Raw genomic sequence first — 71,570 nt, 5'->3', positions numbered from 1 at the left:
ATGAGATTTGAGGCTGGGGATAGGGAGGGCTGTGGTATGGGTGCTCTCAGAGGTGCTATGAAAGGATTTCATAGTATCACAGAACCTAAAGGGAGTCAGAATTGATCCTTTTAAAGATGGCCATTGAAGAGGCTTGAAAAGAGCATCATCAGTTTTCATCTATCCTGAGATTATTTTCATTAATTTATATGAAACTTTATATGTGATATAAATGTGATATAAGTATCTAGAAGTGAAGTGTTTGGCAAAGATGTCTTTTTCTAGTCATTTAACCAAACTTGTCAAACTGCACCTACCTGGTTTGGGAAAGCAAAACAGTCTATATACCAGTCTATATACCCTGTTGTGAATTATGTTTGTTAGGCACCAGCTTAATAGACAAAACATATTTGTGCATCACTAGCTGCATTGGAGAAGGAAATGGCAACCCACTCCAGTGTTCTTGCCTGGAGAATCCCAGGGACAGAGGAGCCTGGTGGGCTGCCGTCTATGGGGTCGCACAAAGTCGGACACGACTGAAGAGACTTAGCAGCAGCAGCAGCAGCAGGAGCTGCTATAACACATACACCAAAAAGGATATACCAATTGCAAAATGATAGGACTTGGTTTCCCATTCATGTAAAGTTTAAAATAGAAATCCTTGATGAGGAAGGGGCTTTCCTCCAGGAGTGATTTGGAGACTGGATACTTCCATGCTGTGGCTCCCTAGACTCTGTAGCTTCACCTTGTAGCTTCAGTGGTCACCATGCTCATTGCATCAAGCAGTGGAAAGGGAAAGAGAATGGAGGGCAGATAGTATGTGGGAGGGCTTTACAAGCTAGACCTAAAAGTGGATATACATCCCTTCTGCTCACTTGGCTGTGGTTAGAGCTCATTTACACACAGTCACGTCTAAGCAGGAAGGAGGCTGGGAAGAAGTCAAGCTGTGTCTCAGGTGAAGGTTAAATTGTTTAATGATCAGCTGGCAGATTACTCCACCCAAAAACTATGAAAATTGACCTTGAGTTTCTTGTTCCTTAAAAATGAAATGTCCAGTTTCATTTCAGGGGTATTTTTTAAAGTCTTAGTTCATTCCACTGTGTCATGAAGTGCATTTGTTGGTTCTAGGTTTATGGCCAATGCAAAGCAATATTTTACATTAATAAGGAAAAAAGAATTTTCTATTTACCTGCTTATAATTGTACTCTTCGCCCAGGTAAGAGATCACTTTCATTTTTTTCATTTTAATAACAGATGAAAACAGAGCATTTAACTCTCCTATGCTGTAGTGTATAGGGTTTCTTCCATCCTCACTTCTTATTCATCCCAAAGCCAGGTTCTTTGTATATCCAGCATTTGCACTGCTCCTCTTCCCACAATTAATCTTTCTAAATAACCTGCAAAAGCTCTACTTTGTGTCCTACATCAAATCCTAAATTTTCAGTCTGATGTAAATGGCACAATCTCCATGACTGGTCCTCAGGCTTCCTTTCTAGCTATCTGTGCCTTATTTCACTGACTGTACCGATTCTGCACTCTGTTCACCAGATGACTCACTATTTTCTGAACACACGTCACATTCTCCAATCTCTGCATCCAGTTTGTGTTCCTCCCTCTGCTGAGGATACCCTCCACGGATAACCTCTGCCCTTGGAACTCCTAAGCATTCTTTAAAGATCATTGCCAAGGCTGCTGCTTCTACTGTGTTCTCTATTCAAGAAAACAAAACAGAACAGAAACAAGCAAGAAATAGTGCTTTCCTGTTCTACATCCCTATACAACTTTACCCTAACCACTCATGGAGCACAGACCATGCACTGCCTGGATTTGGGGTCCTCTGTCTTATATCTTGTAGAACATCTTATCCCTTCTTCCTCTCTGCTACAACTCTCCCCCAGTTCCTATCAAGTGGGTGTGTGTATGCGTGTGCGGGTTCAGTCGTGTCAGACTCAGCGACCCCATGGACTATAACTTGCCAGGATCCTCGGTCCATGGAATTTTCCAGACAAGAATATTGGAGCGGGTCACCATTTCCTCCTCCCCCTATCCTCCCCCAAGGTTAAGAGGTCTATAATATCATTGAATAAATGAACAAATACATACATTCATTCTGGGTCCTGAAAAGTGAGCATCCACAGCATGGGAAAATAGGATGGCTACTCATCAAACTATTAAGTGCATGTGACTCCCTTGAGGGATCTCATTCAAGCGCAGATTCTGATTCCTGTAGATCTGGGGTAGAGCCTGAGATTCTGCATTTCTAACAAGGTCTTGGTGATAACAATACCATTGGTTCCTTTGAAGGACAAGGCAACAGAGCTAAACCTTCCTGGTTGTGAAGATGAGACTCACCTAAAATAAATTCGAGGACAACAACTAATAAAACAGATCAAGTCTGAAATGGAAGTCCTAGGTACCAGAGGTATGGGAGGTCAGGCAATGACATGTGCCTGGGAGTGACAAGCTATGGATGTCACTCCCCAACAATATACCCAAATACATCCAAATAAAACCACAGTTGATGAAAGCAATGTGTTTGCTTTGTTAGAACAACTGCTAGACAAGTTTCCTAGTGTGACTTTTACACTAGTTATGCCACCCCCAGCCCCTCCCAGTCACACATTCTAGCGGTATCGTTAGTGTGACTAACCTATTCAGTCATACAGTGATTGGATCAACTTCTGTTTTCCAGCTCAGGCACATTGTCTAGCCAAAGAGGGTGTGTTTCCACCTTCCATACGTCATTCACTCACTCATTCATCCAGCAGGCACTTACTAAGCACCGTCCATGTGTCAGACATTATTTTAGGTGCTGGTGACTAAAAGGTGAATAGAACATGACAGTAAAGAAATCCCAACTCATTCTCTTTATAGAGGCAGCGATGGTGGAAGACAGTGAGGTAACTGGGAAAATGTTTGTAATACCAATACAAGTTGACCCTTGAACAACATGTGTTTGAACTATACATGGATTTTTTTTTTCATGAAATACACACTATAATACTACACTATACTTGGTTGATTGAATCCGTGGGTACAGAACCATGGATACAGAGGGCTCAAAACAAAGTTAAACTGGGATTTTTGACTATGTGGAGGGTCAGCACCCCAACCCTCATGTTGTTCAAGGGTCAACTGTCCTATATTATGTGTTTTTAAACTAAATTTCTAGGGTAAAAAGATTTGTGTAAGGTGAAAAAAATATTGCTTTGTTTCTTTTTAAATCATGCAAGTAATACATGCTCCTTGTAGAACACTCTGCAGAAAGCTAAATTTCTAAATAATGCTTTCCCACTCCGTCCTTGACAGTGCTCACTGGTATCTTTTCTCCTTTTGATCTCTATCTCTGTTGTGATCACGTGATTTACAGAATTATGCATCATTAAGGAGTTTAATTTTAAACTTGCTCTCTTCGGCATTTATAGTTTCTCGAAGAGCGATCATCATGATGTGCCCTGACTGCCCCAGCACCAGCCCCTATGATTTGTCAAACCCCAGGTACATGGAAACTGCTACTGAGTCTCTTGCAAAATACAACAGTAGGAGCCCCTCAAAGCAGTATTCTGTTGTCAAAATCACCAAGACTTTTAGTCAGGTGAGTCTGAAACGTCAGCTACAACAGCATGTCTCATAATTCTTGCCATGGTTATCAAGGCACTCCCTTCGATTAGATCCTAAGAGCCTTTTCCTCATTTCCTACCTTGGTAACCTTGATGCACATTCAATTGTGTCTAGTTTCTGAGTTGGTCTGGGGATTTCCACTAGAATTGTGTGATATGATTTCATTTCATTGCTCTGAAGGCAAGAAGGGTAATGGACTCATGGTCTCCATGGGGTATTCTACTTAGGTTCACTGTTTATTACCACAGTCCCACATCTGGTTGACCACAGACCACTTAGCAAGTCAACTTCTATTCTGTGTTTTAAATACAGGAGTGCATATTGAGTTTTATGGGTTAGAGGAAGTGTTCATTTGTATCTGGATTGTGTTGGTATCTATCATATGGAGAAAAGTTAACTTAAAAACAAATTTACATGGGGAAAAATAAGCTCACCCAAGGGAAGGTTTTTGAGCCCATTTAAATCCTTAAGAAGGGAAGAAAGGTATGGAAAAAGCTACGTTTTCTAAATAACAAAATCATAATACAAGGTTTGGTCATGGTGGGGATTACAGGGACAAAAAGTGAACTTTATTGACAGTGACTCTGGGGATGTGTGGTTTCTATAAACCTAATGTTGTCAAAGCTGAGTCATGGCACCACTTGGGAAGGTTTGATTTTCATTTCTCACCTCTTGTTTCATACTAGTGGGTGTTTGGCCCTGCCTACTTTGTGGAATATTTGATCAAAGAATCACCATGTACGAAGTCACAGGGTAGCAGCTGTGCACTGGAGTCCCCTGACTCTGTGGTGAGTATTGCTGAATATTTTCATAACTCAAGATTTGTGCTCACAGATCATCTATGTGTATTCATAATGTGTAAAATTACACATGATGTGTTATAGTGCACAGGACACTTTCATTCACCTTAAGGAGCAACTGATTAGTTAAAGATGGCCCAGATGCAATAACATTTGATCATAAATGCAGTTTTCATCAACAATGTGGTGCCTTGGCAAAAAATGATCACAGGAGGCTATAAAATATAGATAAATCTCTCAGTGGTTGGTAGTGGCCTCACTTTTAACTGAACAAAACCAGTTACATTTGGAATACATCATGATGTTCCATTCCTTGGACCACTCTTTATTAAGAAGGATGAAATCAAACAGGACTTATTTCAAAGAAAGCAGCCAAGATGGCAAATGTACCACCTTGAAACCATCTGAGGAACACCTGGTAGGAATCTCAATTGGCACAGTGGATTATTGCACAATTAGGCAAAATGCAAGCTGTTTCCCCTCATTATTCACTTAGCTATAATAAAAGTTTTATTAAGATATAATTCACATACCATATACCATAAAATTCACCCTTTTAAGGTGTACAATTCAGTGCTTTTTAGTTTATTCAAAGAGTTGAACCATCATCACTACTATCTAATTTTAGAATATTTTCATCAACCTTCAAAGAAACTCCACATCCATTAGCAGTCATTCCCCTTACATCACTCAGAGGATCTCAGTTCCCCAACCAAGGGTTGACCCAGGCTCATGGCAGTGAAATCACTGAATCCTAACTCCTGGACTTCCAGGGAATCCCCTGTCTATAAGTTATTATGTATATACATGTTTTCATTTCTTTTGGGTATACACCTTGGAGTGGGATTGCTGGGTCATATGAGAATTCTAGGCTTCCCTGGGGGCTCAGACGGTAAAGAATCTGTCTGAAAATCAGGAGACCCCTGTTTGGTCCCTGGGTCTGGAAGATCCCCTGGAGAAGGGAATGGCTACCCACTCCAGTATTCTTGCCTGGAGAACTCCTTGGACAGAGGAGCCTGGTGGGCTAGAGTCCACAGGGTTGCAAAGGGTCAGACATGACTAAGCAACTAATCACACATGCATGAGGATTCTATGTTTAACCTTTTGACTAACAGCAAACTTTTCCAAAGTGACTACACCAATTTAACAATCCCATCAGCAATGTGTGAGGGTTCCAATTTCTCCATGTTTTTGTCAATGCCTATTATTATCTGGGCTTTCCAGGTGGTGCTTGTGGTAAGGAACCCACATGCCAATGCAGGAGATGTAGGAGAAGTGGGTTTGATCCTTGGGTCAGGAAGATCCCCTGGAGGAGGGCATGGCAACCCACTCCATTATTCTTGTCTGCAGAATCCCATGGATAGAGGAGCCTGGCAGGCTACAGTCCCTAGGGTTGCAAAGAGTCAGACATGGCTAAAATGACTTGGCACTCACGCATGCATTACTATTATCTGTCTTTCTTATTATAGATATCTTACTGAGTATGAAGTAGTCTCTCATTTTGGTTATATTTGAATTTTCCTAATGGTTAATGATATTGAGTATCTTTTAATATGCTTTTGGGCTATTTGTATGTATTCTTTGGAGACATATCTATTCAAATCCTCTGTCATTTAAATATTGGATTATTTATCTTTTTATTGTTGAATTGTAAGAATTCTTTACATATTCTGAATATGATTCCCTTATCAGATATATGACTTTCAAATATTTTCTCCCATTATCTGACTTTTCTATACATTTCTGTTCTTGGTGATGTTCTTGGAAGTACAAAAGTTTTTGATTTTAATGAAATCCTGTTTTTTTTTTTCTTTTGTTGAAGGTGCTTTCTGTATCATATCTAAGAATCCATTGTCTAATCTAAGATCACTAAGATTTACTCCTATGTAATCCTCTAAGAGTTTTATAGTTTTAGCTTTAAGTCTCTGACCCATTTTTGAGTTAATTTTTGTATATGGTATGAGTTAGGAGGTTCAAATTCATTCTTCTGCTTGTGAATATCTAGTTGCCCCAGCACTATTTGTTGAAAAGACTATTACTATTGTTTCCCCCATTTAATTGTATTGACATGCATTCTAAAGACCTATTGACTATTAAGGTAAGGGCTTATTTTTGTACCCTCTATTTTATTTCATTGATCTGCATATCTATTCTTGTACCAGTACCACACTATCTCCAACAGTGTAGTTTTGTAGTAAATTTTGAATGGGAAGTGTGAGCCCTCATATTTTGTTTTCTTATTCAATATTGCTTTGAGTATTCTGAATCCCTTGCATTTTTATATGTCAACTTCAGAATCAGCTTGTCAGTTTCTATCTTTAAAAAGCAGAAAATTTGATAGGGATTTCACTGAATCTCTAGACCAAATGTAGAAAGTACTATCCTCTTAAAAATACTAATTTTTCCAGTCCATGAATATGGGAAGTCTTTCCATCTGTTTAGGACTTACATAATTTCTTTAAACAATATTTTGTAGTCTTCAGTGTAAAAAACTTTCACTTTTTCTGTAGAGCTAAGTATTTTATTGTCTTTGATGCTGATATAAGATATTTGACTTTTCCATTTTACTTTTGGATTATTCATAGCAAATATAATAGAAATATAGTTGGTTTTTATATTTTCACCTTGTATCCTGTGACCTTGCTGAACTCGTTTATTATTTCTAACAGTTTTCTAGTAGAGTCCTTAGGATTTTCTATATACAAGATCATGTCTTCTACAAAGAGATATAGTTTACTTCTTCTGTTCCAGTCTGAATGACTTTTAATTCTTACCTAACTTTCCTGACTAGAACTTCCAGTACAATGTTAAATAGAGGTGGGAAGAGCAAACAACCTTATCTTATTTCTGATTTTAGGAGGAAAGCATTCAGCATTTCATTATTGCATATGATGGTAACTGTAGGCTTTTTATAGTTGCTTTTTGTCAAGTTGAGAAAGTTCCCTTCTAGTCCTAGTTTTGTTAGATGTTTTTATTGAAAAACAGTGCTAGAGTTTGCCAAATGTTTTTCCTGTGTTAGTGAGATAATCATTTGGGTTTTTTCTCCTTTAATCTATTAGTATTGTATATACCAATGATTTTTGTATGTTAAAACAACCTTGTGCTTTGGGAATAAGTCACAGTTGATCATGATGTTTAATCCCTCTATATGTTTCTGAATTCAGTTTGCCAGTTTTTAAAGATTTTAAATCTATATTTATAAGAGACATTGGCCTGTAGTTATTCTGTGTTGTCTCTGCCTGATCTTCATATAAGTGTAACATTGGCTTCATAAAATGAGTTGGGAAATTTTCCCTCTTCTGTTTTATTTTGGAAGAATTTGTGAAAGATTGGTGCTCATTCTTCTTTACATATTTGGTAGAATTCACCCATGAAACCATCTGGGCCTGGGCTTTTCTTTGTGGGAAGTTCATTTGACTAATAATTCAATTTCTCTACTTGCTATAAGATTTTATATTTCTTCTTGAGCAAGTTTTGGTAGTTCATATCTTCCTAGGAATTTATCCATTTCATCTAACTTATCTAATTAGACAGCATACAATTGTTTATAGTACTTCATTTTTATTTCTAAAATATTGAAGGTGTTGTACCCTATTTAATTTCAATTTCAGTAGTTTGAGTCTTTTTTTTTTGTCTATATAAAACGTTGTCAATTTTATTAATTCCCCCCCCCCAAAAAAATCAATTTTCAGTCTCAATTATTTTTTTCTTTTACTTTTTCAGATTCTAGTTTATATATTTCCTCTCTATCTTTATTATAACCTTCTTTTTGCTTGCTTTGGGCTTAGTTTACTCTTCTTTTTTCTGGCTTTTTAAAGTAGAAACTTAGGTTATTGATTTACAATCTTTTTTCTCTTTTAACAAAAGCATTTGCATCTATAAATTATCTTCTAAGCAATGATTGAATTGATTCTCACAAGTTATTCACATTATTTTTGTTCCCATCCATCTCAAAATATTTTCTCATTTTCCTTGTGATTCTTCTTTAACCGAATGGTTACTTAGGAGAGTTATTTAATTTCCTCATATTTGTGAAAGTTCCAGTTTCCTTCTTTTATTCATGTCTAATTTCATCCTATTGTGGTTGGAGAAAGTACTCTGTGTGATCTCAATTCTTTTAAATTCACTGAAACTTGTTTTATCGTTTAACCTAAGGTATATCCTAGAGAAATTTCCATGTACACTTGAGAAGAATGTATTCTGCAATTGCTGGGTAAAACATTCTGTAGTTGTCTGTTAGGTTTAGTTTGTTTATAGTGTTATTCAAGACTTCTGTTTCTTTGTTGATGTTCTGCATACTTGTTTTATTCATTACTGAAAGTGAGGTTTCCAACTATTATTGTTGAATTACCTATGGCTTCCTTGAATTCTGTCAGGCTTTGCTTATGTACTTTGGGGATCTGTTGTGAAGAGCACAGATATTTATAGTTGTGTCTTTCTAATAAATTCAGCCTTTTATCATTATAAAATGTTTTTCTTTGTCTCTAGTAACAATTTTTGTCTTAAAATCAATTTTGTCTGATATTTGTACAGTCATTCCCAACTCTTTTTGATTACTGCTTGCATTGTAAAACTTTGTCCATCTTTTAACTTTCAACCTGTTTGTGTCTTTGAATCTGAACTATGTCTCTCAAAAGCCTTTTATAGGGACCTCTTTGGTGGCCCAGTGGCTAAGACTCTGTGCTCTCAATGCAGAGGGTTGTGGTTTGACTCCTGGTCAGGGAACTAGATCTCACATGCTGCAACCAAGACCCTATGAAGCCAAATAAATAAATTTTTTTAAGACTTTTATAACCAGTCAATTGAATATTAAAAAATAATTGGGAAAACATCTTCATCATCTTCTGTGGAATCTCCCTGTCTCACTTTTTGATACCATCTTGAGCAGATCACATAGTTTTCTAGTTTCTAGTTCTTATTACTAGTTTCAGTATTAAGAATGATTTCACTTAGATTATTAAGATTCACTTTTAGTTATTAAAAAATTCCTTTTAGTCAATTCTAAATCAAAACTTCTATCTCATATCCAATTCAAAGCGTTTTCCTCTCTGAGGCTCAAGCCTGACCTTGAGCTTAGGACCTGCTGTGAAGAAGGAGTCAAGGCCTGTCCTTTTGTTCTTTTTACCCCTCCTGCAATCTTTTATTTAGTTGTGGCTCTTCTGAGTTTCAAGAAGAATAAGAGAGGATTAGAGAAAAGAGTCTAAAGTCTTTTCACATTCAGTTTAGTTTAGTTCAGTTGGTCAATCGTGTCCGACTCTTCGTGACCCCATGAACCTCAGCGTGCCAGGCCTCCCTGTCCATTACCAACTCCTGGAGTTCACCCAAACTCATGTCCATCGAGTTGGTGACACCATCCAACCACCTCATCCTCTGCCCTCCCCTTCTCCTCCTGCCCGCTATTTTTCTCAGCATCAGGGTCTTTTCAAATGAGTCAGCTCTTCGCATCAGGTGGCCAAAGTATTGGAGTTTCAGCCTCAGCATCAGTCCTTCCAATGAATACAGAGGACTGATCTCATTTAGGATCAACTGGTTGGATCTCCTTGTAGTCCAAGGGACTCTCTGGAGTCTTCTCCAACACCGCAGTTCAAAAGCATCAATTCTTTGGCACTCAGCTTTCCTTATAGTCCAACTCTCACATCCATGCATGACTACTGGAAAAACCATAGCCTTGACTAGACAGACCTTTGTTGGCAAAGTAATGTCTCTGCTTTTGAAAATGCTATCTAGGTTGGTCCTAACTTTCCTTCCAAGGAGTAAGCATCTTTTAATTTCATGGCTGCAGTCACCATCTGCAGTGATTTTGGAGCCCAAAAAAATAAAGTCTGAGACTGTTTCCACTGTTTCTCCATCTATTTGCCATGAAGTGATGAGACCAGATGCCATAATCTTCGTTTTCTGAATGTTGAGCTTTAAGCCAACTTTTTTACTCTCCTCTTTCACTTTCATCAAGAGGCTTTTTAGTTCCTCTTCACTTTCTGCCATAAGGGTGGTGTCATCTGCATATCTGAGGTTATTGATATTTCTCCCGGCAATCTTGATTCCAGCTTGTGCTTCTTCCAGCCCAGCGTTTCTCATGATGTACTCTGCATATAAGTTAAATAAGCAGGGTGACAATATGCAGCCTTGATGTACTCCTTTTCCTATTGGAACCAGTCTGTTGTTCCATGTCCAGTTCTAACTGTTGTTTCCTGACCTGCATATAGGTTTCTCAAGAGGCAGGTTAGGTGGTCTGGTATTCCCATCTCTTTCAGAATTTTCCATATTTTATTGTGATCCACACAGTCAAAGGCTTTGGCATAGTCAATCAAGCAGAAGTAGATGTTTTTCTGGAACTCTCTTGCTTTTTCCATGATCCAGTGGATGTTGGCAATTTGATCTCTGGTTCCTCTTTTCACATTACTGGACCTGTAGTTGTAGTTTTCTCTTGCTTTGCATTGGCCCTCTGTTTACACTTGAAAAAGTACATGCTCTATGAGTCTAAAATTTATCTTCTAAGAATGTACCCTAAGGATATGTGAAAATGTTTAAACACAACAATTTAGATTTAATCCACTGTCTTACAAAAGAGAACTTGTTAAATAACACAGAGGAATATTAGGTAGCCATTATAAAGAAAATCATGAAAAACTATGCAGTATCATAAAAAGGATTTTCATTATACATATTAAATGACAAAAGAGAGTTATAAAATATTATGTACGGTATAATTCTATTTTTCTAGAAGAAAAAGTGTGTATTCATTGGGAAAAATGTAAGAAGAAAAGAAATTAAATCACTGTAGGAAATGGATATCTTTCATGCATCTTTTCATTTTCTTCTTATTTATCCTATTCTAAATAACTATTACATTTATAATAAGAAAATAAACATTTTATTTTTAAATAAAGTTTAAGGAGCTGAGAGTAGTCTTGTCTGAGAAGCAAAAACTCAGGGGAAACCTACATAAAGGGCTGCTGCATGAGAGATGAAAGCGATTTTTCTAGCTGATGCAAGGATAGAAGTATGGCCGAGAAAGAGATCCGGATTTCTGTGTCTGTCCTATAGACATAGGTTTCTGCTCAATACAAAGAGTTTTCCAATAGAGTTCGTTTCTCAAGAAATCCTGAGTTTCTCTCGTTGGAGGCAATTTAGCCTAGTCTGGGTGATTGATTGGTAGGGATGATCTTAAGAGTTGGCTTGTGCTCAGTCCTCAGTTGTGTTTGACTCTTTGTGACTCATGGATTGTAGCCTGCCAGGCTCCTCTGTCCACAGATTATCCCAGCAAAGGTATTGAAGTGGGTTGCCATTTCTTCCTCCAAAAGAATTGGCTCAGATCCTTGTGGCTAAGTCTGTAAAGAATCTGCCTGCAATGAAGGAGACAGAGATTCAACCCTGGTCCAGGAAGATCAAGTGGAGAAGGAAACGGCAACTGACTTCAGTATTCTTGCCTGGAAAATCCCATGGACCAAGGATCCTGACAGGCTACAGTCCATGGAGTCACAAAAGTTGGACGTGACTTAGTGACTACACCACCACCACCACCACCTATTACATGGCAGCATAAAAGTGTTGATTGGCTGTGTGTCTAAGCAAAAATGAAGTTGATTCCACTTATGATCATATGTGCACATATAATACTGTATTTTCTTTTTCTTTAGCCTGTTGGTATTTGCCATGGTTCTCTGAGTCAATCACAAGGAAACCCGGGCAAGACGATCTCCGTAACTTGCTCCTTCTTTAATTCACAGGTATTTTTTAGTCAAGTTGTTTGTCTTTCTGTGAATAAAAGAGCAGATGATCTATATTTAATTGCTTCTGCCCTACATTCTCCTTTTATTTTCCTGAAATCCATGATCACCACTTTATTCAGGATGCCCTAAGGCCACATCCACAAGGTAGCTGACTGAAGATCTACTACACTTTCTTTTAGTTACAGCATGTTCCCTACAGCATAAGTAAGACTCATTTAGCTTGAATGGCTCAGCCCTCTGTGACATTAAATTCAGTGTCCCAAAGAGTCTTATCCTGAACCATAGGTAGAAGTTCTTCCCAGGGAGATACTGAATCCCTTTTTGCAAGTATTTGTTAAGCACTTACCATGAGGCAGCCTGGTATATATGAGAGGTGGCTAAGACAGGCCACCTGGGTTCCAATCCTATTCTGCCTCCTACAAGCTATGTGGACATGGAAAAGTTCCTACCTCACTGAGTCCTGGATGCCTTCTCTGTAGAATGGGATTGCAACACCTAGCTTCTTCAGATCCCCATGAGACATAGGTCAGAGGATCTGATTGAAGGGGACTGCTCTCGGCCTGGCACAGAATAAAGCAATCAGTAAAGGTGGCTTCCGCCACCACTACTAGGAGTGGGGAGGCAGCTTATTAGGGACTTTGAACAAGCCATCTTATCTCTCTGGATCATTGTTCAGCTCCAAAATTTGTGAAACTTACAGTCTAGTTTCCAAAGGCTTTGGTTTCCCCTAGCCCTTACCTGTTCTGATTTTTAACCCTTTATTTATTTAACATTTTTGGAGGCCACATGGCTTGTAGAATCTTAGTTCCCCAACCAGAAGTTGAACCCTGGCCCATGGCAAGTGAAAGCCCAGAGTCTTAACAACTAGATGTCAGGGAATTCCCTTTATCCCTTTTATCAGAGGCCCATCTAGCTAATCTCCTTTTGAGAATTCCATCAGAAAGGTACCAAACAGCATAATCTAGTACCAGGCATAGCAGGGACTTTCCTGGAGGACATTCCCTTATTTGAAAGCATTCTCTTTTCAGGCTCCCACCCCTAGAGGTGAAAACGCTGCTGTAAACCAGAGACCTGCAAACCCCTCCAAGGCAGAAGAGCCCCAACAGCAAAACACAGCTTCCACCAACTCACCCGCCAAAGCTGTGCTCAAAGGGTCTGTCCAGTACCTTCCTGACTGGGATAAGAAGAGTGAAGGTTCCCAGGAAAAGGACCCTGTTGAGACCTTCCCTGTGCAGCTGGATCTAACCACCAATCCCCAAGGAGAACCCCTGGATGTCTCCTTCCTCTTCCTGGAGCCCATGGAGGTGAAGCTGGTTGTCCTGCCCTTCCCCTCAAAAGAAAAGCGCTCTGCTGAGTGTCCAGGACCAGCTCAGAAGGACAACCCTCTTATTCTCCCACCATGAGAACCATATAGAGGATTCCTGGGGAAGTACTGTCCTGCAGGAGACGTGAGGTGGTGGGGAAAAGGGGACAGAAAAACAGTTCGAACAGAGCAGGCTAATAAAGTAAGTTTTTGGGACTCCTCTTGGTCTCATGTTGGCCAGAAATGGAAATAAAGCTCAACTGTTCACTTTGCACACTGGGCTACCCCCTTCCTAAACCATCCAAGGCCTCATGCCATGCATAGATGCTTCTCTCTTTGTAATGACTTCTTGATTTTAGCCAAGTGTCTCTGATGTAGGGCCTTACAGGTATCTTCATCATTCTGATGTTGACCTAAAACAAATAGACTGAAGATATTTCTCCAGCAAAGATGATTCAAGGGACAGTAGAGGATTGCGATTTGGGATCTGCAACTGTGGAGAGCCACACCAAATCCCCAAACAGCAAGAGAAGGAGAAAGCCTTCATAGAGAGGAAAATGAAGTTGGGAGGGCCACACTAAACAAAAAGTCCATGGTTTTTCCTTGGCTGAGTTGTTGCCAGGAAGGGAAAGTCTTTCTTTTTCCTCTTGGGCTGTGCTGTTTTCATAGGTGAGAGCTCCTCCTTCTGGCTCCCAACTCTATTTAATTGAGGTTTCTGGTTTATTATTTTTTTTTACATTTCTCCCCTTTTGATCAAGATCTTTCTCTGAAAATACCATTGATCAAGAGTCAGGTTTTCTGACTTTCATGGCTTTTTGTCATTCAGTGTCAGGAAGGAGCTCTCCTGAGTGTAGTGTCTCAGATTAGAGGGAAAGTACAAAGATTACAAACCTATTTAGGTTGCATTTAAATGACATAAAAGGGTAGGGAACTCTCAGGTCCTTTCATCTAAAGTTAATATTTTGTCAAGATCCTAGACATTGGAGATCATCTGAAGCATTATATCATCAAAATTCTGTTAACAAACTTCCAACAGGCCTGGTCTGAGTATCTTTGGAAAGTTGTCTCATCAGACATCATTTGCTTCCGTTCTGGGAAATCTTTACTCTCAGGTCACCAGATGATGGGCAGGTCCAATTAGGGTTTGGCAGTTTCATTAGATGTGTCATGTTAATCCAAGAGTCTTTTCTTTGGGGTTTGGTGGCACAAGAGCTGGTTAGCAGTACCTGATAGAGGCCTTTCCATAAGGTTGAAGGATAGTTCCTTCGATGACGTCTTTTCAAACCAAACAAAATCTCCAGCAAGGTATGATATTTAAGGTTTTTTTTTTTTTCCTAAGGGCACAGTGTGAAAAGATTGCTTTACCGAAACATGGATATTTTTAATAGAAACAGTTAGCCCTTTGCAGTATTGGAATATCTCTCCTTTATCAGCTGTGGGTGCAAAGAGGCAGGAGCCAAGTGCATTGGGTGTCCTGTGACCATCTCAAAGGGTGCGAATTTTGAGTTCCAAAAGGGGCAGATCTGAGATCTAGAGGGACCAATAGCAATGCTTTTGGTCGAGGTAGTTGGAGGGCTTCTACAGATTTGTCCAAATGAGTCTTAACGATGTTTTCAAGCCAGAGGATTGAGGGTGGTGAGCACAATGACAGTGTAAATGCGACCAAACAGCACATATTTATCAAAACGCCTGGCAAGTAAACTGTGTTCCTCGATCACTCTGAAGTTTAAGAGGAGCTCCCCAGATAGGGAGAATCTTTCGTAGGAGGACTTTAGCCGCAGAAGAGGCAGTAGCCAGTCTGCAAGGGAAGGCTTCAGTTTGGTGTGAAAACATGCAAACTATGACTGAAATATTCTTATATCCATTGGATGGAGCAAGCTGCCTGAAACCCAGTGTTGGTTCATGAAGTTATTTTGTAAGGATACCAATGGTTTAATGCACGTACAGTGGTGAGAAGTGCGAATTTTAGAGTTGCCAGTAGAACTGGGCTGTTATTTGGTCTACACTAGAGATTTCTCTTTCTACCAAACCGACAGTTGCTGAAAAATCTTGTTTTTTGTTTTTCTGAGGCCAGTTTTGGGGCCTCTGTAGCTAGTTTTTCTAAATTATCACTTGAGAAATATCCCTTTGGACCATGACAGGGGTTTGGCTGCTGTTGGTCCCTTTAAGGGCAGCACTCCTTGCAGAAATCTCAAAAAGGTGAATTTCTCTTAGAAAGTCAGGTTTAGAATGCCCCAGGGATCTTAATAATAGCTAAAGCAATAGGTTAAAGCAGTTCTTTTAATAATTCCTAAACATAGGAGCCATTAAAACATTTTATTTCCAGAGAAGTAAGGAAGCTGCATTTTCCCCCATGAGATTCTAAAATCATGAGCTACTCTGAAAGTATAGCTACCATCAATATAAATAATGGCAGTTTTGTCCTTGGCTTAAGAACAAGCCTGTGTAAGAGCATATAATTCAGCCTGTTAGGCCAAAGTAGCCTTAGGTAAAGATGCTGCCTCAACCCCATGGAAAGGAGAACAAAAGGTATTCCCAGGACAATATTTGCCATTGTCACCTTCAAATAAAACCCATCAGCGAACCGTGAGAAACTAGTGTTCCCAGTGGAATTTCCCACAGGTCTTTAGAGGGATCAGCTTTATCAGCATTAAGCACTCCCAAAGGACTTCGTCAGTGAGGGCAGAACCATAGCCAGGTTAAGGCTATTACAACATAAAAGAGTTATGTGAGCAACAGTTAACAAAAGGACTTCGTAAGAGGTGAGGTGACTGGCTGAGAAATGTTGAGCATGATAAGAGTTCAGGAGGCTTCCAACTGTGTGAAGTACAAAAACAAGGATCCCAGACAATTTTCTCAGTGGCCTTAACTAAAAGGGCAGTGGTTGTAATCGCTCTAAGGCAAGGGAGGTGTCCCACTGCCACAGGATCCAGCTGCTGGCCACAATACCCTGCGAGTTGAAGGTGGTCCCTGTGTTTTTGGTGAGTCCCCTAAGGCATTCCCCTCCTCTTCACATACAAAAAGGCAAAGGGGAATCTGATCATTGGGATGCCTGAAGTCAAGTGAGAGTTCATCAGACTCTCCTTTAAGGCCTTGAAGACTGTGTTGTCAGTTCTTCCCACAAAACTGCAACCTTTATTGTTGAATAAAACATAGAGGTTTGGCCATAAGAAAGAAATTTGGAATCTAATTTCATTAATAACCAACTAGCCTGAGAAAACCTTACAGCTGTGCTTAGTTTTAGGTCTGATAGGACTTAGGACACTGTGAGGTCTTTTCTGGATCTCAGTATAGACCTTGTTCTGTTATCAGATGCTCTAAATATCAAACCTGGTTTTGGACAAACTACAATTTTTCCTTGACAACCTTAAGTCCCTTTAAGGCTAAAAGTTTTAGCAAGTGGATGCTGTCTTCCTGTGAAAAGGCTTAAGAAAGACAGCAAAGAAGAAAAGGATCCACCTGTTAACAAAGTAAAACCCCTAGGGAACTTTCTATCATCCCGATCAGCCTTCAGCCCAGGGAATTCCCTGGCAGTTGCTGGTTAGGACTCTGCGCTTTCACTGCCAAGGGCAAGGATTCAATCCCTGGTCAGGGAATTGAGATCCCACAAGCCCCATGGCATGGCCAAAAATCAAAATAAAGAAAGAATATTTTAGATCAGGCTTCAGAAAACTGTCAGTATAACCCTGAGACATTGCTTTCCAGGTGAAATTTTTTCTTCCCAAGTAAAGACAAAAAGGTACTGGCTAGCTTCATTAACTAGAATACTGAAGAATGCACTGCATAAATCAATTACAGTAAAAAAAAATTTACTTCCAGTGAGAATGGATGTTAGTAAGGTATGAGGGTTAACAATGTTGCTTATTGCTCAGAGTTCCTGGACAAATCTCAACACTTGGTCCTTAGATTTTCTTACCGGTAATATGGGAAGTATGCAGGAGCTATTAATGTACAAGGGAAAATGAGGCCTTGAGCCTTGTAATCTTCTATTATGGGCTTTATGCCTTGAAGGGTTTCTTTACAAATAGGGTATTGATTAATTCTGGGAAGAAGTTTTGAGGGATCTGCTTGAATCTTGATGGGAAGTATACTATGGATTGTGCGCATAAGGAAAGTGGTAGCTGATTCAATAGAGACAAATGATCAGTGTTTCCAGAATCTGCTCTACTGCTGTCAGAGATGGAACAAATAAAAGATCAAAAGATCATTTAATTCACCTCATGGGTCACTTTGATGATGACTGTCAGTTTTCTAGAATTATGCCCCCCTTTTTGGAGAGAGACATTCCAGTATACTTCTCTAAGGAGCCTCTGATAAATTAATGAAGGCAGAGGACAGGGAAGCCTGGAGTAGTGCAGTCTATGGGGTCATAAAGAGTCAGACACAACTGAGTGACTGAAATGACTGAGAGGAACTAATGGGAAAGTGTGGATATCTCTCAAAAGGCCTAAACAAAAGGGAATGAGTTCAGAGTTCAGACACAGGAACCTCTTGAGGCTCGCTGGGGTGCCCCACTGTCTGAACTGTTTTAGTGCTTCAAGGAAAGTCCTGTCTATAGCTTTGGGTTGAGTACAAGAGTATATTCTAGAGGAAATCAACCCCAGAAACTCATTGGAAGGACTGATGCTGAAGCTCCGATACTTTGGTCACCTGATGAAAAGAGCCAACTCATTATAAAAGACTCTGATGCTAGAAAAGATTCAGGACAGGAGAAGTGGGTGACAGAGGATAAGATGTTTAGATAGCATCACGGACTCAAAGGACATGAGTCTGAGCAAACTCCAGTAGATAGTGAAGGACCGGAGAGTCTGGCATGTTATAGTCCATGGGATTGCAAAGAGTTGGACACGAATTAGCAACTGAATAACAACAACAAAGAGTATGGCTCTATTGCAAGTCAACTATATACTTCAATAAAACATATATATTAAGTACAAAAATAGTATGGCTCTAGTGTCATTTAGGACTGGAAAAGATTCACCCCCAATCCAGAAAAATGTTTCTCTAAGAGGGATTATTGAGAAGAGCTCCTATAGTTCCTTGGAGCTTCATCATCGACAATCAGGAGGATGCTGGAAAGGCTGGTTAGAGGGCTGAGGGTACCTAAAGCAGTTAAATTTGTAACAATCTCTTTTCCAAAGTCCTGATCCTTTGCAATAGTAGAGGAAGCCAGGAAGGTTTTCATTTCATTTAGGTGCCTTCATTTTTTGGAGTTGAATATTAAGATTTTGGCTATCTTCCTTGGAGGTGACTCATCTAGAGAATGAGAGAGCTGGTTTGCCAGATTCAATAAATCTGAGCATACATAGTTGCATTCTATCCTGATCCTTGTTTTAGGAGGGAAAGATCCTGGTTCAGCCCATTAATAAACATAGAGTTAAAAGCTACCCATGTGGAGTCAACATCGTATGAAAGACCAGAATCCAAAGTCTACTGTGATATTCATGAACTGGTTCATCAGAGTTTTGTTTGCCAGCCTGGATTTTGTTCCCATCAACAGACTTTGGAAAATCCCTGGGAATTTTTTAATGAAGTTGTTAGAGATTGCCTAAGCCTGATCATATATTATGATAAGTCAGTGGACTAGACTCCCAGCTGCAATTCTAGAGACTTTTCAGGACTTCCCCAGTTAGTGGTTTTCATCCAAAACTGGAGCTGGTCTTCACCAATGAGCATATGAACTAGCTGATAAAAGTCAGAGAAACCAAGCTGGTAAGGGAGTGGGGGCAGTTTCAGAGGAAAAGGAAGGTTTGGTGGGAGAATTTGTCTGAGGGATTGGAAGCTATATTGGAGGCACAGGCATCATAGAAAAGAAAGAAGAATATGATGCCAGAGGCAACGCCTGGGACAAAGAAACCAAGGAAGAAGAGCTTCAGGCTTTGGGAGCCCTTTTACCTTTCTTCCATCACTTGTTTGCCTCAGTTAATCTTTTGTAGAGGCAATTTCAGACTCCTGATAACAGTTGAGAGGTCTCAAAATAACAAGTGAAATTAGCATTCCACTCAGTTCTGGAAATTTTTGACCTCTTGTGGTCCGGTTCGATTTTAAGGAAATTAAATTTGTGAATTTCAAAAGTCCCCCACAATTGCCACTGGCATTCTAAATTGCCTTGGTCAAGTCCATTTACTTAGTTAGAAATGAATATGAGGAAGGTGTTGAGACATAAAATCAGCAGGAATCTCTGTAATGGGGAGCACCTTGAAAAAATACTTGTATAACTGAGATCCCATTTCTTAGAGTTTTTCCTCTACAGTAAAGAACAATTTCAAACAACTCAAATATCTTATGGCACAAATAGCTCAAACAGCTAGCAGGCCAATCCCAGCCAGTCTTAAGGAGATAGCTTGATCCTAAAGGATCCAGTATAAGTATCTGTGTGTGTGTGTGTGTGTGTGTGTGTGTGTGTGTGCTTGGTTGTATCTGACTCTTTGTGACCCTATGGACTATAGCCCGCCAGGCTCCTCTGTCCATGGGATTTTCCAGGCAAGAATATTGGAGTGGGTTGCCATTTCTTCCTGCGGGGGATCTTCCCCATGCAGGAGTCAAACCACATCTCCTGCATCATTTTGCATTGGCAGGCAGATTCTTTACCACTGAGACACCTTGAAAGTCTGAAGGATCCAGACTGAAGGCTTTTTAAAGCCAGTCTCTAGAAGATAGTGCTTCCAAAGGAGTATGCCAAAGGCTGAAAAACTCTGCACTGATTCAGAAGAAAATCCCCTGTTCCCTGAGGAATGAGTCAAAGGATACCCAGCTTCAGGTATCCTTTGTTGAAGCAACATTTGTTCCAAAGGGAATAGGTGAAGCCTAGCCAGGTTCAGTGAAACAGCCTGATCTCAAGCTAGGCAGAAGAGTCAACTTCACATGCCGAACAAGGCCATAACTAGAAAGGGGAAACCTTAAAATAGATGCTGAATAAAGTCTGGAGCTTTGGACTGTAAGGAGATCCAACCAGTTCATCCTAAAGATCAGTCTTGAGTGTTCATTGGAAGGACTGATATTGAAGCTAAAACTCCAATACTTTGGCCACCTGATACGAAGAACCGACTCATTGGAAAAGACCCTGATGCTGGAAAAGATTGAAGGCAAGAGGAGAAGGGGATGATAGAGGATGAGATGGTTGGATGGCATCACTGACTCAAGCTTGGACATGAGTTTGGGTAAACTTCAGAAGTGGGTGATGGACAGGGAGGCTTGGTGTGCTGCAGTCCATGGGGTTGCAGAGAGTCAGACACAAATGAGCAACTGAACTGAAGAAAGCAAAGAAGGTATAAGCTCAAATCCGGGAGAAAGCTATACCTTCAAACTCCTGGGCAAGAAAAGCCATGAGCAACAATTGGTCCAACTGGATACCACACCTGTTTGTTCACCAAACCTGGAGCTGCTGGGCATCTTCTCTGGGCCTTGTACAGGCCACCAAAATGTTGGTCTGAAACAAATACACTGCCAGCTATCTCTCCAGCGAAGATGGGATCGGCAGAAAATTGCAATTTAGGGTTTGTAAACTCAGAGAGCTGCAGAGAACTCCCCAGACAGCAAGGGAAGGAAAACTTTTATAAAGAAGAAAAGAAAGTTGAGAGAGCTGTAGTAAACAGAGTCTGTGACTTTTCATTGGCTGAGCCATTGCCAGGACAGAAGTCTCTCTTCTTGTTTGTTGGGCTCTGGCTCTGGAGAAGGCAATGGCACCCCACTCCGGTACTCTTGCCTGGAAAATCCCATGGATGGAGGAGCCTGGTAGGCTGCAGTCCATGGGGTCGCTAAGAGTCGGACACGACTGAGCGACTTCACTTTCACTTTTCAGTTCATGCATTGGAGAAGGAAATGGCAACCCACTCCAGTGTTCTTGCCTGGAGAATCCCAGGGACAGAGGAGCCTAGTGGGCTGCCGTCTATGGGGTCGCAGAGTGGGACACGACTGAAGCGACTTAGCAGCAGCAATTGTCACAGGGCATGAGTGCTCCCCCTTCTGGTTTCCCAACTCTATGTAATTGAGATTTCTGTTAATTTTTCACAAAAGCATAGTGCGATTCTTTTGATCAAATAATATGAAAATTAAAGGATATCAAGAGACTGGGATTTATCAGAACTGCTGCTGCTGCTGCTGCGTCCCTTCAGTCATGTCCGACAGATGGCAGCCCACCAGGCTCCCCTGTCCCTGGGATTCTCCAGGCAACAACACTGGAGTGGGTTGACCTTTCCTTCTTCAATGCATGAAAGTGAAAAGTGAAAGTGAAGTCGCTCAGTCGTGTCCGACTCAGCGACCCCATGGACTGCAGCCCACCAGGCTCCTCCGTCCATGGGATTGAACTTCACTCCTTTATTCCACAGTCATTTCAACACCAAGTATTGGTCAGATATTGTCTGCAAAACCTTCCACTTGAAGGTGGATTTTTTTTTTTTCTCACATCTGAATTGTCTTCAAGCCCTAGAACCTGATAAATTTAGTGATGGGTAGATGGAAATGACATTTGCCTGTAGCCTGTGGTTAAGCCTGGGGAGAACAAAACATTGTCTCAAGTTGGGGAACTTTCTGACTCCTTTAAAATTTTTTCCCAGAGCAGAAATTAAGGAACCAGATAACATTTACTCCCAATTTTTTAATTTAAAAAACTATATAATAATGAATGTTTATACATACATATTATACACACATACACACAAATATATGTGGTTGCACATATACACACACACATATATATATACACACACACACATCTTTTTAAATTGGACAGGTGCTATGGGCTGCATTGTGTCCCCATAAAATTCAAATACTGAAGTCCTAGTCCCCAGTTTCTCAGAATGTGACTGTATTTGGAAGTAAGGTCTTTAAAGAGGTAATTAGGTTAACAATGAAGCCATTAGCTGCTGTTGCTGCTGCTGCTAAGTCGCTTCAGTTGTGTCCCACTCTGTGCGACCCCAGAGACGGCAGCCCACCAGGCTCCCCTGTTCCTGGGATTCTCCAGGCAAGAACACTGGAGTGGGTTGCCATTTCCTTCTTCAATGCATGAAAGTGAAAATTGAAAGTGAAGTCGCTCAGTTGTGTCCGACTCTTAGCGACCCCATGGACTGCAGCGTACCAGGCTCCTCTGTCCATGGGATTGCCCAGGCAAGAGTATTGGAGTGGGTTGCCATTGGTGGGGCTTAATTCAGTACGTGTCCTTATAAGAAGAGGAGATTTAGCATACAGAGGGAAGAACACATGGGGACAGAGAGAAGATGGCCATGTGCAAGCCTCAGAAGAAACCAGTCCTCTGACACCTTGATCTTGGAATTCTTAGTCTCTAGAATTATGAAAGAATTACTTCTATTGTTTAAGCCACCCAGTCTGTGGTACTTTGTTCTGGAAGTCCTAGCAAACTCATACAACAGGGATTTCGCAGATATGACTATTCTCCTCCCTCCCGGGAGCTATTTCCCAGAAGAGGATCATATGCCTTGGTATAATTTGCTTAAGAGCAATAGACAACATTCACACACTATTACCCTTATCTGCCTCCTTTAAGATGGAAAAATGACTCAGTCGGGGTATCAGTTGATGTCTTTGACCCTATTTCAGTCAGGGTCTAGCAAGAAGCATAACACATCGCTAGTACACTATTTGTCTTTAAGGTTGGATAAAGCAGGGGGAAGGGACTTCCCTGGTGGTCTGGTGGTTGGGACTCTGTGCTTCGAATGCAGGAAGCACGGTTTCAATCTCTGGTCAGGGAACTAACAGCCCATATGCCACACGGCACGGCCAAAAAATAAAGCAAGAAGAGAATGCATGGCCCTCATGACTGCCCCTAGGTCTTAACACAGCAGTTCAGTTCAGTTCAGTCACTCAGTCGCCTCCGAGTCTTTGCGACCCCATGGACTGCAGCACGCCAGGCCTCCCTGTCCATCATCAACTCCTGGAGTTTACTCAAACTCATGCCCATTGAGTCGATGACGCCATCAGACCATCTCATCCTCTGCCGTCCCCTTCTCCTCCTGCCTTCAGTCTTTCCCAGGATCAGGGTCTCTTCCAATGAGTCAGTTCTTCTCATCAGGTGGCCAAAGTATTGGAGTTTCAGCTTCAGCATCAGTCCTTCTACAACAGTGTTCAGGAAAAGCTGATTCTCACTGTCGGTGCCCTCTTCCGTCCCCTCAATGTTCCAGTCTCTTTCCCTCCACCAGCATTTGACTCACCCAGGGCACTCAATATTGGGTGTGGCCAGTGTAGCAATACTAGAAAAGCCTAATTAAGGAGCTCAACCTGAAATCCATTGAAACATAATACGGTTGTGTTCTAATCAATGACCTTCCCCTCCCTCCCTGGGTTGGAGCCACTGAGTAACACCTTGGCCAGATTCCATACTATTCCTGTCATCCTAAATTACACTGAAGCCGTCTGGTTTGGATATTTAAAAGCTAGTGTTACTAATATTAAAGGTACAATCTCAAATATAGTTCAAGACGGATTTCTTCCCCTTTTAACACTCACTACATCAGACTACGACTCTGGGAAGTGAGGTCTCATTCCATACACCTTCCCCATGGCTTCTCTCCTCAAATTCTTTCCATTCCCTGGGGTTGTGTCCAAAGCCCAACCGGTTCTCAGCTTCGACTGCACATTGGGAAAACTACCAACACCTGGGTCCACTCTGAAAGCCCTTGGTTTAGTTGCTCTGGGGGAAGCCTGGACATAAGGATTTTGAAAAGCTCCTCAGGTGACTCCAGTACGAATTCAAGGCTGAGAGCCATGGCCGTAGACTCTGACACTGCAAGAAGACTGGGGAGGAAGGCAGGTGCTGTAAGTCACTGGTAGTGGGGAGGCAGCCTGGGTTGACTTCTCCTCATCCTTTCTGATGCTGCTGGGCTCTACTGGCATGAGGGATCTGTGCACTCACACTGTTTTTCAGGAGGGGTGCAGATGGGGGATTAGCTTAATCTCAGCCCTATCCCCCAGTCCTGGGTCCCTCACCCAATGGTATATGCCCTCTAACCCTATCTCTGGGAAGGGCATTGAATGACTTGGCGGCTACCTTCACCACCTTCCTCTTCCACATGAACTAATTGTCTTTCGCATCCTTCAAGGGTCACAAAGAACTAGAATGACAGTGTGCTCCCAACTTTTTCCCAGGTGGTACTGAGCAGGACCCTGTGGGGCTCCTGGGCACACAGTTTTTCCGTGTCCCCCATTTCTTTGATTACAGGGAACAGCCTTCATTTAGCCTCCATGACCTTCCCTGACTTTGAATTCAAGCAGTTGTTAATTTGTAAAGGGAGGGGACCCCCAGGTGGTATTAGTGGTAAAGAACTTACTTGCCAATACAGGAGATGTAAGAGAGAGATGCGGATTTGATCGCTGGGTGGGGAAGATACCCTGGAGGAGGAAATGGCAACCCACTCCAGTATTCTTGCCTAGAGAATCCCATGGACAGGGGGCCTGGCAGGCTATAGTCCATGGGATCACATAGAGTCCGGCATGACTGAAGTGACTTAGCATGCACAGGGAGAAACAGTCAAGAGTAGCCTTGAGCCTAGGTCATTTCCTCTTCAACCATTACACACAACAATATCTTTAAGCTGTTTTGCAGATACTGAAACCCCCTCCAGGTGGGAGAAGTTAACAATTAATGATGGTATGCTGCCTCCAAACACACAGACCCCAGACCTGTCAGGCCTGAGGGTTGATGATGCTGACTCCTACTTACCTCACCTCAAACCCATTAGAAGAATGACCACAAGCTGATCACACTGTCTCTGAACAATTACTATAAAACATCTCACTGTCTTCCCCCTGTTGGGACACGTGGTTTTGAGGGCATTAGCCTCAAAACGAGGAATGTTTATAAACATGGCATGTTTCAGCTTTCTGTCCCCAGGGCCCACTAATCATTTACAGAGTGTTGACAGATATTTGAACCAGGGGTCAAGGTGAACATCCCCAGTTACATAACAAAAATGTATAAAATCTTGCTTAATCAGTTGTGTGTGCGTTTCGGAAAATGTGTATAAACTTGTCTGCCGCGGTATCCCAGAGGAAGGGGTGCTTTTCACACTTTAACAAGATGAAGGCATTCCCTGCAGCACTGCTGTCCATCCTTCTGATCACACAGCAGTGTTCTTGTGCCGTGAGTCCCACAGGCTGCGATGCCGTTGAGCCCGTGGCTGCGAAAGCTCTGGACCTGATCAATAAAGGACGGTGGGATGGCTACCTTTTCCAGTTGCTGCGGGTCGCTGATGCCCACTTGGAAAGAGTGGTGAGGAGCGTCCCACAGCAGCGCTGAGTGGGGAGGTGATGGACCAGGGCCAGAGGAGACGCTAGCTCCTAAGCCTGCCACTTTGCACGGTGGATTGTCTTCGGTCAGGGTTGTTGGTTTCATTTCTGGGCTGCTCTGTGCTGTACTGTGTTCAGTCATGTCTGACTCTTTTCGACCCCGTGGACTGTAGCTCGCCAGGCCCCTCTGTCCATGGACTTCCCAAGCAAGAATACTAGAGTAGGTTGCCATTTCCTCCTCCAGGGGATCTTTACCACCCAGGGATCGAACCCGTGTCTCTTGCATCTCCTGTATTGGCAGGCAGATTCTTTACCACTGTGCTACCTGGGAAGCCCTCAGGGCTGCTCTAACTGTTCTCTTATTCTTTGAATTAATATCTGTTACTAGTATGTCCTGGACTTCCCAGGTGTCACTGATGGTAAAGAACCCTCGTGCCAATGCAGGATACATAGGAGACGTGGGTTCGATCTCTGGGTCGGGATGGTCCCCTGGAGGAGGGCAGGTCAACCCACTTCAGGATTCTTGCCTGGAAAATCCCATGGATAGAGGAAACTGCTGGGCTACAGTCCATGCAGTCGCAAAGAGTTGGACATGACTGAAGCTACTGAGCACAGTCATTATGTCCTTGATCAGCCTCTAAATACTTATAAGCACTTATGCAGAGCCCAATCAATGGCTAACTGCTATAAGAGGAAGAATATAATAAACTATGGGCTTTACTCTCAAGGAAATAATCATCACCTCACACACACATATAGGTGAACTGGGTAAGATGGGATATACTCAGGTGACTGAGTGGAATAAGTGCTGCAGGGATCAAATGGAAGATCAATTATAATGGATGGGAGAAGGCTTCATTTGCATCCTGAAGAATGAGCAGGATTTGAACAGCATAATGGCTTGGATAATGGCCTTCTAGGAGAATTCCTGGTACACCACCTCTCTATGTGTAGGGAATCTGGAAGGAAGGTATGGAGAAACAGAACAAAGGCAGAGGGGGTCCAGAGGTTCTCTGTGGGTTTTGGAACAGCCATCATCTTGGAAGAGAGACATTCCTTAAGCCAAAGACTAAGGCAATAAATAATGGCATCTCTGATTAGACAAAGGAGGTAGAGGGACAGAGCTAGTTTGTAAGCGAAGAGAGTGAATTGAGCTTTGGGCAAGTTGAAATCAAGACAAGAAATCTGGGATTCCCCTGATGGTCCACTGGTTAGGACTCTGAGTTTCCACTGTAAGGGGAACAGGTTTGATCCCTTGTCAGGGAACTAGGATCCCACATGCTGCCAAAGGAAAAAAAAAAAAGAGTCAATCTATTAAAAAAAAAAAAAAAAAAGACAAGAAGCCCAAGTTCAGGAATAGAACTGGATGAGAGGACACAGCTGTACATACAGAATGGAGGCCATAATATGGCTGGTATTGCTTATATTCTAGTCTTGTACCTTCAATACTTCCCCCCAAACCAACACTGCCTTTTTGTGATTGCTCTTTAAAATTCATGGGCAGAAGCAATATTATGACCAGTTAAAAACTCTCTATGCTTTCTATTAAATAAACAGATCACATGATATAAAGGTAGGGCACCTGCAATGACTTGGAGAGGAGTAGAATGACAGGAATGACAGGAATTCCATTTAAGAAATAAAGAGCTTATTTTTATTGGAAAACTCTGGGTTTCCACATACTACCCAGCCATTGCTTTCTTGGCATTCCCCAGGAATCCACAGCTGTCTACTATTTAGTCTTGGATGTGAAAGAATCTGACTGTCCAGTCCTATCCAGGAAGCACTGGGATGACTGTGAGCCGGATGTTTCTCGTCATCCATCTGAAATAGTAAGTAAACCGGCTACTATTCCTCTCCTGTTAGCATTCCGGACTTCTATCAATAGATAGAAAGAAGCAGAAATATCTTCTTGCCCAGGGTGGTTGCACACCTGAGCTTACACACTAAAACAATAAGAGCAAAACTTCTGCGTCTCGGCTTATAAGGACTATGTTGACTTCGAGTAATATTTTCTTGAGAGCCATACCGGGAATCCAGTTCAAGAAAAGTCAGTGGGGCTTATGGTCCCATGTCATAGCATGACCAGCTGTGAGACCTTGGGCAAATCACCTAATGTCTAAGAACCTCTGAACCTGTAACTGTGAATGCTGGTTTCCCTAACAGAAATGGCCAAAAGGATTAGTTGCAGTCACCATAAGGAATGGAGTCTTGTTCTGCACATTGCACATGGGTTCTCAGAGCCCAGGTTCTCTGCCACAGAGGAAGATGCAAAAATAAATGAGCAAAGATATAAGATTTCAGTTCCAGAAAATATGACGACTACATATCCAGCAGTTTTAGCTTTTTTTTTTCCTTGAAAGTGTTTGGGATATGGCCATTATCTCTTTCAACACTTTCTCTGTGGTTCTCATGAGAATTTTGCTTGTAGCATATCCAGCCCACAGAACTATGCTAAGAAAATACAGGTTTTTGAGAGAAGGTTTGGCGAGAGGAAGCACAATAATTTCAAATGGATAGTAGGAGCATGCTGCCTCACGTTTTTGTTCCCTCAGGTGAACCTAAGGAAAGAAGTAGGCTATAACATAAATCTCTTTCTTGCAGGTGATTGGACAATGTAAGGTAATCGCTATAACACGTTTGGCTGGGTCTGAGGATCTTAGAGTGAATGACTTTAACTGCACCACAAGTTCCGGTATGATTGCCTGTTAAAATGCTAATTAATTCTAGGTTCATACAAAATTCAATCAAACAGTGGTATTCATCATAGAAGGCTATGAAGTATGTATCAGAAATGGTTCCTGCCCTTGTGGATACAATTATCACTTGCTCTCTTGAGAAGAGAAGATTTTTCCCTATTACTGGCACATCTTCTTTTATAGAAATTCAACATCTAAAAACAGAAATTTACAAGGGGCTGTATGACATCATTGTAGACAACATAGGCTCTGGGGTCCGATTTGAGTTTGAACCCCAATCTCAACACTTACTAGTTGTATGGTTTTAAGGGCAAGTTACTTCTTCAAGCTTTCCTCCTTTGTAAAATGAGGATAACAATAATGTTATCCCTTCAGGTTCTTCCCAGAATTAAATAGATAGCCTGTGTAGTATACTTTGCAAAGTACTTAGTGTTCAAGTATTGACTTCAACGACTGAAAGTTACGTATGCTCACAAAGCAGTTATACGTATATTAACTTGTTTAATCTCACAAGATTATGAAATAAAGATTATAATACTTTCTATTTTAGATATAAAATAAACCTCAAGGAGTTTCAATGACCCAGCCTGGGGAACAGAGCCAAAGTGTGGCAAAGACATGACCCTATTCGACCTGCACTGACTCTAAATTACACACCTTTTAAATTCACCTTTTCAAAAGAATTATCACAGAATTTCTTTTAAAATAATTAATCTTAACATGGTTCAATATATAAAAATTCGACAGTCAAGCAACTCCCACATAAGGTTGCCATAAAGAAAGATTGAGCTGCATCTTCTGTTCTCTGGGCAATATTTTGTGTTAACGATGCCTCTCTCCTCGGCAGAGACGGGGAAGGGTTCATTAAAATATTAGCACTTAATGAGTGATGGGTTGTCATGAATAGGGGTCACAACAGAGACTTGAGCGTTAGAAGGATCTGGGTTTAAGTTTAGCTCAGCCACTGATTGACTGACTTGATCTTGGACAAGTTACCTCTCTAAGCCTCAATTTCCATCTATAAAATGGAAGCTATTGTTATTCTTGCCATCACGTTTACATGTGTCAAGTCCCAACATTGACATTACTGCTTCCAACTCAGTAACCGCAAAACTGCCCATTTCTTTCTCCAGTCTCTTCGGCACTGACCAATACTATAGACAGCCCAGTGCTCTTCGATTTCTTTGAGGATACTGAGCTCTACAGAGAACAAGCTGACAACGCCCTGGAGAAGTACAAAAGGGAGAACAGTGACTTTGCTCCTTTCAGAGTGGACAAAGTGATGAGGGCTGTGAGAGTGGTGAGTCTCCTCTAATGTTTAGCTAGCACCGAGGGCCCAGAGTCCAGCACAGCCGGTGTGACCTTAGCAGCCCTGAGCCTCTTTGCTGCCCTCACTCGACCTTTTAATTTGAGACCTTTTAAATTGAGGCTCCCTCCTTCAGTTCTTTGGAGTTGTGGGTATCTGTGTGTCAATATTGAACAGAGAAAAGGAAAAACCCAAACAAGGAAGAGGGAAAGACAGAAGAGGATAAAACTTACGTGAGTCATTATAATCATCTGGTCCTGATCTCCTGTATTATGATGGAAAACAGAGACTCAGAGCACCCACCTCACCACTCCTAGTGGTGTGGCTGGAGTGAGACAGTTCTGCCTCCCAGCCCAAGGACCTCAGCGCTTCCCACCCAAGCTAGCCTTGCACAGCAGCTAGTTGATGTCGGTCATGCATTTGTAAATGCAGTTAAATAGATTATGGTGCATGCAAACAATGAAATGGATACGCCACAGTTACTGAAAACAACATTTTGAATGTTTATGCACTGGAAAGAGTTTCAAGATACATTGCTAATGGAAAAAGTAGGTTACAGAACAATACTTAAGACTATGATTCCATTTATGTTAAATAATTAGATATATGTGTATATGTGTAACATATTTAGGAAAAGGCTTGAAGGGAAAATCCATCAAGTGGATGATAGTGGTACCTCTGAGAATGAGAGGCACAAAGGTTGATTTTTCACACTACCCTTAGTTATGTCTGTATTTATTAGTTGAAACTTTCAATGAAATAGTATTCACCTTATCACTCATGTGATAAATTTTTAAAGGCAGAGAAAAATGGTGCATATTGGAGATTTTGAATCCTCATAGTACTTAATAGTATGTTGGAAAGTAAGCATCTACTGCTTTTATTTTTTTTAACTTTTTATATACTTGAAACTGCTTGGATTCAATTTGTTCTAGAGAGGAGGGAAAGGTACCAGTTACTTCCTGGACTTCTCTGTGAGGAACTGTTCCAGTCACCACTTTCCCAGACACTCTCATGTGAGTATAATCAGTGTCTGTGAAGTGCTAGGTAACATTCAGAAGCCACTTATTATGTGCCAGGCATCCTTCTAAGTGCTTTACATATATTACCTTATTAATTCGCTGCTGCCCTACGAAGTAGATACTACTTTTATTCCTGATTTACAGACAGGGAACCTAAGGCACAGAGCGGTTAAGTGAATCGTGAGAGTATCACATATATTATAAAATTATTCATGTTATTTACCTACACTTAGCACTGGATTTTTTTTTTTTTTACCCATTAGGATTAAACTAAAACAAGTAACTAGCTTGTATTAAGAACTGACACCCAAGAGCACTATCACTCATGTCACCTCATTTACACTTCACAGTGACTCCATTTGACAAAGAGGTAACTGAGGCTCAGCAAAGGGTCCTGCCTGATGTTCACAACCGAGCTGAGGTTAGAATCCAGTCTTTCTGATGCTCAAGCAAAGGGATTGTTCCCCTAGTCACTTATCCTTTGATACTCAGGTATCTGCATGAAGATCTCCTTATTTTCTGGAGTATCTTACCCTCCTCAGGACACAACCTAATGACTAAACAACAATCACCCTGATTTTTCTAGAGCCTCTTTTCCTTTCCCAAATGTCTGGGAGTTCCCAACAAAGCTGGATACCTTGCTACCACCTGCACATACACACTCAAACACACACACCCTAACAGGTTTATCATTTCTTTACAGATCTTTGGATTCTGCAGAGCAGATTTGTTCTATGATGTGGAAGCCTCTGACTTGGAAACCCCAAAAACCATTGTCACAAACTGTGAAGTCTTCAACCTTAAGGTGGGTTGCTTAAGTAGGCTTTGTCATGATCAGCGCCAAACTAGGTGATATTTTCACACACACAGCATATACTGTTCTTATGGTTGTTGGTGTGTATTGTGTGTGTATGTGTAAGAGGGACAGAAGAGGGAGAAAGAGAGATGGTGGATGAGGCAGTAGGGATGACAAGGAGGAGAAATACAGAGAGAACAGGGAAAGTACAATTGGGACAGTACAAATTGCTGATATGACACGAAAACTATGGATTTCTCCCCACCCTCCAAGAATTGAGAAGGGTAAGACTGGCCAGAAAAGTAAAATCATGATTAATTCAACCAACCTCTAATGAATTGAAAGTAGCTCTCGTAGTCAGAACTCCAGTGCTGACACTTAATTCCTAGCTTTCAATATTAGGCATAGAACCTAAAAAATGAATGAGACTAAAATCTACTATATAAAGGTGTATGAAAGAAGACTCAAAACAGTAGTTTACATATGTCCCAGAAAGTTTTTATTCGATACCAAGATATTCTTCACAGTGTTTTTTATATCAGAAAAAAAACAAAACCTGAGCATAATCCAAGTGCCCATGTACCAGCACCACCTCAAGTGGAGGGGGCAGGCTTGTCACCATGAACATGGCTCCACAGATTTCTTAAAAATTAAAATCTGAACAAGGAGAAGTACACAGTGGTAAGTGATCATTCTTTAGGAGTAGGAGATGTTTGTACCATAAAACCTTGACTTGTTGAGAATATAAATTATAAGGCACTAATTTTCCAAAGGTTGATCTATAGATAAGCATCATTTTATAGTATAATTTCATCAGTTTATATTGAGATGGGAAGGATAATAATGAGTGTTTTCACAACATAACATTTATTTCATCTAAAGGACTACTCTTTACTCTGAGATTAAGTTTCTGACTCTGACAAGAGTCAGAAAATAACAAAAATATTAAAATAATCAAATGTTATTTGATTATTAAAATATTTCTGTTGTGAAATAATGATGGTAGTAAATGACAGTTTTGTTTGTATTTTGATTTTGTTTGTATTTTGAATGAGAGTTGGCCAGATACGAATTTGAGAAATCCTTTTTTGATATCCTACTTTTAAAAATAGTTGTGGAATCTAAAATCTAGTGCTATTGACATAAATTAAATTAAACATCCAGCTTCTTTCTGTGTTACATGATGATATCCACTCTTCTGTTTCCATCATCAGGAACATAGAAACTTCAGTGGTGTGCAACATCATTTGGGCCGTCCCTTCCACTCTGGCGAGCATGAGCATTTTCCTGCTGGAAGGCCTCCATTTAAGCCCGGTGGATCTAAAGATCATGGTCATCCCCATGAGTCACATAACTTTAGATGCCCACCTCCTCTAGAACACAAAAATCACTCAGACAGTCCACCATTTCAAGCAAGTGTTCCTCTACCATTTCCCCCTCCAGGGTTAAGATGTCCTCACCCTCCCTTTGGCACCAAGGGTAAACATAGGCCCCCTCATGACCATAGTTCTGATGAGCACCACCCCCATGGACACCACCCCCATGGACACCACCCCCATGGACACCACCCCCATGGACACCATCCTCATGGACATCATCCCCGTGGACACCATCCTCATGGACACCATCCTCATGGACACCACCCCCATGACCATGATTTCTACGACCATGGACCCTGTGACCCACCACCACATAGCCAAGGTCCCCAAGACCACCATCGCCAAGGCCGTGGCCCACCACCTTGGCACTCCAAAAAAAGAGGTCCAGGTGAAGGACACCTTCGCTTCCACTGGAGACCAATTGGATATATTCACCGACTTCCTTCACTAAAGAAAGGTGAAGTTCTCCCTCTTCCAGAAGCCAATTTTCCCAGCTTCTCATTGCCAAACCACAATAATCCCCTACAGCCAGAAATTCAGGCCTTCCCCCAGTCAGCCTCTGAATCATGTCCCGGGACATTCAACGTTAGGTTTCTACATATCTCAAAGTTTTTTGCGTATACATTGCCAAAATAAAATCCTTGATGGGGAAAAATAAGTCACGTCCTGAATGAGAACCATAAATAAAATGTGACCAGTAATACATGCAAAATGCAAGTTATTATAACCTTACTTTCATACTCAGGATAGGGCAAAATGTGGATAGGGGAGGAAATGACATAAGAATAGACAGACAAAAGGAAAGGAGAGGAAAGATATCAGTGCTACAGATTGGAAGTTAAGTCCATCACTGGCTACTATATCACTTGAAGCAAATCTCTGATCCTCAAAATTTCTTTCTTGGATTAAACTCCTTTAATTCCGGCATTTTTCCTTTACTGGTACTTATGCTGAGGCTGGACCTACCAAGAAGGAATTTACTATCATTAAAAGGATTATTTTTATAAAAGTGACCCAAATTCTCTTCCACTTGTTATCCAGTCCCCTAAATTTCCTTTTGGGAAAACAAATTCTCAATTCAATTATTAAGGAAACAAAGCTCATGCTATAAACTGTTTTTTTTTAAAAAGGCTGCAAGCATGAATCGTAACCATAAATTCAAGTGCACAAAAAATACTACTTTATTTTTGGAACAAATTAATTTCTATTTTAAGTTGGCATCCTTACTGAGCTAATGGGAAATTTAACCTCAGGCCTTCTTGGACTTTCTGCTACTCCCTACACAAAGCAGTTCTAGGGTTTTACTCTCATAGTGCCAAGGTGTTTGTGTGGTAGGCATGAGAAGGAGGCGTGATTCTTCACCACTGGCCCACCAGGTCCCCCTGCTGAGGAATGCTTACTGCTCTGTTCACATGACTCTTTAGGTCTAGTTTACCTGCTTTTTCTATATCAAACTGGTGATACAGGAATCTCTGTAAGACAGTTAATGGAATGACTGCCAGGAGGTCATTCCATATGGTCATATGGCTCTGTTCCTGAGATCCTGCTGCCTCCAGGCTACGTTTCTAGAAAGCAGGACCGAGATGCCCTCTGCTGTCCTTTTCCTATCTTCTCCCCAGAGTAGTCTCAGATAAGAGCCTCTTTTCACTTTATTTTCACTGCCAAAAGACTCCTTTTTCACACTCAAATCTTTCTTTTCCCTTCTTCCCACATCAAGCCTCAAGTATTTTGTTTTTGTTGTTTAGCCGCTAAGTCATGCCTGATTTTTTGCGACCCCATGGACTGTAACCCTCCAGGTTCCTCTGTCCATGGAATTCTCTAGGTGAGAATACTGGAATGGTTTTCCATTGCCTTTTCCAGGGAATCTTCCCAGCCCAGGGACTGAACCCATCTCTCCACCACTGAAGGTGGATTCTATACTGCTGAACCACCAGGGAAAATATCAAGTGTTCAGACACAGGCTAAAATCAGGAGAGTGAAGGACAGAGAAGCCTGACGTGCTGCAGTCCATGGGGTTGCAAAGAGTGGGACATGACTTAGAGACTGAACGACAAAAACAAGATTTCAGATTCTCTCCACCTAACTTAATGAACACTTTCAGGTGTGTGGGTTTGGCAGAAGGAGGTAGATTCTAATGGTGAGGCTGGGGGATGGAGCGGGGCGGGGTCGGGGTGGTCAGGGGCAGGGAAAAAAGCTAAGGGTGAAAGAGACCAAGTTCTTAAGCTGGGAAGAAAGAGAAATGCACAAAGATAGAGAAGGTGAAACTGGAAGCGTAAGAAGGTCACTGAAGATGCACAGTCCAAGAGCTGGAATGGAATACAGGCTGATGATGGTGGTATTTCAAGTGAAGACTCAAATGCAGTGTTGTCGAGTGACTTCCCTGGTGGTCCAGTGGCTGAGACTCCACGTTCCTAATGCAGGGGATCCATGTTCAATCCCTGGTCAGGGAACTGGAGATCACATAGAGATCATATGCCACAACCAAGAGTTTGCATGCTGCAGCTACAGATCCTACATACCGCAAAGAAGACAGAAGGTCCTGCATGCCGCAACCAAGACCCGATGAGTCAAACAAATAAATAAAAATAAATGTTAAAGAGCAAAAGCAACCGTTCCCCTGCACCCTCCACCCCCACCCTCCCCACCCCTCCCTACCCGCCCCCTCCACCCCCGTCCCGCCTAGAGTGTTGTTGAACCTAACTTTGTGTGCCTGACATACTGTGAGGCCAAAAAAGAGTTTGGATCAAAGAAAGGTTTATTAGATGAAGCGGCACCAACATAGATGATGGGAGAGCTAGACTTGTGTCAAATTCAATTTATCTTGCTGACTGCCCAGGGCACAAGGTTCTGGAAGGCACAAAAGGTAAAGGAGAGGGGGATCTTTGTGATTTCAGGATGTCTCAGTTGCAGATACCCTGGCACTGTCTTGTGGCTAGATGTGTTCTCAGTGATTGTGATTAATCTATGGGTTCCTGCAAAGCAAATCAGTCAATCAATGTCTTGTGATCCCTCAACTTCTCTCTAGGAGAGAGTAATAGCAATGATTGAGGCATTTTATTATTTCTTAGGGCCTTTGTGATGGGTCAGGAGTTTCGGTTCTTAATTGACTCCCCCCACCGCCCCACTCCACCCCTCCAGTGTCATATATTTTAAGCCCTCTTGGAGCCAGTTGGTTAAAGCCACAGGGCAATTTGGGGTCATAAAGCAAGGTATCAGTTTAAAATAAAAGTCACGGTTTAAGATTATATTGGGCTTGCTTTTCCTTTGTTTTTGTACTACCTCACTTCCCTAGTTAGTAATTGTGTGAATCTGCTCTTTGGAACTCAGGGAAGGTTTAGGAAACTTTTTACAAACAAGAGGCAGGCAGAGGGCACGGGGTGGGGTTTTGTCCCAGGAAGGCCCCAAAGGGTCCAGTTTCAACAGGATTTGCCTGTATATACAGGTGTGCGCGTGCATGTACGTTCAGTCGCTTTAGTCCTGTCCGACTCTTTGTAACCCCACGGACTGTAGCCCGCCAGGCTCTTCTGTCCGTGGGATTCTCCAGGCAAGAATACTGGAGTGGGTTGCCATGCCCTCCTCCAGGGAGATCTTCCCAAACCAGGGATTGAACCTATGTCTCCTGTATCTCCTGCATTGCAGATGGATTCTTTACCCACTGAGACACCTGGGAAGCCCGTATAGTTACATACACAACCGACAAGAAAGAGTGTGACTTTGAAGGTCGTTGATCTGACTCTAATCCCAGCCCCACAATTTACTAATTATAGCAAAAGTTAAACATTCACGTACTTTTTAGCTATCATGTAACAAAAAGCATCTAGACAAGAAGCAATCAATGGTATATTGTCCAAACCTCTAGCACAATGTAAAATCCCTAAAGTAGGAATCCTTTCTTACCCCTTTTTTCATCTGTATCAACTGTTTGCATATTATGAATGCATTTAATTGAAATGAATTGAGAGGACTCAATACTGTGTTTTCCAGGAAACTGTTTTAATAATTCAAGCAATGTTTGTGAAAAGACTTAATAAATTATAAAATACTGCTCAAATGCTTCTGAGAGTTATTAAGCTATGTTTTTTTTTTTTTTTTTGGTCTGCCTGGAGTTCACCTTTCTCTACTCTCTAATTAAGCTGCCAGCACTGTGTCCACACCTTCATGGAGAAATATGATTCTGCAGGGCTGGCATTCAGTGGGGTGTTCCACTAATTGTCTATCACTGATGACTCTCCTGATGAGTTGTATCTGGTCTGCTTGGTCAGTGTTTTCATGGTACTCGTTATTAAACACTAGTATTGAATACTAGCACCATCACTGTGGCTTCAGGAAATGAAGCCTAGCTGTATTTCCAGGAGAAAAGGAAAATAGGCGTCCATGATGACTAATTTTTAGAGAAGAAAGATGAGGCCCAAAGAAGTTTAATTATTTTTTTAGGATCTTACAGTAAGTAAATTGTGGGGCTGGGATTACAACCCAGGTCGACCTCATCCAAAGTCACATCCTTTGCTGTTTATTTTTTTTCCTGTAGGTGGCACAGTGGTAAAGAATCTTCCTGTAATGCAGGAGATGAGATGCAGGAGACATGGGTTCAGTCCATGGGTGGGGAAAATCACCTGAGGAAGAACTGGTAACGCACTCCAGTATTCCTGCCTGGAGACTCTCATGGACGGAGGATCCTGTCAGGTTACAGTCCATGGTGCTGCAAGAGTGGACACAGCTGTGTGACTGCACACACACATGTGCACATACACTGCCAAGTCCTGTGTTTTTAATTTTTCTGTCAGTTTTATTAAGAAATAATTGACACACTGCTCCTAAGTCACTTCAGTCGTGTCTGACTCTGTGCGACCCCATAGACAGCAGCCGACCAGACTCCCCTGTCCCTGGGATTCTCCAGGCAAGAACACTGGAGTGGGTTGCCATTTCCTTCTCCAATGCATGAAAGTGAAAAGTGAAAGAGAAGTCGCTCAGTTATGTCCGATCCTCAGCGACCCCATGGACTGCAGCCTTCCAGGCTCCTCTGTTCACGGGATTTTCCAGGCAAGAGTACTGGAGTGGGGTGCCATTGCCTTCTCTGAATTGACACACATCACTGTATAAATTTTAGGTGTATAGCATGATGATTTGATTTACATAACTGTGAAATAGTCATCACAATAGGTTTAGTTAACATCCATCATCTCATGTGTTTTTGGTTTTAGTTGCTGAGTCATACCTGACCATTTGTAACCCCACGGATTGTAGCCCACCAGGTTCCTCTGTTCATGAGGTTTCCCAGGTGAGAATTCTAGAATGAGTTGCCATTTCCTTCCCCAGCGGATCTCCCCAACCCAGGGATCAAACCCACGTCTCCTTCTTTACCATTCCTTCTCAGCCTAGGAATTTACCCAAGTCTCTCTCACCCTTAGCTTTTTTCGCTACACACCACACCACACATATACCATCACCATGCACCTGAAACTGCTTCCATAAGTCATGGATTCTTAACCACCCTACTCTAAATGTATTTATAATTTGTAAGAACTAATTAGCAGGTGCTGTGCATGTGTTATATTAACAATCACTTCTTAAAAAAAAAAAAGTGAAGATAGTAGTCTACATTTTACAGAGGAGGAAACTGAAGCTCAGAAAGGTTTTGAGACCCTAACTGGCTCAGGATCACAGAGCAGTGAAGGAGCAGAGCTAGTCTGGACTCGAGTTCGGGTGACAATCAAGTGTCATGTTCCTGCCGCTCTGCTGCAAGGCCACCATTCAGTCCACACTAACTCCTCTTTTCCAAGGACTCTTGGGGAGACCGAATTGCTGAGCTAGAGACCCTATCAGTGACAAAGAAGGCAATCATCTTTTTTGTGGGGGAGGGGAGAAGACTTGAGGGTAAACATCTTGTAGGGACTAGCCCTCATCTTTAGCCTACTCTTAAACCACCCTTCCCCGAATAATTGATCCTTCTCAGACAGGTGGCTGAGACTTGGCAGTGAAGGACACCCACAGCCACCAAACCAGAAGCAAGGACTGGGGATGCAGGGCTTCACCCAACTCATCTCTTCTTAGGCTTCTTCTCTGTCTCCTCCACCCTCGGGGAGCATTTTCCTTTCTAGAACTAATGCAAGTGAGTGGAGAGAGAGCCTGTCTTGACCACAGACCACAGAAAGGATGTCCATGTTTTATTTTTGGTTGCACCAATATCCTGATATGGGACACCCCCCCCCACGCCCGCAGCACCCATTATGTCCCTGTGCATGGGTTCTCCAGGCCTGCAATATGACTGCTGGCAGCTTACTTCTCTGCAGCTAGTTATCCTGCAGAGAAATTTTACTGAAAGGTGTCTGCACATTGTACCTACTCTGGCATTGTTGTCACGTGCAGTGACCTTCATAAATGGCTTTGGGAAAGTCACAAGGGAATAACAGAGGTGACTGGTGGGTTTTTTCCTCCTCCTTTATGAGAGTCTGCTCTGATTTGCTAAACAAAGTTGTGCAATCACCGGGAAATGAGCTCTGTGCTCCTACATGTGCCCCAAATGCAAACAAGCAGGCCAACCACCCCAGTGTTGTAATGTTTCAGCCTGAAATCTGCTTGGATAACCCAGCAGGGTCCTTTGTCCTTTTGGAATAGGGCAAATAGTGCATGGCAGCAGGAATCAGCCAGGGTCCCGGAGCACTGAGACAGAGAGAGCAGAGCCCAGAGGAGACAGAGGCTGAAGCTAGTTAAAATCACTGTCTTGGCTCCCAGTTGGCTCCCAATTCCTGGTGAAACTCCTAAAGGGAGACTGTTAAATCATGAAATTAATCACCATCCTTTTCCTTTGCTCCAGGCTGCTACCAAGTTTAACTCAAGAGTCCTCTCAAGAAATCGACTGCAACGACCAGGATGTATTTAAAGCCGTGGACACTGCTCTGAAGAAATATAACAGTGGAAACAAAAGTGGCAACCAGTTTGTACTGTACCGCGTAACCGAGGTCAGCAGAACGGTGAGTGAGCTGTGTTTAACCCTGAGGTCACTTGGGATTTGTGCTGTCACTTGGAGCCCAGGCCTCACTCACCCCCAACCCCACCCCACCCCAACACACGCACCCCAGTCACCAGAGAACTGACAATAAAAAGGAAGCTTTGTGGTTGTTAGTTGCTAAGTCACGTCTGACTCTTTTGCGATCCCATGGACTGTAGCCTGCCAGTCTCCTCTGTCCGTGAAATTTCCCAGGAAAGAATACTGGAGTGGGTTGCCATTTCCTTCTCTAGGGGAATCTTCCTGACCCAGGGGTCAAACCCACATCTCCTGGATTCTTTACCACTGAGCCACCAGGAAAGCCCATTCTTAAAGCAGTACATCTAAGAAATATACAGTCTCATTTGTGTGGAATCTAAAAATTCCATCTCACAAACACCAAAAGTAGAATGGTGATTGCCAGAACTGGGCAGTGGAGGAAATGGGGAAACACTGGTCAAAGGGCACAAATGTCCAGTTATAAGATGACTAGGTACTGAGGATCGAATGCACAGTGCGGTGATTACAGCTATTAAAGCTTTACTGGAAATTTGTTAAAAGATTAAGTGTTCTCACTACAAAAATGAAGGTAACTATGTGAAGTGATGGGTGTGTTAATTAGCTCGTTTGTGGTAATCATTGCACAATGTACATACAACTTTTATTTGTCAGCTAAACCTCAGTTATGCTTGGGGAAAGGGAAGGTTTGTCTAAGAGGAGTCAGCTGTGTTGAACCAAATATCTCTCATGAAATCAGTGTGGCTCATTGCATCAAGGTAGCAGCCATGTTCCAGCTGGGTTTTAGTTTGTTGTTTTTTTAATCACTGATTGACACACACAGGATGGAGACAAAGCCTGACAGCGTGTGTGACTTTAAGAAATACAAATCTTTCAATAGTTTATTTAAATGAATTTCACTATAAAACACTGTGTTTCTGTGATAGCTAAGCAATTGATTACTTTGGTGGAGAAAAAAAAAATGGCTATTTGATACGATAAGGAAAAAGGAAAAAGTCCAGTGGACAGAGGTTTTTTGTTGTTGTTTTCTGAAAATCCAGTCTTTCTGTTTCACAGACTTGTGCACACATGTGAGTCCTAGGGTTCTCTAGCAACAGTTTATTGGTGTTGTCTTTATTAGTTGATATTCATGGCAAATGTGGTTTATTCTAGTTTATTCTAAAATGTCCATAGAATCACTTCATCTTTACTTTGTCATGTGGACACTGCCTATACCATGATCACATAGGTTTTATTAAAATCTGAAACCTGGAAGGAACTTCAGAGTCTATTTTGTTGATGCAAATACTGTGGAGAGAGCACTTTCCAATGAGTCAAGAGACCTGCAATCCCAGGCTGGCTCTGCTTTTCCAAGGTGGGGAGGCTGCCTAAGCCATATGCCACCCACCTGGGGCCTCCCTACTCTCACCTACCAACTGAAAAGCTGGGCAACATCCTCTCTGAGGTCCCAGACTTTGCATCTGGAAGCTCATCTAACTCAGCACCTTTAAACTTTAAAAGGTTTATTTATTATTTCATGACATGCTAGACTAAAGAGCAAAACAATGCAAACAAAAATACTAAAATTACTCATAATTAATCTCACCATCCAGATAACTGCTACTTTTTTTGGAAAGTTTAAAAAGGTGTATGGTTTGTTTTCTAACTGTAAAAATGATAGATGTTAATTTTTAAAAATAGATAATTCAGGAATGTTTGTTTAAAGAGAAAACCGAAAGAGAACTCTACTCCCACCACTGAAAGACACATATTTTAACAGTTTCATTGCATAGTTTTCCAGACTTTAAAAAATCATATATTTATGTATAAATTGGTTTCTACAAAAATAGGCTAATACTTTGGATCTACTTTGTAACTTAAAAATACGTATATTTGTAAATAGTATATTATGAATTTCTTCCAAGCAAATATTTATAAACTTTCAATATTTTTTTAATATTTTAATAAATGTTTTTGCCTTAATTGAATCAAATAGAGGTCAAATATTCATAACTGTACAAGATCTCAAATGATGTGCTATTGGGTCAGTTAGATGAGACCTACCTATCCATGGTTGCTGTTTTTCAGGATAATCCTGACATATTTTATTCCTTGAAGTACCAAATCAAGGAGGGCGACTGTCCTTTTCAAAGTGACAAAACTTGGCAGGACTGTGACTACAAGGACTCTGCACAAGCTGTGAGTGTGTTGACCGTTCCTGAGGCTCCATTTTTCTCTGCCAAGTGTGCTAGACTTGTCCACAGTGCGGGAGATGATTCATATTGCTGGCTGCTTTTATAGGAGGCACATACACCCTCAACGGTGTAGAACAGTCAAATGCTTGATGTCTGTATTCTCACATAGGTAGAAGGGGCATAGAGAAGCCCTCAGCTAAACATGGAGAAAGCTGTCCCACAGGAAGGGGTCTCTAATGACTGACAGGGATATGTGGGCCAGGCCCCAGAGAGGCAACAGATCAATACTTGGCTGAGATCTGGGGCTGGTGAGTGGAGAGTGTGGCTGCTTCAACTGAACAGTCCTGAGTACGAATCCTGCTCTACCTTCCACCAGCTGCAATCAGTGTGCTGCCTTGCAAGGGGCAATCAAATTGACTTCATGATCTTGTTGAAGGAAAAAATGAGACACATTATGCAAACGGTTTTGTTTTAATAACAAGGGGTCTTAACCTAATGCCTACCCTGCCCTGGCACAGCACAGCTGCTGGTTTGCCCATAATGATTGAGGGAGATTGTGATGCTGCCTGCCAGAAACCAAGCCAGTCTGCTCATAATCCAGGGAGCCATTTCTTCAGTGTCAAAACCCTGGCTTCCGGGATGCAGTTTGAACACTGAAATTGAGAAGTTAATCAAGAGGAGAGTTTAGCAGACTGATTCACAGCCATGGTGTGCATCTTGATGAAAGGAAATATCTCCAGGGCTCAAAACAAAGATTCATACTCTAAAATCTCGTCATTTAGAGTGCCTCTCCTCTATCTCATGAATATTGGTGACTTTTAAAAAATAATGATTTGGCTAAAAAATACTTATCCTTGTGTCTCAAAACTCTGCTTAGGAAAAAAAAAATCTTGACAAGATTTTAAAAAGGAAAGCCATATTTAGCAATAGTACTAAGTGGATTTCATCTGAAAGATTAGAATAAATCTTTTTTTTCAATCTTTCTTCCCCCCTAGGCCACAGGAGAGTGCACAGTGACCGTGGCCAAGAGAGGGAATATGAAGTTCTCCGTGGCTACCCAGACCTGCCTGATCACTCCAGGTAGCTGATGTGTTTGCTGGAGCTGCCCTGGGGGGAAATGAACCTTTTCCATATGGTGCCAAAAACTCTTACCTGAGGGCGGCAGTGGCGATACCATTTGAAACCTTGTGGGGGCGCTGGAGGGGTGGAGCGGCAGACTCCTGAGGTGTGCCCAGGCTCATGCCAATCATCCCCTTGGTGTTATCCGTATTCTCTTCCTCAGGAGCTGCGTTGTATTAGGTGTGCAGGAAAGAATGAGAAGACAGAACTGGCCTCAACTGTAGGTAGTGTCCCTAGCATGAGAAAAGCACAGGTTTTGAGTCAGATCTGGCCTGGAATCTTTCAAAGCTCTCACTTTCTTCGTTTTTCCTTACCTGTAAAAGGAGATAACAATAATTTCCACTTTGTACCATTCTTTTGGATGAAGCTAGATGATACATCTGAAGATATAATCATAATAATGTATTAATGAAGTCAAGATAAAAGTAGTAACAATTAACATTTATTGAGCGCTTATTACCAGTCACAGTTCTAACCACTTCATATGCAGTAACATATCTAATCCTCACAACAACTCTATGAGTCAAATAGTAATATCCCAGTTCACAAATGAAGAAACTAAGGCCTACAGCAGGCAAGTATCTTGCCCAAGATCCCACAGCTAGTAATTAGCAGAGTGGTTGGAATAGACCCTTCATAAATGAAATTCCTTTAGATTCTAAGTATGGAGCAGATTATCAGAAGATAACCACTGTTAGCTCCTTCCCTCTTGTGGCAGAGGTGCCAGGTTCAGAAGGATGGACACACCTAGGTGATGTTAGTCGCAAAAGCCATCCTGGAACTGGCCTTTGCTTATAAGTGAGCTCCAGCACAGCATCTTCAGCCACCCTGGTGAACCTCACCGTCGTGGTGACTCTTCTGTTTTAGCCTTAATCATCCATAGCATACCCACAAAAACTACATCCCTTGAGTTCCCAATCTTGCAAGAAGTTGCATTCAAAGAAAGATAGTCCAAAACAGAAATCACAAGTCATTAAAGTTTTCTGATGAGAATAGCTTTTTATTATTCAGGTTAAGAACTCTATATTGTAAGCAGATTTTAACATTATCCAGAGCACAGCACATATGTACCATGAGAGAAAATACTCTCTGCCACACCTTCAGAAATTATTGCTAGGTCCACAGTCCTTTATCTGAATCATTTTTGGCCAGATATGTTTTGGAATTTCAAAATTTTAAATCTTTATTTTAATTTAAAAGTCTCTCTAGAAATTGGGGCAGGGTGGAGTGGAAAATCATTCTGTTACCCAGAAAAACTGAGTTTGCATCTTTCCCTGCTCTTCTCACCCTCAGAAGTTTGCTCCATCTCTTCCCCTACCCTAGTTGGGAGCTGCCCTTGAGGTCAGGCAAACCAGCCTCTGGGCTTTTCTCCATCTGCTCCTTTTATCTTCTGTGTTCATCTATTTTTGTTTGTTTTCACATCAGTAATTTCTCTCATCTTTCTCATGTAATCCCCTCGGGTTTTTTAACTTTGCCTGTTACCCTGATTCAATCTAACTTCTACAAGGAAAGGAGGGGGTAAAGCTATAAATATTTCCCAGTAAGTCTTTTCCTGACACGTTTATGCTAAGAAAGCTGACACACAGTTGCAAAGGGGGTTGTGCTGAGCTGCTGACTGAGGGATCTTACCCCCTTGGATAGTGAGAGCCCCAGGGTCAAGGGACCCAGGACTCCATTACTTCCCCTTTTTGCCACATGTGCTGTCACTGATCAGGGGTGAAGGCTGTCTGTTATGAACACTGGTAATCTAATACAAACTCTCTCCTTTAAAACACATTTTACATTGTTTTATCAAAACACGTTCAGTGGCTGACCATTCTTACAGGAAAAGTGTCCTAAGTCACGCAGTTGTGTCCAGCTCTTTGCGACCCCGTGGACTATAGCCCGCCAGGCTCCTCTGTCCATGGAATTCTCCAGGCAAGAATACTGAGCCATCGGGAAGCCCTAAGGGCTTGCACTCCGTTCTTAATTCCCTTCAGAAGGTCTAGGAAGGCCCCCAGCTGAGTGGAGAAAGTTGTGAATGTGTGCCTCTTCCAGGAGAGGGCGCCATAGCTTACATCAGGGTCGTCAGAGGAGAGGGTGACCCAGGGAGATGGGAATCCAGGCCTACAGAGCACAGCTCAGGCTGCGCACCAGAGGCTTCTCTACTAACTGCTGAGTTCTGTGCTCAATCGTGTCCGACTCTTTGTGGAACTCAGGTCTCCAGCATTGCAGGCGGATTCTTTATCGTCTGAGCCACGAGCCACTAGGGAAGCCCAAGAATACTGGAGTGGAAAGCCTATCCCATCTCCTCGGGAATCTTCCCGACCCAGAGGTCTCCTGCACTGCAGGAGGATTCTTTACCAGCTGAGCTACCAGGGAAGCCCCTGCTTCCCTGCCGACTGCTCAGACCTCAAATCACCCCTCCCTGTCTCCTGCTATAAACTGATAAGATGCGCCCACCCCTTGTCCCACACCTCTGTCCCTGCCTCATCCTGCTTCATCCAGACCCTCTTGTCCCTTCTCCTCAGGCCTCACACCTCGGGTCGTGAGGTTACCTTGACTGCTCTTCACCCTTCTTAGCTCAGTCTCTTTTCCTCAGAAAAGTCTTTCTTGCGCTTACTCTGGGCTCCTGCCTTGCCAAGTTCTTGCTGAATTATATTGAAATCATCCATCTCCAGTTCTATCTCTCCCCCTTGACTTTGTCCAACTCCTTCATGGCAGTGAACATTACTAATGAATTTATGTATCCACACAGCCAGGCTCAGCACAGGACATGTTATAGCAGGTGTGAAATACATGTTTGTTCGGTAGAAAGGGTACAGAATGTATTACACCCCGAGTCCAGCTTCAAGTGGCTTTCATTAACACTGAAAAGTAAATTAAAATACATCTGTAATGTTTTGATTTTTATGAAGAGAGATTCATGTATCACTCTGTAATTTTAAGTGACTTTAAAATAAATTTTAAATAACCATGCACAACAGAACGCATACAAGATGTTCCTAAGCGAATGGTTGGCCTTCCCTCTGACTCAAAGCAGTCTTGGGTTCCCTTTTCTAGTGCTTACTAGGATTTACTGGAAAGTTTGTTATCAAGGCTTTTTATTGACGAATTATCTGACTTATTCAGGGCAATGTATGTGAATATAGGTTTCGCTCCTTAACGCTGCCCTTTTGCCTACTGTTTGTCAAGCTGAGGGCCCCGTGGTGACAGCCCAGTATGACTGCCTTGGCTGTGTGCATCCCATATCTACCACGAGCCCCGACTTGGAGCCTGTTCTGAGACATGCCATCCAACATTTTAACAACAACACCGATCATCCCCACCTCTTTGATCTGAAAGAAGTAAAAAGAGCCCAAAGACAGGTCTGTTCTTTAATTGTTCTCTTGCCATAGTATTGCTAAAATGTGTTAGACCTTTAAGGTTTAGAATTTCTTTACCTAAAATAAATCTTTGGCCAGAGGACAACGTGATTCCACAGGTGGTGGTGAGGAACTCTTCCGTGTTCTCATATGACCAGCTCGGGGAGACAAAGGCTTTCTCCGTAGGCACAGTGATTTGGATGCTGCAGTGTGTAAAGACGGGAAAGGAGGCCAATCAGACTTCCTTCCTGGGAGATTTGTTTTTAATGAATGGGTGGTCAGCTCTGCTGTGCTGTGAAATGGAAAATTCGTTGGTGAAAAAAAAAAGTCATTCTAGCCTTAGGAGTTTAAGAAGACTCTATCATCACCTAGCTATCATGAGGCAAACATGACCCCCCAATATTAAAATGTACCTAAAAAGGTTGGCACAGTTGCTGGGTACCCTCTAAATTATAGTCTCTGTTTCATCAGAGAAAAGAGCAAATACTTGTATTAATAAATCCGGTTTTTCCATTGAAGCCTTTACTGACAGTTAACTGGGCCCCTTGAATTTCAGGCTCTAATTATGGAGGACTCACTTTGGTCAGTAGCATTCCTTGCTTTTAACTGACCTTTAGCTGGCCTTCTGGAGCTTGCCTTCATGCAAGATGCAAGCTCTTCTTGGTTCTGTTCATATCCAGCTATCAGGGTGGGACCCACCTCAGATAAAGCAGGAGAAATCTTACTGCCCGGCCGTCTGGGAGCCTAAGGACCTACTGGTTAAAGCCACTCCAGCTCCCGAGTTTTCTTTATCCATCTAGAAAAGCATTATTAATATTTTACAAAATTTAACAGATCTTTTTTTTTTTCCTGCTGCCCACAGAAGAAATATTGCTGGGTCTTACTTAAGAAAATACAGTAACTCTATCTATAAATTGCTTTTCATTTTCAGATGTATAGCTGTATGTGTGTGTTGTGTTGAAGGGTGTGAGCATCATAAAGTGCTCAATATTAATTTGGTAATGACTTTTGCCTAGTAATAATAATAGTTTGTATTTTTGAGCACTTACCAAATGCCAGATATTATTCTAAGCTCCTTCTAACACTGTGAATAATGTTTAAACTGACCTTTAAATATTCAATCCAAAATTGTTTCAGGTGGTGGCTGGATGGAACTATGAAATTACTTACTCAATTGCACAAACTAATTGTTCCAAGGAGAAATTTCTATTCTTAACTCCAGACTGCAAGTCCCTTTCAAATGGTGTAAGTAGGCAAAAAATCTAATTATAAAGTTCTCAGCCTTTTGTGTCCAGTATTTACAGGTGTGGGAACTCAGCTGTACAGGAAGACTCAGTCACTAAAATTTTAGATGACATTCAACAGTTCCATTTCATGTCCCATTGAGAATCTGAAACTCATGTCACCTGTCAAGCTGCTTACCCAGGGGTCAGAGTCTACACATCTGGCAATAAGCATCTACAGATATATCCAGGGACTAACAATAGCCTGAGACAAAAGATGCCACAGTCAAGTTTGTCTTTTCATGTCTTCATGCTTTCCTATCTCCTTTTCCTTCTGTGTGCTCAACAGCCTGACAAGGCTTCTGAACTCTACCCAGGACAATACTTCCAACTGTCTCTGCTTGTTTTCTCACCCTCCCTCCCCTACTTTTCTCTTTAATAAATACATCCTGGTCTCTCTCCCTTAGTGACCCTTTCTAGGATGATATCTTATTACGGAACCAAAATTATGTTAAAAGAGAGCATCTCAAGGTAGCAGGAGTTAATGCACGTTAAGATGATCAGGCATGAGGTCCTTCCCAGGGGTATATGCACTTTAGCAGAAGGCTGTGCTTTAAGCAAGAGGTGGCTGCAAGTCTGTTTGCCTAGTCATTCTAGGTGATGAGAACTATTAGAAATAGATAGTAGGGATGGTTGCACAATCCTCTAAAATGTCCCTGAATTATACACTTAAAAATGGTTAAGGAGCTTCCCTGGTGGCTCAGTGGTAAAGCCATCTTCCTGCTAATGCAGGAGACATGGGTTCAATCCCTGACCAGGGAATACCCTACATGCCGCAGAGCAGCTAGGCTGGTGTGCCCCAAATACTGAGCCTGTGCTCTAGAGCCCAGGACTTGCAACCACTGAAGCCCAAGCTCCCTAAAGCCTGTACACTGCAACGAGAGAAGCCACTGCAGTGAGAAGCCTGGACAGCAACCAGAGAGTAGCCCCCTCGCTGCAGCTAGAGGAGAGCCCGTACAGCAGCAAGGGCCAAGTACAGCCCAAAATAAATAAATTGGTTTTAAATGGTTAAGGTGGCAAATTGTATATATATTTTACCAGAATTTTTAAAAATAGTTTAAAAAAAAGAGAGAGAGAGAGAAACCCTCTAAAATCATAGGTTCTAGTCGCTGTGTAACTTTGTCAGTTTGAATTGAATCTGGCCTTTTAAGCATCTATAACATCTTCTGTTTTTTATGCTTAGCTTCAAATTGAGGTTATATGGGCCTAAATGTAATCTAGCTTTAATCTTGCTCCATCTGTTTATAAAAGCCCCAGTTAAGTTTTCGCTTTGCCACACAGAAATGCACAGGCTGGTTGAGGTAACAAAGCCAGTCAGATTTTGGTATAATTTTCCTAAGCTTTCACTTCTTCATCTGTAAAATTGTGAAGAATAATAGTATCTATCTCACAGAGTTATTACAGTAATTAAAGAACATAAAATGCAAATGAATTATATTGCCCACAATTGGTAAGATTTAAGGCCTTGCTATTCAAAGTGTGGTCCATAGACCAGCAGCATCAGCAACACCAGGGAGCTTCTTAGAAAAGTAGAATCTCAAGTCCACCTACATCTACTAAATGAGAATCTGTATATTATCAGTAACAAGATTCTCAGGCAATTCATCTGCACATTAAAATTTGAAAAGCAAAGATTTAAGGAGTTTCCTAAGTAGTTCTTAGTCATGTTTTACCTTAGAATCACTAGCCTAGCTTTAAAAAACACCTTTTCCCAAGCCATTCCCCCAGACCTTCTGATTTAATTGGTCTGGGGTCAGATGATCAAAAGTTTCTCAGGTAGACCAAAGGTGCTGGTGATACTGAGAACTTTTGAGTTACCTCCAGTATACTTCTCCCCATCCAAAATTAAGGTATTGTAAGTGTGGTATTTCCTATATCTTTAAAAAACATGACATTTATTATATTCATGTGTGTTCTTTTGTTGGAAATATACATTTATAGGCATCTTCAAGACAATAAGAAAACAAAGGAAAAAAATAATGTTACATCATATATCCAAACACTCAAAGTTATCTGAGTGTATATCCTTCTTATCTATTTTTGGTGGGGAATATGGCCAATTTTGACTGTTTTTGTGTGTGTGTTTTATTAGTTGTAATTACTTTATATGTGACATTTTTTCTATGTCTTCAGAACTCTTGATAAACTTCTTTTTAAATAACTTTTAATATCCCAGTGAAGATACCATAGATTGCTTTTTAAATTACTTTCCTATTTTTGGTCCTGTGTTCAAAAGCAACAAAATATGTTGTTTCTGTTTTTATTATAATTAATACCTCAACTAATGTCTTTTAGAATAAAGCTATTTCTGTGTTTTGGGTGGTGATGCAGTTGGTAAAGAATCTGCCTGCCAATGCAGGAGACACAAGAGACACAGATTCCATCCCTGGGTCGGGAAGATCCCCTGGAGCAGGAAATGGCAACCCACTCCAGTATTCTTGCCTGGAGAATCCCATGGACAGAGGAGTCTGGCAGGCTACGGTCCATGGGATCACAAAGAGTCAGACATGACTGAGTGACTTAACCCTTGCTTCATATGGCTTTGCTTGTCCTTTATGTTTATTTTACTCTATTAAAATTTTGAATTTTTTTTATTTTTTGGTTGTGCTACCCAGCCTGTAGTGTCTTAGTTCCTCAACCAGGAATCAAACCCATGCCTCCTGAAGTGGAAGCATGGGGACTTAACTACTAGACCACCACAGAAAGTCCCTTGCCATTATGTTTAATCTTTCATTATATTTTTTATTATATGCTATTATTCTTGAAGATGGAGTACCTTGACTTTGGTTTTAACTTAATCTGAAAGTCTTTGTCTTGCTAAAAGAAAATGTTACCCACTCACTTGTATAGCTACTATTTCTACATTAGGTATTCTTGTCATCTTATTTCATGTCTCTGTGTGTTTGTGTGTGTATTTGTTGGTGGTGATGCTACTTTTTCATTGTTTCTTTTTTTTGTCTTTTGCATATAGACTATGTTTTGCTTTGTTTTTCTCTATACAATAATTTGCAGAGTCAACATCCTATTTTTAATTTTACTAGTCATTTAAAGATTCTTAAAAACGTTTTTAATTTATGCTCTTATATGCTTAAAAAAAAAACAGGATATTGGTGAATGTTCAGATAAGGCATATGTGGATCTCCAGCTAAGAATTGCTTCCTTCTTGCAGAAATGTGACCTTTATCCAGGTAAGGGATAATGTGTGTTGGTGTTCACGCTGGTCCCAGACAACTGGCTGGGTCTTTCCATAGCTATTGTGCTTTGGTTCCCATGATAAAGTCTACATGACCCACAGACCTTACTAGGAACACTGGGTCCCATCCCTGCCCTGCTGTGCTACAGCAAGTACACCTGAGACTGCTCAGCAAGTGGCCAAAGAGAACACAGTGACAGAAGGAAAAATTTATGTTTTCTGGGCAAAGCTGCCCTTCGATTACGTCAGCTGGTCTTTCTTGTGTACCAGCTTTCTCTGCATCAGATATTGTGAACTGGGGAAGCTGTATCTCATTTTTAAATAATCAGAATAAGATCTTTTCAATTATAGGTTTTTTCCCTTTGCATCTTATAATATGCGGAAAGGGTGATAGTGCACATTTAAGGTCAAGTTAGTATTTCTTATACCAGTCAGCTCAGTCATGTCGGATGCTCTGTGACCCCATGGACTGCAGCATGCCAGGCTTCCCTGTCCATCACCAACTCCCGGAGCTTACTCAAATTCATGTCCATAGTGTCAGTGATGCCATCCAACCATCTCATCCTCTGTCGTCCCTTTCTCCTCCCATCCTCGATCTTTCCCAGCATCAGGGTCTTTTCAAATGAGTCAGTTCTTCGCATCCGGTGGCCAAAGTATTGGAGTTTCAGCTTCAGCATCAATTCTTCTAATGAATATTCAGAACTGATTTCCTTTAGGATGGACTGGTTGGATCTCCATGCAGTCCAAGAGACTCTCAAGAGTCTTCTCCACCACCACAGTTCAAAAGCATCGGTTCTTTGGCGCTCAGCTTTCTTTTTAGTCCAGCTCTCACATCCATACATGACTACTGGAAAAACTATAGCATTGACTAGATGAACCTTTGTTGGCTAAGTCTCTGCTTTTTAATATGTTGTTTAGGTTGGCCATAACTTTTCTTCCAAGGAGTAAGCGTCTTTTAATTGGCTGCTGTCACCATCTGCAGTGATTTTGGAGCCCCCCAAAATAAAGTCAGTCACTGTTTCCACTGTTTCCCCATCTATTTGCCATGAAGTGATGGGACCAGATGCCATGATCTTCGTTTTCTGAATGTTGAGCTTTAAGCCAACTTTTTCACTCTCCTCTTTCACTTTCATCAAGAGGCTCTTTAGTTCTTCTTCGCTTTCTGCCATAAGGGTGGTGTTATCTGCATATCTGAGGTTACTGGTATTTCTCCTGGCAATCTTTATTCCAGCTTGTGTTTCATCCAGCCCAGCATTTCTATGATGTACTCTGCATATAAGTTAAATAAGCAGGGTGACAACATACAGCCTTGACATACTCCTTTCCTGATTTGGAACCAGTCTGTCGTTCCATGTCCATTTTTAACTGTTCATGGCTTGACCTGCACACAGATTTCTCAAGAGGCAGGTCAAGTGGTCTGGTATTCCCACCTCTTGAAGAATCTTCCACATTTGGTTGTGATTCACAGTCAAAGGCTTTGAGATAGTCAATAAAGCAGAAATGGGTGTTTTTCTGGAACTCTCTTGCTTTTTCGATGATCCAGTGGATGTTGGCAATTTGATCTCTGGTTCCTCTGTCTTTTTAAAATCCAGCTTGAACATCTGGACTCATCTTGAATATTCTTATACCAAGAGTTGGCTTTTCTCATACTTGGAAGATAGTTGTGTACATTGCACAATATGAAGCATTGCTGAAGTTTCCTGCTCACCAGAATCACAGGATTTAACATTTTCCCACTAGAAAATCATTCCTTTATGTTAAACATTGCTTTTTACAGTTTCCATCAAAAATGCAAAAACTTTAGAAAAGGGCAGCATATTGATTGAGTCACCTTCTGATTGAAAGTTTCCCTAAACACACTTGGCTTTTAGAAGAGGAAAAGAGGAGAGATAGGCAGTTGGAGGTCTGACAGACCACCTCCACTGCTGGATCTTGGGCTGCCACGTGGCCCTCTGTCAGAGGATGCTGGATCCCATGTGGAAAAGGTACTAGGCTAGATTGCTACTTCAGGGCACACACTGACGTGAAATCTGCCTCTTTCAGGGGAGGATTTTGTACAACCACCCACCAAGCTTTGTGTTGGCTGCCCCAAACCTATACCTGTTGACAGTCCAGAACTGGAGGAGCCTCTGAACCATTCCATTGCAAAGCTTAATGCAGAGAATAATGGAACCTTCTATTTCAAGATTGACACTGTGAAAAAAGCAACAGTACAGGTCTGTAAATTATAGTGATAGTCTGTAAATTATAGTGATTGCAAATTGTTTACTAATGTTGCCACTGATCTTGGCTCTGGATTGGGAAACAGTATACCTCACAAATGGAATTTGGTAGACTTGAATTTCAAGTCCCAACCTCACAGCATGCTTGATGTGTGATCTTGGACAAGTCATTTAAAGCACTGTCTCCATTTTCTAGCCATAAAGGACTATAGTAAGTGTTAGTTGCTCAGTAGTGCCTGACTCTTTGTGACCCCATGGACTGCAGCCCTCCAGGCTCCTCTGTCCATGAGATTTTCCAAGGAAGGATATTGGAGTGGGTTGCCATTTCCTTCTCCAGGGGATCTTTCCAACCCAGGGATTGAACCCGGGTCTCCTGCCCTGCAGGCAGTTTCTTTACTGACTGAGATACAAGGGAAGCCCATAAAGGACTATAGGAAGGGTCAAAAAAATAACATATGTCAATCACTTCTCAAAATCTAAAGTGACATATAAGTACTAGCAACTTGTATAATTAAGAAAATTGAGAGCTGGGAAAAACAAGACTTATCCTCTGCCTCTGTAGACCCATCTCTCATTATAACATCACTCAGTGCCTTGGGCTCAGCCACATCAGCCAGTCATTGCCCAAACTTTCTTTGCATGCTCATCTCTGTCTCATTTTTTCCCTGCCTGCGGTGCCTTCCCCTCTACAATTGTACCTTCTAGAAATTCATCTCTCCTTCCATGCCTGTCAGTAGAGGTGAAGGAGTATCCTTGTTTGGAGGTCAGAGGGCCTAGCTCTGCAACAGCATCTGCCACTCACATTCTGGGTGACCCTGGGCAGTTATTCAGACTCATGAAACCTTTGTGGCTGGATCAGAAAAGCCCAAATCCCTTCAAACTCCAACAGCATATGACCAATGTATTTATGGACAGATTCCTATTATGGAACCTCAGAACTGGCTTTCCTAAATACAAGCTAAAGAAAAGTCATCGAAAGGAGCCAAACTGGGAATTCCCTAGCAGTCTAGTGGTTAGGACTTCACACTGTCACTACTGAGGGCATGGTTCAAACTCTGGTCAGGGAACTAAGATCCCACAAGCTGTGCAACATGACCAAAGGGATAAAACTACTATAGCAAACATACATGATTTTTATAGGCTTCCCTGATGGCTGAGATGATAAAGAATCTGCCTGAAATGCTGGAGACCTAGGTTCAATCCCTGGGTTGGGAAAGTCCCCTGGAGAAGGGAATGGCAACCCACTCTAGTATTCTTGCCTGGAGAATTCCATGGACAGAGGAGCCTGGCGGGCTACAGTCCATGGGGTGGCAAAAAGTCAGACATGACTAAGCGGTTAACACACACAAAATATGATTTTTATAGTCTACAAAGAAAATCTCACTTTAAAAGTTCATAATTCTGGCTTATTAATTGAATTTCTAGAAATATAAAATAGAAAAGTCTTTAAATACAATAATATTCGTTGCAGCTTTAACTGTAAAAGCAAAAAATAAAATGGTAAACTCTCAAAATGATCAATAATATAGAAATGATCAAATTGTATCTAGCATATCCTTACAATGCAGTATAAAGCAGCAATTTTAAACCATCTTTGTGAGGAGTTCTTGATGTAGAAAATGCTTGTGTTATACTATGCAAAAAGAGGCCATAAAATTGAATAAACATTCTGTTCTCGATCATGTTATTAAAAAGTACAGAAAAAAGTACTGAAAAGAAATGTCTCAGATTATTCATAGCTTTTAGCTGATATCACAGTGGGCTGTTTATTGTAATCTTCCTTATTTCCTGTATTAGTTTTATATGCTGGTGGGGAGGAAGACCTGAACCGTATTAAAATAAATCAAAACTGACACTATGATTTCTCTCCTACTCAGACACTTATTTCTGGATGCCATATCCTCTCCCTGATTTCACTAGCACATAACCCATGTTAGACTTACTTGAAAGGAGTACCAATTCATGCTGCTCTTATCTTTGTCAGCTTTTCTTCTCACTCTGTTTTTCTGTAAAATTCCCTTATTCTTACTGATGCAGGAACAGTCCAGTACTCCACCACATAATGCATGTCAAAGAGTTGCTGTCAGGAGAGAACCACTCATTCTCAATGTGTATATCTAGTCCTCTTGGTAGTCCCAGTTCTTTCTGTAAATTAGTCAACATACTAGAATGGATGTGTTTATGCTAAGGGTCCAAGGAAAGCCACAATAGAATAAGCTACATCCCTTTACTTGCTAAACTAATCTGGAATATTGTGAGAATTTCAAATTTACTTTTAAGAGGTGACTCTTTACTTATTTTTGCATTTAAAGAGAGCGATTTGGTCACTCAAGGCAGCCCTAGTGGAAGCTGCTGATTTATTGGAAATCAGCTTACCATAATGAATTTGCAATAGCCAGTCTCTTAGTGACCCATTTGCCAAATTGCTAATTTGTTTTACAATTTTAGTCTTGCCTTGGCTTTGCATGTTTAGTCCTATTTGGGTACATGTCCATTCCAGGTTGGTTTCATATTTCAGATACCAAACATTTCATAAATCCTTTGTTTCCTCATGTGAATGGTTGTGATTTCTGTCATATACCGTTCATTTTGCCCTATCCCCATGGCTGCTGTCAATGTTCTTCCCTGCCTCTGCTCAGATAAATACACTTCAAGGATCTATGGGTGCACATTCAGGAATTTTCCTTTGACAAAAAGTCCTAGAAAGGTCAAGGAATATGTAGATGTTTAAGATTTATGATACAAATTGACAGATCATCAAATGATTTGCAATTATGTCAATTTTCATTCACACCATGTGGATGTAAGACACTGGCTGATGGTCTTGACTTGACCTATTCAAATACTACCAGCAGTGACTGAGATTCCACGTTTCCCGCACCTGACCAGATGTCATCTCTGTTTTTTATCCTTGACAAGATGCAAGGTTAAACATGATATTCTATAGTTTTTTAAATGTGCTTATCCTTGGTTATTAATGAAGGTCAACTTGTTCAGGAGTAATGATCTTTTTTTAATATAAATTTATTTATTTTAACTGGAGGTTAATTACTTTACAATATTGTATTGGTTTTGCCATACATCAACATGTATCCACCACAGGTATACACATGTTCCCCATCCTGAACCCCCCTCCCTCCTCCCTCCCCATACCATCTCTCTGGGTCGTCTCAGTGTACCAGCCCCAAGCATCCAGTATCATGCATTGAACCTGGACTGGCGACTCATTTCATATATGATATTATACATGTTTCAATGCCATTCTCCCAAATCATCCCACCCTCTCCCTCTCCCAGAGTCCAAAAGACTGTTCTATACATCTGTGTCTCTTTTGCTGTCTCGCATACAGGGTTATCGTTACCATCTTTATAAATTGCATATGTATGCGTTAGTATACTGTATTGGTGTTTTTCTTTCTGGCTTACTTCACTCTGTATAATAGGCTCCAATTTCATCCACCTCATTAGAACTGATTCAAATGTATTCTTTTTAACAGCTAAGTAATACTCCATTGTGTATATGTACCACAGCTTTATCCATTCGTCTGCTGATGGACATCTAGGTTGCTTCCATGTCCTGGCTATTATAAACAGTGCTGCAATGAACATTGGGGTACACGTGTCTCTTTCAATTCTGGTTTCCTCTGTGTGTGTGCCCAGCAGTGGGATTGCTGGGTCATAAGGCAGTTCTATTTCCAGTTTTTTTAAGGAATCTCCACACTGTTCTCCAATGTGGCTGTACTAGTTTGCATTCCCACCAACAGTATAAAAGGGTTCCCTTTTCTCCACACCCTCTTCAGCATTTATTGCTTGTAGACTTTTGGATTGCAGCCATTCTGACTGGCATGAAATGGTACCTCATTGTGGTTTTGATTTGCATTTCTCTGATAATGAGTGATGTTGAGCATCTTTTCATGTGTTTGTTAGCCATCTGTATGTCTTCTTTGGAGAAATGTCTATTTAGTTCTTTGGCCCATTTTTTGATTGGGTCGTTTATTTTTCTGGAATTGAGCTGTATGAGTTGCTTGTATATTTTTGAGATTAGTTGTTTGTCAGTTGCTTCATTTGCTATTATTTTCTCCCACTCAGAAGGCTGTCTTTTCACCTTGCTTATAGTTTCCTTTGTTGTGCAGAAGGTTTTAAGTTTAATTACGTCCCATTTGTTTATTTTTGCTTTTATTTCCAGTATCCTGGGAGGTCGGTCATAGAGGATCCTGCTGTGATGTATGTCAGAGAGTGTTTTGCCTATGTTCTCCACTAGGGGTTTTATAGTTTCTGGCCTTACGTTTAGATCTTTAATCCATTTTGAGTTTATTTTTGTGTATGGTGTTAGAAAGTGTTCTAGTTTCATTCTTTTACAAGTGGTTGACAAGTTTTCCCAGCACCACTTGTTAAAGAGATTGTCTTTACTCCATTGTATATTCTTGCCTCCTTTGTCAAAGATAAGGTGTCCATAGGTGTGTGGACTTATCTCTGGGCTTTCTATTTTGTTCCATTGATCTATATTTCTGTCTTTGTGCCAGTACCATACTGTCTTGATGACTGTGGCTTTGTAGTAGAGCCTGAAGTCAGGCAGGTTGATTCCTCCAGTTCCATTCTTCCTTCTCAAGATTGCTTTGGCTATTCGAGGTTTTTTGTATTTCCCTACAAATTGTGAAATTATTTGTTCTAGCTCTGTGAAAAATACCATTGGTAGCTTGATAAGGATTGCATTGAATCTATACATTGCTTTGGGTAGTATATTCATTTTCACTATATTGATTCTTCTGATCCATGAACATGGTATATTTCTCCATCTATTAGTGTCCTCTTTTATTTCTTTCACCAGTGTTTTATAGTTTTCTATATATAGGTCTTTAGTTTCTTTAGGTAGATATATTCCTAAGTACTTTATTCTTTTCATTGCAATAGTGAATGGAATTGTTTCCTTAATTTCTCTATTTTCTCATTATAGTAATTATCTTTTTAACTTCTCCAAAAGAGCTGGTTATGTCTTTGGTTCATTTCCTTAGTGTTGGGCTTTCTGTGTATAAGAATACTGACCCTACATCATATTTTTTCCAGTTTACCTTTTTACCTTATTCACTATGACATTTGAGAGTCAGTTTTCATTTTTGTCTAGTTAGATTTTGACATTTTCCCCCTTCCTTTAGGTTCTTTCCTCTGCTTTTCATCTATGAAAGGCCTCATCATCCTAAGAACTGATGAATGTTTTTTATACCTTTCTAGCTTATTTAGTTTAAATGTTTTAGGCATTGGAATTTACATTACTAAGTAGTATTCTATACTTTAAAAACAAAACTTGGACAGGATAGACTTAAGCAGGGAAGACTTCTGATAAGAACAGCAATATAGATGCAATTTTGAGGTTCTTGAACACAAGATATTACTGCTGCTGCTAAGTCGCTTCAGTCGTGTCCGACTCTGTGCAATTCTATAGACGTCAGCCCACCAGGCTCCCCCGTCCCTGGGATCCTCCAGGAAAGAACACTGGAGTGGGTTGCCATGACCAGGTCTACTTTATTCCTCCCCTCTGCACCCTGAATAGAATTGAGCCAACAGCTGTGAGTTTTGTCATATATTGTCAACTTTCCTAGGCAACATCATATTAATCAACTGTGGCTCAGAGTTAAAGAGTCCACCTGCAGTGCAGGAGACTGGGGTTCAATCCCTGGGCCAGGAAGATCCCCTGGAGAAGGAAATGGTAACCCACCAATATTCTTGCCTGGGAAATCCCATGGACAGAGGAGTCTGGTGGGCTACAATCCATGGGGTTTCAATAGAACTGGACACAACTGAGTGACTAAATAACAACAACAATGTCAGAAAACTGGATTAAAGTATACTCTCAAACTAAGCAACGAAATTCATGATCACCAATGGATATACTCTAAAACACTTTTTGGACTTCCCTGGCCAGCTTATACACGTCTGGAGTTTTACAAGTTATCAAATTTGTCTTATAAATTTTACTGTGCTTACCTAGAAAACGATGCCAGAGAAGGTAGAGGAGTAGTTTAGCTCTTCCTGTTCTCTGCTCTCCTCATCCTCCTCCCATTGTAATTCCTCCATGCTTTTCAAAAAACACAAAGAAAAAGGGAAGACTTATGTTATGGAATTATACTATCACTCCATAACTTAATTTTTTCAATAATGGTCAACCTTCCAGCAAACAGGTATGTATAATATATTCTTTTTGATAACTATATAATATTATGCATATACACATTTAAATCCTAGAATGAAATGCTGAATAACTTAGCCTGAAAATTGAACCACGTTAACTACCTTTTAAATTTATATATATATAATTTTAAAACATTTTATAAAGTATATTTTTCAAGTATATAAAGGCTGTAAGCTTTTTAAAAAAAAAACTGTGCTTGCAATTTTGTTGAAGTCAGTGTATTGGCAAAAACCACACAATGACTTTTACTTTTTAAGTAAATACAGTACACGTATTCTAGACCAAAAAGAAAAAAATTAGGCCACAAATATTAACAGAAGGCAGTATTTATAATGATTAAAACTTGCTAGAGCTTAAAATAGTTTCTTAATATTAAAAAAAAAAACCCTCAGAGAAGCAAGCTAGAAATCCAAAGAACTTTGCTAATCACATAATTTAATCCACATAATTTCTATAGCAGTTCAGTTCAGTTCAGTTCAGTCGCTTAGTCGTGTCTGACTCTTTGCGACCCCATGAATTGCAGCACGCCAGGACTCCCTGTCCATCACCAACTCCTGGAGTTCACTCAAACTCACATCCATCGAGTCGGTGATGCCATCCAGCCATCTCATCCTCTGTTGTCCCCTTCTCCTCCTGCCCCCAATCCCTCCCAGCATCAGAGTCTTTTCCAATGAGCCAACTCTTCGCATGAGGTGGCCAAAGTATTGGAGTTTCAGCTTTAGCATCATTCCTTCCAAAGAACACCCAGGTCTGATCTCCTTTAGAATGGACTGGTTGGATCTCCTTGCAGTCCAAGGGACTCTCAAGTGTCTTCTCCAACACCACAGTTCAAAAGCATCAATTCTTCAGCACTCAGCTTTTTTCACAGTCCAACTCTCACATCCATACATGACTACTGGAAAAACCATAGCCTTGACTAGACGGACCTTTGTTGTCAAAGTAATGTCTCTGCTTTTGAATATGCTATCTAGGTTGGTCATAACTTTCCTTCCAAGGAGTAAGCGTCTTTAAATTTCATGGCTGCAATCACCATCTGCAGTGATTTTGGAGCCCCCCAAAATAAAGTCTGACACTGTTTCCACTGTTTCCCCATCTATTTGCCATGAAGTGATGGGACCAGATGCCATGATTTTAGTTTTCTGAATGTTGAGCTTTAAGCCAGCTTTTTCACTCTCCTCTTTCACTTTCATCAAGAGGCTTTTCTCTGATTCAAGCTTTGGTAGAACAAAAAGGTGTGTTTAAAGGAAATATTTAAGTTTTCTTCTTACTTGTCCTAGATTCTACATATTATGACTTGAGCCTTTGAATTTCTGGTGAATCTTGCAGTTGCTGAACAATAAAACTCAGGAAAATAGAAAAATTAAAATTATAGCATTGTTTTCTTTTCCCATTTAAAAAAGGAAATAAGCCCAATTGCCAAATATTTTAATGTGCATACAAGGTTTTGTTATCAAATATTTGTACATTTTGAGGGTAACTCTCCTTCGTTCAGTACATAATTAAAATATCAAGATTCTCCCCTAAAAGCCCTTATGATAAAAATGTATGATTTATTACACAGCATTAATTAAGCTCCTATTTTGTGCTAATTCACTTTCCAGGTGGTAGCTGGAAAAAAGTATTCTATTGTGTTCATAGCAAGGGAAACCACATGTTCTAAGGGAAGTAATGAAGAGCTGACCAAGAGTTGTGAGATCAATAAACATGGTGTGAGTATAATGCAGCTGTCTTACTGATTCCCTGGAAATCTGTATGATGTTTTATGCTTATATATGTATCCCATGAATAACACTGTTTTCTCTTTTGGCTTCAATTTTCATGGATAGCTAATTCTAAACTGTGATGCTGATGTTTATGTGGTGCCTTGGGAGGAAAAAGTTTACCCTACTGTCAACTGTCAATCACCTGGACGGGTATGATTCTAATTGCAGTTGGTTTGGGTTAGCTATGCTCATTCTGAAAATCATATTTGGAGGTTGAAAATGAACCCCTATTTACATGAATTGGAGAGGACTATCTTTTTTAAATGGGGAGAACACACATTTCTGTGCTGATCTCTCTTCTTATGGCTAGAAAGGGAGAGCAGCTGTCCCCTTAATCACTTCTCCGACAAGGCCAGTGTCCCGTGAGATCACAGGTTCTCTTAAGGAAGCACATCCAAGGAGCTTGGGAAAAATACAGGTCGCACACCCCACTCTACATTTCCTGAATCAAAAGCTATATTTTAACACAGTCCCCAGGAAAGTGATACCCATATGCAAGTTTGAGAAGCATTAGGTCGCATCATTTTTTTACTTCTTAGAAGAACCCTGGGAGGTAAGTAGTACTTTCCCTACTTTCAAGATTGAGACACTAAAAATTACAAAGATGCTAAAGTCCTAAAGTGGATAATAACTTCATCAAGTGCTTCCTCCATCTTAGACCCTGTACTGAGGACTTGACATTGAGACATATTTTTCTCCTGACAACCCTACGAGGCAGGTGATTTTATCATTCCTATTTTACATACAAGGAAAATGAAGCTAGTGGTGTTCAGATACAAATCTAGGTAAAATCAGAGCCTACTCTGTTCACCATCATACTGAGAACTACTAGGCGCTGGCTTGTTTGACCTCAAAGACCATGCTCTTTGAATCACCAAACACTGCCTCCAGCCACCACATTCTCACAGGTAGTAAGTGTGTAGGTAGAAATGACCCACAAATCCATAGCTTCAATACAAGTTGCCTCTGCTCCCTTTATTCTGCATTTAGGTTTTTGCCATATGTAGGTATGTATATAGTTTAATACAAACATTATACAAAGGCTGTGTTTCAAGCTTGTGAACATATATATCCTGTGTTTCAATTCAATGGAGTGACTGTGGATATATGCTGCTTATATATTCCATTCTTAAAACCAGTTAAGATCTTTTTGGATAAAAAGCAGTAATGTGCTAATAGAAATAGTATCAATTAATAAATAATGTGCCATGACTTATAGAATCACAGGCTTAGAGAGTACCCTAAAGATTATGTAGTTAACCATCCAGTTTTTCCTGATTAAAAACTCTATTTTAGAGTATTATTAGGAACAAGAATCAATATCTCTAAATTATTAAGTCAATCAAAAGAGGAAAAAATTATTCATTTTCATCCTTTATGGAGTATTAATGTATATAGCACTTAAAATCTGGCAAAGACATTCCCCATCGTAAACTGAGATAACATTGTCAGGCCCCCATCCCTTCTTTCTTCTTTGATAGTGTGGTTTTCACAGTAATGCATTCATTTTAATATTTCCTGTTTAGACCTTACTCATGAAAAGGCCTCCGGGTTTTTCACCTTTCCGATCAGTACAAGTGATGAAACCTGAAGAAAAAACAACTGTAAGTCTACCCCACTCTACCATGTCACCTGTACAAGATGAAGAGCAGGATTCAGGAAAAGAACAAGGACCCACTCATGGGCATGGCTGGGACCATGAAAAGCAAATAAAATTACATGGTCTTGGCCCTGGCCATAAACATGAGCATGAGCAAGGTCATGGGCGCCATAGGGGTCATGGTCTTGGCCATGGACATAAGCATGGTCTTGGCCATGGACATAAGCATGGTCATGGCCACGGAAAACATAAAAACAAAGGAAAAAACCATGGAAAGCAGTATGATTGGAGGACACACTATTTGGCAAGTTCTTATGAAGATAGCACTACATCCTCTGCACAGATGCGAGAGAAGACAGAGGAGACAACACTCCCTTCCCCAGCCCAGCCAGGTGTAGCCGTGACCTTTCCTGGCTTTCAGGACTCAGATCTCATTGCAACTGTGATGCCTAATACACTACCACCTCCCACAGAGAGTGATGATGACTGGATCCCTGACATCCAGATAGAGCCAAATAGCCTTGCATTTAAATTGATTTCGGATTTTCCAGAAACAACCTCCCCCAAATGTCCTGGTCGCCCCTGGAAGCCAGTTAATGGAGTGAATCCAACTGTGGAAATGGAAGAGTCTCATGATTTTGACCTCATTGATGCTCTTTCTTAATTTAGGCAGCCAGGGTTATTTCTTTAACATCTGATCAACCCCTGTCCCCATTGTCCAAAGATCCTCATATAATACACTAAAACCCATGAACATTCAGAACAGCCTAGAGAGAAATAAATGGTGAGACTCCCCATGGGAACAACATCAATCTCTATGGATGACATAAAACTTTGTGCAGAATTCTAACTCCTTTCTGAGCTCTCCTCCCAAGTTTTCTTAACTAGCACAGAAAATGGACAAACTAATATACTGTGGCCTACTGCAGTTGCTTTTCTGATAATGAATGTGTACCTTAAAATGTACATCATCAATTTTCATACAAAGATTCTTGACATTTTGAATAAACTGTAACATCTGGTCCATATGTGGCAATAAGAGAAGTTAAGAGACTGAATGCTGAACTTCTTAATGGAGGAAAAAAAATAATAAAAACCTCCAGAGGTCAAAGAGGAACAAGAGAGAAAGACAGATTGGCCAAAGGGAGGACAGAGAAAATAAATTGACTTTCTGTTTCCAAAATGGGCTAGTAATCTCAAACAGTTACTCCCATGTGACAAAACTATGCTGATAATTCTCTTTCTGGGTGAGAGTGTTTCTTGTAAGTCAGTAATTTCTGTTTACTCATTAACTATGCTTTGCAATAGGGCTTTCAAATAGGAGTTTTCTGTTTGTATGTTGCCAGCTTTAGAGTGAGTAACCCTTACTGTTCAATAGCTCTGAGTTTAATGATAAGGATGGAAGGCAGAAGTAATACAAAGGCTGGCCTGCTTGAGGAAATCTTTTTTTAATAATTGATAAGGGAATATCATGAGATGTGATGCAAATTTTGTTCAGAGATTTTATGAGAAATTCTTTCTAGCCTTTATACTTGCATTTTCTTTTGCTATAACATTGAAGTATATGGACTTTTGCAGGAAAGAATAATATGATTATCTTTAATTTACTGATAATGTGAGGGAGGCATGTCTTTCACAACCCCTGCTGTGCTTTTGCCTAGGGAAATAGGGCTTTGTATACCTACACTCACCTGCGGATGCACGTCACTGTTTCTTCAATTTATTGGATGCATTTGAGCCACTGAGTTTTTATTTCATTCCAAATATTATCTGTACTTGCAAATAAAGTACCAGTGATCTCAGGAAAAGGTCTCATCTTGTCAATTAGTGGCTTCACCTTCCTCTCTTTGAACGATAACCTCAGATTAACAGAGTTTTACTATACTTACAGAGGCACGTAAGGTCCTGCGAGTACAAGGGCCGACCTCAAGAGGCAGGGGCAGAGCCAGCACCTCAGGGTGAGGTCAATTTACCGGCAGAATCTCCACGGTTGGCACAATAGACCCGACAACCTCTGTCAGCAGCCCTGCGTGGAAGGACAAGAAGATGGGGTAGAATTTAAATAGAGAAGAATGTCATTTTATCCCTCTGTGACTGAGTGAAATAAAGTTCCATCCTTATGTTCCCCTCCTGGTTAATTCACGCTGGTCTCCTTTCAGTCACAACCAACCTGCAGCCAAGTCAAGATGATCAGAGAGCCAGCACTAGGGCTTTGCCCTAGGGGCTCACAGTGCAGCCCTGGAGCATTCTTGTTCACTGAGGCAGGATCCCTTAGCTGGGGCTTCCCTATCACAGAGACCTTGTCATGGGTGCTCAATCAAGGGGTAGTGGGTCATGTTTCCACCATGGATCTAAGGACTCTCTCCCTTTCTTTCTTCCTTCTCCTGATTCCCAACCCAATGCTGAGAGATTTTGTCTTATATTAGATTTTTATGATCTAAATTATTACCAAAAGAGAAAAAAATCTTTTGTTAATATATCTACCAACTTCTCATTATCAAAAAATACTGAGTCTCAAAAAAGTTGAAAGAAAATGTAAAATTATCTTTCTGATCTGGGTAAAAGAAAAGAAATAGAAAACCATTAGAATAAAAGATAAGAGATTTAGGATTTTCTGTAACAAACACGTATTGAAGCCTCCTTTCGTGGTATAACTTAATCCTCACCACCACTCTGAGGTCTCCGTGATCACCTTTCCTCTACAATGAGGAAGCTGTAGCTCATAGAGCCCTTCCCAGAGTCACAGAGTTAATATGTGACAGAGCTGGTATTCAAACTCAGACCTTTGAACTTTATCACACTGTGTTATCACGGGGCTTTACAGTATTATCAATATTGTCATTACGAAAAACACATCAAGATAATTTCTGACTCTGGGATGATTATGATTTCACTCCAAAACCCTTATGAAATATTTCATTATATCTGGTGCTATTCTGAGTCTTGCTCATGATAAACTAGAATAGAGCCAAGCACAGGCATTAGCTATTTACCATAGTCAGTCCTGAGAAAAAGAAATATTTTTATTGTATCTTAAATGTTGAGTTTTTATTTAAGACATTCCCCTCCATTGTACTGTCCAGACTGAAGAGGCAGTCAACAAAAAGAAACTTGTGCAATCTTTTTAAAGAATTACAGAGTAAGATGAAGATGCCATCAAGATGGCAGAAGTGGGTGTGTCTTTTTTGTCAGTCTTAGTTTAAATACTTGGCAGCTCATCACATGTTTGAGGTGTCCTGAGTGCTCGGAGCATGTGTGTGGTGATTGGTGCTTCTACTCATCTTTAGTCGAGTTGGGTTCACATATTCAGCCTATATGCTTCCCTGATAGCTCAGTTGGTAAAGAATCCGCCTGTAATGCAGGAGACCCCAGTTTGATTCCTGGGTCAGGAAGAGCTGCTGGAGAAGGAATAGGCTACCCACTCCAGTATTCTTTTACTTCCCTTGTGGCTCAGCCAGTAAAGCATCCGTCTGCACTGTGGGAGACCTGGGTTCGATCCCTGGGTTGGGAAGATCCCCTGGAGTAGGGAAAGGCTACCCATTCTAGTATTCTGGCCTGGAAAATTCCATGAAGAAGTCCATAGTGTCGCAAAGAGTTGGATGTGACTGAGTAACTTTCGCTTCACTTCACTTCACTTCACGTTCAGCCTATGGGAGCCTCAGAGCAAAAAGAAGAGAAATACATTTCAAAAGACATGAGTGCTTTCCCTTGAAGAGCTTACAATCCCTTTGGGAAACCAAGACAAAGCATAGGGAACAGATATTTAATCCAAGCAGCATCTTTGGGGAGCAGTGAACTTGTCTAATGTGATGGGAAGATGTTGAAGAGGTGGAAGGACCAAAGCGGAGAGAGAAAATGAAGCCCAAGTGAGATGGTTCTTAAAAAAAAGTTTTATTGGAATATAGTTGACCTAACATGTTGCATTACTTTCAACTGTACAGCAAATGATTGACATGTATATATACGAGTGCAAAGTCTCTCCAGTCATGCCTGACTCTTTGTGACCCTATGATTGTAGCCCACCGGTTTCCTCTGTCCGTGGAATTCTCCAGGCAAGAATACTGGAGTGGGTTACCATGCCCTACTCCAGGGGATCTTCCCTACTCAGGGACTGAACCTGTATTTCTTACATCTGCATTGGCAGGCAGGTTCTTTACCACTAGCACCAGCTGGGAAGCCCATATGTGTGTATACCTACGTGTATATATACAGATAGATAGGTAGATGTATTCTTGTTAAGATTCTTTTCCATTATAGATTATTAAGAGATATTGAGTATAGTTCCCTGTGCTACCAAGTGGGAGTTTAGATTTGTCAGGCGAGTATATGCCCCTCGGTTCTTTCTCATCACAACAAAGATTTGGAGCGACGGACATTAAAGCCCTCAGCACGTCACAGCTCTCAGGTCTTGGACAGACCGTGTTATAGCTCTTAGACAAATCAGTGTTACAGCTCTATTTTATTTAGAAAATAGCAAGAGAATCCATCCTCAAGGCTGAGGGCATGCCGACTCAAAGACGCAAAGAGGAGAGAGTGGGGGAGCGCGCCAGCCTGCGGTGGGGGTGGAGGTGGGGAGGGGGAGAGAGAGAGGGAGAGGGAGAAAGCCTGTACTTTGGCTCCTCTTTTTATTTGTTTTTTCCTCCCCCTGGGCCTGCCCTATGTAAATAGGGCTAGCAGGAGTGCTGTTTGTTCTACCTGAGGTCCTCACTCAGGTCCTCGGACCTTCCTTTGACCTTCCTTTGTTCTATTTTCACGGGCTTTTCCCTTCCTTGTCTTTTAGCCACCGCCATTTTGGACTTGGTTTCCTAGTCTAACTAGGATTGAAATAATCCATGTGGGACCTGTCATATAAATGGGGAGGTAGCATTAGATAGCTTAGTTTTACGGACTAAGCCTGTAGAAAACTTATGAGAACCTGCAATGACGTGACTCCTTATATCAAAAAGAACATGAAGAGATCATTCTCTGAAAATAACCTTAACTTCTACTACTGATCTAGAAACCCGAAACTAGCAACAGACCTTTGTTATAACAGCTCTCCTGCCTTTTATCTTAACTACATGACGTTTGGAGATGGTACTCTATTGTGTCTGGAAATAACACTATTCTATCACGGCAGTTTAAAAATGGATGAAACACTAGCTCCTGGAGAGAACATTAATACAAGTTTTTTAGTGGAGTAATATTTGCCAGCTGAGTGACTTAGTACTGTGTCAACTGGGCTAAATAGGAATTATTAAAAGAAAAAAAAAAACCCTTTGCTATGTGGCTCTAGGCTAGAGTTGTTCAGAGGAGAAATTCATTTGTAATTGAGAAAATGAAATGAAGCAGTGCTGCGACTCCCAAAAGTTGTGGGGTAAGACGCAGAGATGCTGCTCACTCCTGCTGGTCTCATCTTCCCTGCTTTGAATGTGACACCGCCCCCCGCCCCACCCCGGGCAATACCAGCCATGTGGACCTCTAGCCACACGAGTCCCACCAGGACCACAACCTTCCACAGATGTCTTCACCAATTCTCCCTCACTGTCCCTCTGGCAGCCGAATATGTTTGTCCAGATTTCCCTAAAAGGTCTGGTTTCTAAAAGCACCAATGCCTCTGTATAGAACAAGGAACTCTGCTTAATATTCTGTAATAATCAAAGTTGGAAAAGAAGTTTTAAAATAGGTATATATATATGTATAACTGAATCACTTTGCTATACACCTGAAATTAACACAAAGTTGTTACTCAACTATGCTCCAATATAAGATAGGTCTTTTTTTTTTAAGTACCAGTGCCTGAGGAGGGCTGATTTGTAACCTTTCAACTCCTTTTCCCTGGATCTTACTTCCCTAGCCCCTCCCACCATGGTGTAAAGTCTGATTTCTAAGGTTAATTCTTTGTACTGTAATCTTCACAGTGGTTCTGCTTTCCTGATCAAACCTTGACTCATACACCAGGCTTTTCCCTCCTGTCTTTTTTCACTAGGGGAACACAACCCACGGCACGGCTTTGGAACACAGAGCCAGGCCCAAGAATACAACTGGCTTTAAGCATCTCCTAGGAATAAATAAAGTTTGTTCCTGCCCTAAGAAGATCAATTTAGTGGTGGACATAGACATATAAACGTGTATATATAGTTACCATATGTAAAATAGATGACCAGTGCAAGTTCGATGCATGAAGCAGGGCACTCAAAGCTGGTTCTCTGGGACAACCCAGGGGGATGGGGTGGGGAGGGAGGTGGGAGGCAGGTTCAGGATGGGGGGACACATGTACCTGCATGGGTGATTCATGTCAATGTATGGAAAAAACCACCACAATATTGTAAAGTAATTAGCCTCCAATTAAAATAAATAAAAAATTTAAAGGTCAGTAAACATACGAAAAGTATACAGCTTTTATCACACCCATCATTATCAAATAAATGTAAATTATAACTTTTAAAAAGTGTATATAGATCAGCATAAAGATTACAGCAGTAGGTAGAGGTGTGCTTAAGGGGCAGTGAGAGCAGGAAGGAAGAGTTGAGTCTGAGAGGCTATAAGCAACCTGAGATGCCTCATACAGCATTGTATTGCCAGGGCCCAGGCACGTTGCCGTAAAGAAATTTAGTGTTCAGTCAACATTTCCTGAATTGAAGTAAACTGAACTTGTGTATGGCACAGCATTAAGCCCTAAAAATACATACACATTGAACAAGACAAACAGTTCTTGCCCTTTCCCTGGATCTTACTTCCCTAGCCCCTCCCACAATGGTGTAAAGTCTAATTTCTAAGATAAATTCCTCATACTGTGGTTCTCACAGCAGTTCTGCTTCCAACTAGTGCAGTGGTTCACAAACGTTAGCATGTATCAGACTCTCCTGGAAGGCTTATTAAAACCTGAATTGCGGGGGCCCATCTCCAGAGTTTCTTACAAGGTGGGTGTGTGGTGGGGCCCTGGAATTTGAGTTTCTAACAGGTTCGCAGGAGATGCTGGCCCTTCCAGTTCAGGCAACAGACTTTCAGAACTGCTGTTGTAACAGTTCCCCACCTGGCAGGCTTGGGCAACTTTCGGAAAATACAAACTCTGTTAGAGCATCATCCCAGACCTATTAAATCATGTTTTAAAAGCTTTGCAGGTTATTTTAATCTGCAGGTCAGGGTTGAAACCACTGATGTTAATGGCAGCAGTTGCCATTTATTACTTGCTTGCTATGTTCTGGACACATCTGAAGAGCCCATACGCATTTTCAATCTGTGAACCCCATTTTACAAGTAAGAAAACCCCAGAGGGGTGAGATAAGATGGCTAAAATCACATAGCAAGTGTTAGGAGGCGAGGCAGGATTGAACTGTCTTTCTGACCTCAGAATCCACACTTAGAAGACCAATGACTGGGCCTCACAGAAACTGCACACCTGATTTGAATATTGAATGATGCATAGAAGTGTCCCAGGCAGACCAAGGGAAAGAGTATTTCAGGCTAAAGTACTGAGCTCCATATTTCCAGAGGTGCTGAAGAAGAGGTCAGAAGTTAGAGGTATTCTGGGGAGGGTCTCTGAGCTGGGTAGGCGGGCAGGGCAGAGTGACATGGATGGCTCACTGTCCTCCAAGATTCTAGAATTCTGTAATGAGGCAATCTAGTACCTATGGACCAAGAGGAGAAAGAGGTAGGCAGTGACATTTGCTCAGTTGCCCTGAAAGACTAATAATGAGCAGATACTTCTCTCCCGCATTTCATCTCTGTTTTGAACATCTATACCCTCATTCCAAAATCTTATTCACCTCAAAACAACTTTTGTTTTGTGCTGTGTTGTATCGATTCTTTGCAATCCCATAAACTATAGCCCACCAGGCTCCTCTGTTCATGGGATTTTTCAGGCAACAATACTGGAGTGAGTTGCCATTTCCTTCTCCAGGGAATCTTCCTGACCCAGGGATTGTCTCCTGTGTCTCCTGAATTGTAGGCAGATTTTCTACCGGTTGAGTCATCAGGGAAGCCCTAAACAACTGTACCGAAGTTCTATGTGCTAGTTCTAGGTAAATATTAACCAATAAAAACCAGAACATAAGACAGGAAAATGTAGGACTAGGATGGAGGCTATTCACATGCAAATATTCATATAAATGTTGAAGTTCACTATTAATTTTTCTCTAAGGTTCCTGACATCTGTATTTTTTCTTTTTATATACTATTTTATAGAACATACTTCAGTGTGGAAAATGTAGAAAATACAGAATAAGGTAAGCAAGAAATAAAAACTCCTGTCATCTCATCAGACTTCCTCTAGTGACTCAGATGATAAAGAATCTGCCTGCAATGCAGGAGACCCGGTTTTGATCCCTGGATTGGAGAGATTCCCTGGAGAAAGGAATGGCAACCCACTCCAGTATTCTTGCCTGGAGAATTTCATGGACAGGGGAGCCTGGCAGGCTACAGTTCATGGGGTGGCAGAGTCAGACACGACTAAGTGACTAACACTTTGACTGCTTTCAATCTCATCAGCCAAAGGAAACTACTGTTGAAATTTTGGTTATGACTTTTCAGAAATATTTTCTCCAACTACCTGAAGGTATGGGTAATTCAAAATGGAAATTATCTTGTAAATATAACATATAATCTCTATTTTTTACTCAATATATATCATGACCACTTTTTATGCCCATAGATTTGATTTTCATAAATTCATTCACAAATGTGATAAATATATGAACAACTTTTTAATAATGATACACTGCTGAGGAACTGTAGCAGGTAAGAAAATTCAGTAAGTATGGTATTTGTTGTTGCTGTTACTCTAGAGATGCTACAAAAGGTAGAGCCATAAAATAGGTGGAGACTCAT

At 41.2% G+C, this 71,570-nt stretch overlaps 3 protein-coding genes across 4 annotated transcripts in view; all 3 read left to right on the top strand.

Moving 5' to 3' along the window:
- FETUB (fetuin B) overlaps window positions 1–13,707 on the top strand; it is a 15,149-nt gene extending 1,442 nt beyond the window's left edge. Inside the window, exons 3-7 of the mRNA XM_069558398.1 lie at window positions 1,108–1,195; window positions 3,405–3,574; window positions 4,287–4,388; window positions 12,038–12,127; window positions 13,159–13,707. Of these exons, the coding sequence (XP_069414499.1) occupies window positions 1,108–1,195; window positions 3,405–3,574; window positions 4,287–4,388; window positions 12,038–12,127; window positions 13,159–13,533 (825 nt within the window). The 3' untranslated portion in view covers window positions 13,534–13,707. The remainder of the gene's footprint in view (window positions 1–1,107; window positions 1,196–3,404; window positions 3,575–4,286; window positions 4,389–12,037; window positions 12,128–13,158) is intronic.
- Window positions 13,708–25,315: 11,608 nt separating this feature from the next.
- On the top strand, window positions 25,316–33,587 carry HRG (histidine rich glycoprotein). The gene is made up of 7 exons (XM_069558387.1): window positions 25,316–25,656; window positions 27,389–27,505; window positions 28,278–28,368; window positions 29,506–29,672; window positions 30,614–30,694; window positions 31,404–31,505; window positions 32,711–33,587. The coding sequence occupies exons 1-7, from the start codon at window positions 25,402–25,404 to the stop codon at window positions 33,509–33,511; spliced, it is 1,614 nt and encodes a 537-aa protein (XP_069414488.1). The 5' UTR covers window positions 25,316–25,401; the 3' UTR covers window positions 33,512–33,587.
- Window positions 33,588–39,316: 5,729 nt separating this feature from the next.
- Window positions 39,317–64,882, top strand: KNG1 (kininogen 1). 2 transcript variants are annotated; one of them, XM_069558375.1, is made up of 11 exons: window positions 39,317–39,846; window positions 41,946–42,056; window positions 43,048–43,132; window positions 46,346–46,518; window positions 47,653–47,760; window positions 50,902–50,986; window positions 53,035–53,207; window positions 61,001–61,108; window positions 61,226–61,312; window positions 62,689–62,766; window positions 64,654–64,882. In XM_069558375.1, the coding sequence occupies exons 1-11, from the start codon at window positions 39,655–39,657 to the stop codon at window positions 64,762–64,764; spliced, it is 1,311 nt and encodes a 436-aa protein (XP_069414476.1). In that variant the 5' UTR covers window positions 39,317–39,654; the 3' UTR covers window positions 64,765–64,882. The 2 variants fall into 2 exon arrangements, with proteins under 2 accessions (XP_069414476.1, XP_069414467.1); XM_069558366.1 differs by lacking the exon at window positions 64,654–64,882 and having other exon boundaries at window positions 39,337–39,846; window positions 62,689–64,570.
- Window positions 64,883–71,570: the final 6,688 nt, after the last annotated feature.

This window comes from Ovis canadensis, chromosome 1 (genome assembly GCF_042477335.2).
Source record: "Ovis canadensis isolate MfBH-ARS-UI-01 breed Bighorn chromosome 1, ARS-UI_OviCan_v2, whole genome shotgun sequence".
Taxonomy (NCBI): Eukaryota; Metazoa; Chordata; class Mammalia; order Artiodactyla; family Bovidae; genus Ovis; species Ovis canadensis.
The sequence above is the reverse complement of the archived record's forward strand: the minus strand, read 5'-3'. Positions and strand labels throughout refer to the sequence as shown.

What these genes read in the sequence shown, in the direction of transcription:
- HRG (XM_069558387.1), top strand. Translation starts at nt 25,402, where the DNA reads ATGTGTATAAACTTGTCTGCCGCGGTATCCCAGAGGAAGGGGTGCTTT. An exon ending in CTCGTCATCCATCTGAAATA is followed by an intron (nt 27,506 to 28,277) that starts GTAAGTAAACCG and finishes TCTTTCTTGCAG; the next exon opens with GTGATTGGACAATGTAAGGT. An exon ending in ACTTTCCCAGACACTCTCAT is followed by an intron (nt 30,695 to 31,403) that starts GTGAGTATAATC and finishes ATTTCTTTACAG; the next exon opens with ATCTTTGGATTCTGCAGAGC.
- KNG1 (XM_069558366.1), top strand. Translation starts at nt 39,655, where the DNA reads ATGAAATTAATCACCATCCTTTTCCTTTGCTCCAGGCTGCTACCAAGT. An exon ending in ACAAGGACTCTGCACAAGCT is followed by an intron (nt 42,057 to 43,047) that starts GTGAGTGTGTTG and finishes CTTCCCCCCTAG; the next exon opens with GCCACAGGAGAGTGCACAGT. An exon ending in GAAATGTGACCTTTATCCAG is followed by an intron (nt 50,987 to 53,034) that starts GTAAGGGATAAT and finishes TGCCTCTTTCAG; the next exon opens with GGGAGGATTTTGTACAACCA.